At 53.8% G+C, this 61776-nt stretch overlaps 5 protein-coding genes across 7 annotated transcripts; 2 read left to right on the forward strand and 3 right to left on the reverse strand.

The window, feature by feature from the left end:
• Nucleotides 1–3589: 3589 nt before the first annotated feature.
• Nucleotides 3590–5350, forward strand: LOC309596512 (transmembrane protein 17B-like; the record flags this gene model as incomplete). Its single annotated transcript, XM_082324813.1, has 4 exons — nt 3590–3707; nt 4036–4139; nt 4532–4645; nt 5069–5350. 4 exons carry the CDS (start codon nt 3590–3592, stop codon nt 5348–5350), a joined length of 618 nt encoding a protein of 205 aa, XP_082180939.1.
• An 853-nt stretch (nt 5351–6203) lies between these two features.
• Nucleotides 6204–17266, reverse strand: P2RX6 (purinergic receptor P2X 6; the record flags this gene model as incomplete). Of its 3 annotated transcripts, XM_082324680.1 has the most annotated exons (12): nt 6204–6359; nt 7191–7268; nt 8007–8072; nt 9164–9257; nt 9762–9871; nt 10066–10207; nt 11023–11103; nt 11397–11490; nt 12224–12299; nt 16580–16651; nt 16861–17011; nt 17130–17266. In XM_082324680.1, 12 exons carry the CDS (start codon nt 17264–17266, stop codon nt 6321–6323), a joined length of 1140 nt encoding a protein of 379 aa, XP_082180806.1. In that variant the 3' UTR covers nt 6204–6320. The 3 variants fall into 3 exon arrangements, with proteins under 3 accessions (XP_082180806.1, XP_082180805.1, XP_082180807.1); XM_082324679.1 differs by having other exon boundaries at nt 6222–7268; XM_082324681.1 differs by having other exon boundaries at nt 6222–7268; nt 9774–9871; nt 17130–17225.
• A 132-nt stretch (nt 17267–17398) lies between these two features.
• LRRC74B (leucine rich repeat containing 74B) lies at nt 17399–27495 on the forward strand (the record flags this gene model as incomplete). The annotated part of the gene is made up of 9 exons (XM_082324814.1): nt 17399–17450; nt 17690–17832; nt 19190–19322; nt 21043–21249; nt 23235–23344; nt 23931–24046; nt 24742–24820; nt 25303–25398; nt 26916–27495. 9 exons carry the CDS (start codon nt 17399–17401, stop codon nt 27087–27089), a joined length of 1110 nt encoding a protein of 369 aa, XP_082180940.1. The 3' UTR covers nt 27090–27495.
• Nucleotides 27496–35508: 8013 nt separating this feature from the next.
• SLC7A4 (solute carrier family 7 member 4) lies at nt 35509–38934 on the reverse strand (the record flags this gene model as incomplete). The annotated part of the gene is made up of 4 exons (XM_082325492.1): nt 35509–35702; nt 36226–36334; nt 37167–37843; nt 37953–38934. 4 exons carry the CDS (start codon nt 38932–38934, stop codon nt 35509–35511), a joined length of 1962 nt encoding a protein of 653 aa, XP_082181618.1.
• A 4960-nt stretch (nt 38935–43894) lies between these two features.
• DGCR6 (DiGeorge syndrome critical region gene 6) lies at nt 43895–51289 on the reverse strand (the record flags this gene model as incomplete). Its single annotated transcript, XM_082325398.1, has 5 exons — nt 43895–44805; nt 46675–46815; nt 50324–50424; nt 50917–51077; nt 51156–51289. 5 exons carry the CDS (start codon nt 51287–51289, stop codon nt 44722–44724), a joined length of 621 nt encoding a protein of 206 aa, XP_082181524.1. The 3' UTR covers nt 43895–44721.
• Between the last annotated feature and the right edge of the window lie 10487 nt (nt 51290–61776).

A 61776-nucleotide genomic window follows, 5' to 3' on the forward strand; every position in this document is an offset into this window, starting at 1 on the left:
CCCCTTAGAGAGCCTCTGGTGCTCTGTCCTGGGGGAGGTTTCTTCCCCAGCCGTCAGTGTTTTACCCTGAGCCCAAAGCAAGAGGATTTATATTTTTAATTTGATTCACCCCCTATGAATTAAAGCAGTACTATTCTTGGGATCTGGATCACCTCTGATTCCTTCCAAGGCCTTGGGTCACCTCTGCAGGTCGGCCGGGTGGTGCAAGCACCTCTTCTGTGGAGGCTTCCCACTTGTGTCCAGCTCATCTGTATTTATTTCCAGAATTTCTGATCTTTGCTGGGTAGAAACATCACCAGTTGCCTGTTATGTCTCCGGTTGGTCTCTTCTGGTTTCACTGCAAGGTTTTTCCCAGGCGGCATGACCAGAGGGGATGGTAGGCAGGGACATGCATGCTCCAGCACGCAGCGATGAACAGAGTCCTCTTCTTGAACTGTTATGTATCATCTGCTGGATCCACAAAGGGATGTGAACTTGGAAGTCTCATCTTAGGTCCCAAAAGGCAAATGTCGATGTCCCCATCCCCAGTGCAGCACAGGTGAGGGCTTTCTCTGAGGGCAGAGGTGGCCGGGTCTGCTCAGCTCCTGGTGCCCCAGGCAGGGCTCTGGCAGAGGGGCTGGGGCTGTGCACGCTGCCCAGGCTCTGCACACTCGCCGGGGGATGTGGCTTTGCATCCCCTGTCTTGCTGGTGGGATGGTTGGACTCTGCTTCAGCAGCTCCCCAGGGGACCCAGCTGGGGGTGCCTGGGGACACCGGCCACCACATGGTGGCACTCTCCAGAGCTCTGTGGTTTTCCCCCTGGGCTCTCTGGCACATCGTCCACACTGGGTGAGGCTGGCGGCTCCCGCGCCCCATGTGCTCCCCCAGCACAGCTTGGCTGAGCATTTCCAAGGCCTCCGTCTTCCTGCTCACCCAAAGGCTTGGCATCCTCTGGAGTCCTCCTGGGCAGATCGGCAGGGTGCTTCGTTTTTCAGGAAGATGCCCTTTGACTCCTTCACCTCTGCTGGGGCCGCATCCAGTGTGGGGCGTGAGCTGTGCACAGCAGGCATCACCCCCATGTTCACAGGGCTGAACACCATGCAAGGCCTGAGGAAGGACCTTCTGCTCCAGCTTACAGCTGCAATGTGGGGAACAAGTCCCATTCCCCCTTTTTACAGAGGAGCTGTTTCAGCCGGCACTGGGAGCATCACCCCATGACACGAGAAACCCCAGTCACCACCAGGGCTTTCCTTAGGACATGTGCTGGGTCGTGGGCAGGGCTGCCAGCATAGCTAGGCATCCTGACACCAACTTGTGGGCATTGCTCTTCCGCACCAGTGTGGGATGGTGTTGGACCCGGGACCCCTCATCCAGCGCCTTAGCAAATGCTTACCAGTGGTGACCATGTCCTGGAGCTGGGCAAGGCTGGGTTGTCTCCTCTGACACCTCTCCAGGCACATCTTGCAACCTCCCATGCCAGGACAGAAAGTTTCCAGATATTCTTAAGAAACTGCCTGCTCCCATCAGGAATGAACACCATTAGCTAAACCCAGCTGGGGCACATGGAGCTTGTTAGTGTTCCCCAGCTGCATTGCCCCATCACATTTAGCTTCACCAGATTGCCCAAGTATCTTCTAGGTTGCTTACCTGGGTTGCCAACACAGACGTAATGCCCCCAGACCCTAAGATCTCCACCAGCTCCTGCTCCTCAGGTGCTGGGCTTTGCCTGTCGCCCTGCCTGCATCTCTCCCCATGTGCTGGCAGGACCCAGGGAGCCACGTGTTGGGCACAGCCCACCTTCCCTTCCTGCGCACCCGAGAACCCCTCTAGGCATCTCGTGGCATTGCACCAGATGACAGATTTACTTTTAGTTCCCTTGTGCCCTAAGCCTTCGTTTAAAAAATCACTGCTCCTCACGAGGTGGTTTCCCAGACATTAAGTATGGCCTCACCCTTTGTCCGTCCATCTCTGCCCTTGCTTTTTCACCTTGCACGTTGCTTGGGTGGTGTTTACTCATGCACTGGCATTTACTCCTCGCTTTGCTCCTTCTTACAGCCCCCAGGGAGGTTGTGGCAACACATATAGCTTCGCCTTCTTCCTTTCCCGCAGTGGTACGCTTGTCCCCCTGTCCCACGGGCTGGCTGCCCTTGTCTCGGCTAGAGTTGGTCCGAGCTGAATGGTGGTGGCCAACCATCTCCAGGCAAGTCTTCCTAGTGTCACTTCTGAGGCTGGGAAGTGTTCAGTGTTACAGGCTGTGGTTAAACACCCTCCCTGATGCAGTGGAGACTGTCTTCTCACCAGTGGCATCTTCAGATGTCTTGTCTGGGCATGGCCAAATAGATTAGAAGGACCTCATGGGCCTTTCTGCTCATCCATTGCCCTCCCTTAGCTCAGTGTCCTTATCTAATAACAGGCCAATACTTACAGCAGGGCGTATTTTTTCCACACTTGGTTAGATTTTCTGTGAAATCCACTTTGCATAAGTTTGGGGTTTTTTTTACCAGTAATGTAAGGACAGGGGAGTGGCTGCCCTCAGCTGGGCCGTGGGGCCATGCTGTGGTGTCACAGCTGCTCAGGAGAGCTGGAGAAAGGGCATGCACCCATGCACCTTGGGCTGTGCTCACAGGATGGACCTGCCTTGAGAGACTGGGTCCTTGTGCATGGAAGCCCTTGATGGGCTTCAGCCAGTCACGCATTGGTCTAACCACACTTTCAGCCCCAGGTGTTTTTTTTGGCAGCACATGGCAATGAGCTCTGCAGCTTCATTTTGGCTTTATCAAGCAGAAGAATCCTCTTTTTATTTGGTTTCTCATGTCCCTTGCCAGTGCTTATCCCTTAAGGACCACATTTACAATACTCTCTCCCAATATTTGCAGCAGGTGCCCTGATGCACCTTCTGGGATTGGTTGGAGGCTGAAGATCATGAGATGAGACCATGCCTGTTGGGTAGGACTAACCATGAAGGCCCGAAAGCACCATCCCCTTTCCCTGCCATTCACCTCCAGCTCAGCCACCCTCTCGCACACACCATCCTCCACTGCCTTCCCCAGGACCCCCGAGCCTGGATGGGGCTTGGGGATGCTGAGCAGAATGGAGACCCACGGGGGTGGCCTGTTAGCAGGGAAGCTCACAGTGATGAGTAAAATGGCCTGTGAGTCCATAGGCTTTGAAGAAGCGTTTCTGGCAAAGAGCACCATCCCCTCCCTGGGCATCCACATCTGTCAGGGAGTCATAATTCAGCCGTAATTACATTGATACAACCCAGCTGGGAGAGGGTGCGGCAGAGCAGAGGCTGTGCCCATGGGGTGCACAGGTTGGGGACACCACCATATCCTCGTCATGGTGATGGGTACAACCTGCTGCTCACCCCCACAAGCTGCTGCAGAGGGGAGACCCTCTGTGTATCCTTGTGGCTCCTGCGTGGGCTTGGTGTCCCAGGGGGGGAATTTTCCTTCCCCACATCCTCCTCCCAGCTCAGCAGCCCTGTCCCTGGGGAGCCAATGGCCAGGTGGCCCCACGCATTAGCCTGACCTGTCATCCTGTTAATTACCTTCTGGCTAATCCCAGCTGAGCCGGGCTGGGATGAGCGAGTGGGGCTCGGGCGCCGGCCATGGCTGCGCACACCCCTCTGCCCCCCAACCTCCGCTGGGGCTTGGCAGCATTCAGCGGCTCCCTCTTCCTCAACAACAAGACACGGGACAGCGGCACTGCCCACACCTACCACCCAGGTACGGGCAGCAAGGCTCAGCAGCAGAGGGGTTGGGGGAGCGGTTTTGCTGTTGCTTCAACCTCGTGAGCCTGCTCAGCAGATCACCAAAGCACCCGGGTGCCTCTGAGCTGGGAACACCCGAAGGGTCCATGCACCCACTCACCCATTGATGAGGGGGAGCAAAAATAAGTGCATTTGCTGCAAACAGCCATTCTTGCTACCCAGCCATCCCCCCAGGCATGGCAGGGGCCATCGCTCTCCGTGAGCTGCGAGGCTGGGGCCCCCTCTGGGCAGCGAGACCCTGGGGGGGCTGGGCAGCCCTGCCCACCCCTGCCTGCCCTGCCTAGCCCACGAGGTGCTGGCCAGCCTGCCCCTCCAGATGATGCTGTACTTCAACGTCTACTACTTCCCGGTCTGGTGCCTGGCTGAGGGGATGATGCTGCAGCTGAAGGTACTGTCCCATGGGGCACGTGGCGGGGGGTGAGCCTGCTCCTGCCCAACCTCCCTGGGCACACGGGAGCCACATTGAGCAGGGGAGAGAGGAGCCTCTTCAAAATTAATGGGTCCCCACACACAGGAGTAAAATACCCTGTCCCCCTCAAGACAAGATGGCTCGCCTCCAGCTCCCAGAAATGGAGATCATGAGAACTACTGAACTTTCCAGGCAGGGAAGGTTAAACTGGGAGGGCAGAGTGGGCAGGGCTGGGCACCAGCACGGGTGGGAGCTGGCAGAGCACAGGGAGCTGGGCGTGGGGAGGTGGGCATGGAGCACAGGGGATGGGAAACTGGGCATGGAGAGCTGGGCACAGGGCTGGCTGGGACAAGGCTGTGCCCCCGTTACAGTACCACCTGCTGCCTCAGCACTACCAGTTCCTGCTGGTTGCTGCCTTCCTCATCCTCTCGCTGGCTGAGGGCTGCCGCCTCTACCTGGGCTATGTGGGGAACCTGCAGGAGAAGGTAAGCGCCGTCTCTCTGCCCTGGCCACAAGTCCCCTGTGCTTGGTGAGGGATGTCCTTGGTGAGGGACGTCCCTGCTGGGGGAGTGGTGGCTATGCTGGGTGCCCAGGACCTGAGTGCCCCTTCCTCCTGGAGTCCTGCCTGGAGCTGTCCTGGGAGGGAACTGCAGGCGCAGGCAGGACCTGGAAGCAGGGGACAAAGGGGACCCACTCGCTCTCCTGCTGTACCCCTCCTGCTGTGGGTGTGACGCTCCAGCACTGGGCTTGACCGCATCCAACTGCATCCAGGCACAGCTCTGTGTGGCAGGGATGTCCCCAGTAACCAGGCCATTGGTGGCCGATGCAGGGAGCTCCTGGGGCAGAGAGGGTCCCCCCACGCCACCAATGGCCTCTGCGCCCCATCTCAGCAGCCTCTGCTCCCACAGGTGCCCGAGCTGGCCGGGTTCCTCCTCCTCTCCTTCCTGATCCAGCTCCCCCTCCTGCTCTTCCTGCTGACAGACAGCCACGTCATCCACCTGCCACTGGAGATGGCCGTGCACAGCCTTTTCCTGGCCTTCCTCATCGCCGAAATCGTGGCTGCCTTCCTTGCGCTGAAGACCATGACCAAGCAGCTGGCGGCACAGTTCCACCTGCGGCAGTTCAAGGAGGGTGGCAGGGGACGGCTGGGGCAGGGGGGCACAGGGGTGCAGGCAGCTGAGGAGGGGTGATGTTGCGGGACCCCTCCATCTCACACAGTCAGTCCTGACACGGAGCATTAAACGGTGCTCAGACCCCCACTGCGCCTCCACACACTGTTTTTGAGCTGGGTGGCTTGTGGGGTTCCTGGAGCACTCCATGGGCATGGACCTGGACGGTCCCTGCCCTGCACCTGGCTGACACAGCCCGGGGCAGGTGGGAGTGCAGGGTTCAGCATCTCCAAACTGCCCAGACTGAGCCCAGGGCTGTGCTTGTCCTCGCTGAGCATCAGCCCTGGCAGGAGGCAGGAACAGGGGGCAGAGGAGCCACTGCACCCCCCAGGAAGCAAGTACCAGCCCAGGGCTGCCGCCTTAAGCTCAGCTCTTAAACCCTCCCTGAGCATAGCCAAAGTGGGGCGGGGGGGCAGCCCTGCTACTCCCTGGGGAGCTCCCAAGGATCTGGGCAGCTCATGTGAAGCCATCCCAGCTGGAAGCATGCGGAGTGCTGCAAGGTGCAAGACTGGCACCACAAAACCTTCACAGCCACCCCCAGGGCTAGAGACAGAACAGAGCCACCTCCTGCTTTCTGAACAGCTTTATTTCATTGCATCCCTGTTTTTCACGGGAAATCAAGGCCCACGGCCATCTGGAACGTGAAGAAGCGCAAAGTGCTTTAAGCCTCTTGTGCTGAGCATTGGCCAGCCACTTCCCAGCAAGCTCTAGTTCCCGCAGCAGCTCCGCAGCATGGCTCTGCTCAGTCACCGGCCGGTCAGTGCTGGGAGCTGCACATGGAGCTGCTGGGAGCTGCTTTGTGCTCCAGGAGCCAAGAACTTCTGCTGATGCAAATGCTTCTCCAGGAAAGGCAGACCCTAACCCCAGCAGCGCACACTTGGGCCAGGAGAACCAGACCACCTCCACCTGGGCTGCAGCCATGCCCCCATGACATCTACCTGAAGGTTGCTCCGGAGTGAAGGGTGCTTGTGGCAGAGCATTCCCGATGTCCCTAAGCTGCAGCCTCGGCCTTACCTTTAGGGGGTTTTGCCTGCAAAATGAACAGGGTCATCTTGCTATACTAGAGACAAGGGGACAGCCCAGGCAGGTGGTCCTGTGCTGCTCTGCTCAGTGCCATGCAACCAGATTCATTGTTTGAGACCCCCACTCATGATTTGAGATCAGGCATTAGGAACAACTTTTTTTCCCCCAGTAGGATGGTGCAGCCCTGGGGCAGTTCACCGGGAGCTGGGGGATCTCTGTCCTCAGAGATTTCTAAGACTTGGCCAGACAAAGCCGAAGATGACTCGAGCTAGGGCTGGCAGCTCTCCTGCTCTGCGGGGGCCTCCCAGCCCACACCCTGCGACTCCCTGATTCACCAGGGCTGGGCAGTGCCAACGCGGGAATCACACACAGCGAGACAGCCTGTCACTGAACCACAGTGTCAGCACCGACACAGCGCCACGGCGCACTCTGAAGAGCTGCCCTGTCTCCACACGGAGTTCAGCCAAATTCAGTTTGGAAGAGGGTGAACAAATGTGGAGCTGGGTCAGGTTTCTATGGTAAGGTCCCCTTGGGGACTCCTTGCTGTCTTAACAGTAGTTGAGGTCATGGTACAGCTTTCCCTGCAGTCCGGGCACCAGCTGCGTCCCTCTCTTCCACTCTGGCCAGTGCCTGTTGTCATCAAACTTGGAAGAGTTTAACCTCTGTCAGGTTCAGTTCAGACCAGCCACCAAGCCCAAGAATCGAAGACTAAGAACTGCTCCACCGGGGTTTTCCCACATCGTGTGAATTGAGTTTTAACCAAGGGGCAGAAAAATAATTAAATCCGCTTGCAAAACTTCATTCCAACCTCATCTCTCCAAAGTGACCCCATCCTTACCTCCTCAAACTTCTCCTTCCAATAGAAGTCAGCTTTCGCATCCAGGTAGAGCAGAACCAGGTCACAGACCACCGTGGCCTGGAGACAGACAAACACAGCAGGGCAGCACCTGGCCAGTGTTGGGGGCAGCAAGCCTGACCTGCCTCCAACACAGGCCACCCAAGCAGCTCCACCAGGTCCTCTTTGACCCAACCTGCTCCCATTAGCCGCACAGGAGGTTAGATGTGATCATCTGGGCTGCAATGCACGGACGCGGGGTGAGGGCTGGTCCAGCACAGAGCCGCCGTCACAGCCACGTAAGGGACTGGGATGAGCACGTCCAGGAGGAAAGAGGGGGCAGGTCGGGGAGCCCAGGCTCCTCATTACTCTGCTGAAAGGGGAGAGCCACAGAGGTGCTCTACAAGGGGCTGCCTCATCTCGATGACCGCAATGCCGTGTCTGCACTGGAGCTGGACACTGGCTCCCTTTAGAGTCAGGGGAGAAAGACAGAGAGGACGTGCTCTCTCCTGCTGGCTGAGACAGCTGGAGCAGACCAGCCAGCAATGCCCCTCTGATGCGCCTTCCCAGGGTCAACACAAACACCCAGCCTCCATGAGATGTGCCCCTGGCAGTGCTGAGGATCCTTGATTCAGCAATGTCATTACTGCTAAGGATCACAAACAGGAAAATGGGAGCTCACACGCTGCCAGACAATCTCTCCTCTCAGGCTGGCAGGCACCCAGGAAGCCTTGCACCCAGGCAGGCAGGGGAAACAACAGATGAGTGGCAAATCCCAACCCATGGATCAGAAGAAAAGAGTGTATCTGGAGTACTCACGGCACCAAAGAATGCAATGCCGGTGCCGAAGCTCACGGCAGCAGGAATTATGCTGAACTTCCCAGCCTGGTAAGAAACAGTGGGTGGAGGGGGAAGACAGTGGGTGGAGAGCAGTGAGAGGGCTGTGGGACAAGCCCTGCTGAGCAGCGTGCTTAAAGCCAGGGAGGTGCTGGAGGAAACTGGGGTCATTTCTTCATGCCCAGCTGTGGGAACCCGACTACTATTGCCTTGACTCAAAACCCCTTTGGCTGTCAAAGAAGGGATTGAGGCAGCTTGTGACTCGGTGGCAGCAGAGGTTACTGTGACCCACCTGCTCCTGCAGGCACAGCAGGAGCCTCCCTCTTGCTGCAGGACCCCAGCAGCTGCCACCCACTGAACTACATCCTAGCAAACACGGCCCTGATGTGATGTGTCCCTCTGCTCAAATGAGTCTAGTATCTCTGAGGAAAGATTTTCAGGTTCCTGTCTCTCTCCTGGCTATTCTCTCCTGCTCCACACCTCCTGGACCTTGTCTCTCTACCCAGAAGTGGTGCACCCTGTCCTGTACTGTGTGCTTCACCCTCTTCAGGTGAAAAGGCCACTGCTAAGCATGACAGACCAGCTGTGGACATCTCTCAGGGTGGCAAGTCCTCTCAGCACAGGCTCCATCTTGCACAGTTGAGTATTGAGTTTGTCAGTGATGCTGCACAGAGTAGCATCAGCCATGATCATGCCCATGCCTTTTCTCCCCGAGGGTACAATTAATCAAGAAGGGATTAATTGCCCAGGTTCAGAAAAGTTCAGGTTGATCTTTGCCAGGGTGCTCCCACCATGGGACCCTCAGAGATGCCGACAGCCCTTCTGCCCAGAAAAGCTCACCTTGCCTACAGGGCCCAGCACTTCACAACACCCATGTCAAATTCTCAACAAGGGAAGCCTCCCTGCTCAGGGCATTACCAAGGTGTTTCTCTTCCAATGGAAGAGACCATTTTTTCCTGCTTTGCTTGGGAAACTCTGGAAAGAGGTGAAGAGCTCACCATGGTGGAGAAAAGCAACGCCAGCAGCAGGAAGCCATGGGGCTGGCTGCAAGAGAGAGCAGCAGGGAGCAGTGCGAGGAGTCAGCCCTGGTGACAAGGCCGCCAGGACTGCGTATGTGGGGTCTGCAGAGGAGACAGTACCTGGCCATGCACGGAGATGTCGAAGCGGATGCCATAGAGCTTCAGCAGGTTCCGGTAGAGCTGTCGCTGGGAGTCCCAGTAGTAGGAGGCAGTTCTGCAGGAGACATTGGATGCGGTTTAGAAAGCCATGGCAGCTCTGCGCCCGCAGTGAGGGAAGAGGGCTGCCAGTGCCCTATGATTGCTGGGGCTACCATGCACCTGTGCACACCTTGTGTCCTCCAGTGGGCTAGGATGTGGGCGAAGCACATGCTGCCATGACTCACTAGCTCGGCATCAGCAGCGGGGCATCAGCGTCCGCCCAGCACCCAGCCCAGGGTCACTAGGAGCACGCAGCTCCAGTTCAGGGTCAGCACAGACGTGGACAGCCACATGTCCCTGCCCTTAGGCAGGTAATGCCTAGCACAGCTCCAAACAGAGCAGAGCTACAAGGTGCAGGAACTACCATGGCACCCTGGTACTGACAGACCCTGCGCCGAGTTACCACATCCCATTGTCCCTGCTGCTTCTTTCAGAGCATCAATCAGGAAAACTGAGATCTCAAATAACTGCCATGTGCTCAATCCACAGGCCCGTGTGGCCACTGTCCCAGCATCCTCACCTAAAATTGTACCTCCTGTCCTGCAGGCTGAAGGAGTACTGCGGCTGGCACTGGGCAGCGGGGTGATCCAGGTCGCAGTCCCAGTCGATGCGAACTCCGATGCTCCCCCCCTGCAAAACACATTTTATTCCAGGAGGAGCACGGGATCAGAGATTTGCCGAGTTCTTTACTGTTCACATGTTCACAGATCACACACTCCCTTAGCATTTCAGGGGTCAGTCCTGTGCCCCACCCCTTGCCCACATCCCTGGGGAATTTGGAGTCATCTTCCATACTTTAAAAAAAAAAAAAAAAAACCAAGTACCAGGAGTGCAAGGTCTCCAAAGGTCTCTCCAGCTGCCTCCACCATGTCACGGACACGGAATACAGGGCAGGAGGGGTTGAAGAATGGATCGTATGTGCAGCTCTTGAAATAGGTGGGGTCATTGGTTTGCAAAGTATTGCACCTGAGACAGGGGAGAGAGGGGGGGAACTGTCACGAGTGGAGTGGGGTGTGGGAAGACAGGGAGCCCTGCTGCAGGACTGAAAAGGAGACCCTCCCACTGGAGCGGGACCGATGCTCCTGCTTCAGGGGGAGATAGTCATTGCCTCTCCTAAAGCCTCAGTTGGAGAGAGGGTGGAGGGAAACCGGCCCAGAGGAATCACACGTGGAGTTATCATCCTTTACAGCACCTGCCATGGTCCTTCCCCTCCTAGCTCCTCTCCTCCACCTCTGCCTTTGTGCTTCTCCTTTCTTCCCTGGCACCTAGCTCCCACCGCTGTGAGATGTAATGACCCAGCTTGAGCTGGCACTCTAGGGATGATAGCAAGGGCAGTTCAGCTGCCCCAAGCCACGTCTCCTGCCAGAGTAAGGCAGCACAGTCAGCATGCCTGGGGCTGGGAGGCCAGTGCAGCGTGGGCTGCTGTGAAACCATTTTGCAGGGACTAAAATGCAAAAATATTTGGGGTAAAATAAGACCTTGGGAATGACTGGCCTTGTCCGGCTCTGTCTGCGGTGCTCTAGACAGGCAGACGGACACCACTTCCTCTTTGAGGGCTCCCCATCCCATTCCTCTTACATCTGCAAACACCGGTCCTGCTGAAACGACCAGTGTTCTCCTTAACACAACATCCTGAACTGTAACTGCCCGAGACACCACCCGCCCTGGACAGCACATGGCTTCTTGGATGCCTTGGCTGTGCAGCCCCTAGGCAGGCAAGTTCAGCACAGAGGCTGGACTAGGCTGCACGCACAGCCTGGCTGGAGGAGCATCATACTTACTTGGAGAAGTTAAATTTGGTGAAGTGGACAGTATTTTTTATAAAAAGAGTGAAATTCTCCGCCTCAGCCAGAAGAGGTTTCCTGAAAAACAACCACCAACGAACTCAAATTTTGCACAGTGGCCAAGGCACGTCCCCATTCCCCTTGCTCTGCAGTCTCTTCCACAATCCTGGGACTTTGGCTACAATGGACAGTCGCAAGAAATACTCTTGCATTAAGTTCTCTGGACTTAACTGACCAGTAGATCAATGTCAAAGATCTCCCTGAGCCTGGCTGCCCCCCAGGCAAGTATGATCAGGCCCCTGGTTACACAGAGCACAGACAGAAGGAACCAAAGCTCTCAACGCCTGCTGTCCCCTCACCCTGTGCCTTACCCAGGCAGGGTGTTGTTTTCCACAGGACACCAGCCATAGATCTCACAGGTGGAATGGGTGGTATTGAACATCACACATTTCCCAGTTTTTATCCCTAGAAATGAGACAATGTATATCATTTACTATTCCATTTCGAAACATCTTCTCTGCAGCTCCCCTCCTGGGATAGCGCCCTGGCCACAGGCTTGTTCTGGCCTTCTCAAAACCTGAACCACAAAGACAACCCTGGGATCATCTTCAGTGTTGGGTGGGGAAAACAGTTTCCCTCCGAAACCCTCCCTCGAGGCCAAACGACAGGAGCTGTTTTACAAAGACAAGAAGCTGCTTGCCGCTGTCAGCGTCCGTCTGTCCAGCGCTGCCTCTCCTGCCCCATGGCTGCTGAAGCCACCCACTCCCCAGGTGGGAACACAATGACCTGGGGCAATCCCACCCACAAAGCTTTGGCATCCGACCTCCTAGAGCTGAAATATCCTTTTCCAGCTGAACTCACATGGGCTGCTAATATTAATCAGCATGAAATAAAAGCCAGGTTTTATTACAAAAGGAAAACCTGCCAATCACATGGCTCAGCAGTTTCAATTCCAGCAGCCAACATCAGAAACAGAGCACCCCTGTATTTGCTGTGACAGTGCCTCATGCCCGCAGCACCTGCTTGTCTGGCTGACAGGTTGCTGTCAGGTTTTGCCAAGAATAAATGGCTTGAGAGCACTTCCGTGCACACTTAAAAAAAGCACCGAACTCGGGCAATCAGGCACCTTTGTGCATATGTTTGCTACCAAACATGAGGAATTAAATGATTTTATGTTTTTTAGCAAAGCACCCAGTACCATTGCCACGAACCACTGGGTTTCCCATGGGACAGTCTGCATCTTCTACGCACATTGCATCGAGAACAGAGGGGCTCTGAGAGAGACAGAGAGAAGTGCTGTTACTGCGCTGCACAGCCGCCTGAGGCCGCACGGTCACTCACCCATGTCTCTGTGCTGCTGCTCCTGTTTCTCCAGGCACGTCCCAAATGCTTACAGAAGACATCCACCATGTCCAGAACCTCTGCAGCCTCCAACCAGCAAGGAGAGAGGCATCTCCGAGGGACAATCCTTCCCGCCTGTCTCCACACTCTCTGGGGCGCTTGCCTTGTCTGCCTCAGAGGCAGAGGAAGCCTCAGGAGCTAGTTAAGTTAGGACTGGGAACAAGCACAGCTGGGTTCAAGAGGGCCTTAATGGCAGAGCCCATTAAGCACCTTGTAAAGCACCACCACAATTCCCCTGGGGAAGAGCTGAAGAGACCCTAAATACAGCATAACAAGTTTTAGAAGAGACACAGAAAGCTTCACCCTCACTCTGGACCCACCCGATTGCCAGGAGCAGCAAAAAGCTCCTATTCAAACACAGAGAGACGATAGGAGGTGGGGGGAATACAAGTAACACCCTCCCCCAGGCCATAGCAGGAGTCACCAGCCTGTCAGAAACCCACCTCCCCAAGCCCAGTGGGGCACAGAGGCCCAAAGGCCTGTGGGGAAACCCCAGTTATGGAGTCAGAAGAAGGGGGGTCTGTCCAGGCCCTGCCAGGGCTGTCCCAGGACAGCCTCAGCCCCTTGTTCCAGGTGTGAAACCCACCATAATGAGCCAAGAGGAGCAGCTCTCTGAAGCAACTTTGGGCTGGGTGGGAGGGTCACTGCCTAGGGGTATGGGAATCATTATGGGATGCAGGAGAAGAGCATTTTGGGATTGCACAGGACATTTAGCTGATGGGATGTTTAGGGGAGGAAGAAAAGGCATGGAAAAGGAGGGATCTAGGTGATCCAGGAACAAACAAACATTGGAAAATAGAGGGATAAAAGGATGCAAAGGACTGATTGCATGTACAGAGCTGGCTGGTCAGTATGGTGGTCCATCCATGCCCTGTGCCCCATCAGCACAGTCTGTCTTGTCTTTGAACTAAACTTGATTTTCCAACTATTTTCCTAGGCGATGGGCTCTATTCTGTATGCACGTTGTGTCTATGGGTGTCTGAGTGCCAGCAGCTGAGAGGAACCACAGGCTGTCACAGGGGCCCATGTGCCTGGGTGCCAGCTGCTGTGAGTACAGGTGTGCACATGAACGTGTGATTCACAGCAAACATCAGGCCGGATGAGCCAGGGAGGAGGTGGCCTGGGAGCAAGGTGGGGTATCTAAGGGCGAGCCCACATGACTACCAGAGGGACGAGGGAGTCCTGCCCAACTGCTTGAGAAGGGTGGCTACTAGATTCATGCCCCTCACCTCCACTGATGGCCCCTTCATAGCATGCAGCACCCACCTGCAATGCCGTAATAAGCACTAACGAGAGCACTTTGTCATCCTGGATCCAAATCAGATGCCAAGGATTCAGCCTCCAGAAGGACCCAGACAACAGATATTTGCAGATGAGTGTATGAGTCCCTTCCCAAGTCCAGGTAGTAAGACACATGACAAGTGCCACTTGGCAGACAGACACTTCTGGGTCTTCAGGGCATGCAAGCTGCAAAGCTTGGAAGAAATTCAGGTACTGAAGTCTGTGATGGTGTTACTGAAAACCTAAAACCTGGCCAAGAAGGTTTCAACCTCCCCCACCACCTTTTAACAGAAGTGAGCCTCGAACAATCTGTCGGTGCTGGCGTTCTCCACAGGCATGATCCAAACCAGGTTACACGTGCCACAAGTGCATTGAGAGAGAAGCAAAGAGATCTAGACGCAGTTAAAAGCCCTCGTGGGCCCCTGGATCTGTCCTCCTAAAGCTCTCTAAACCACTGCTGCATCTTGCTTGTGTAAGGGTCTAAAAGCCTGGGAAAATTAGGAGTACCAAATTTTTCTAGGAACCTACCCAAGAACTGCAGGTTTGGGATGGGACAGGAATATGAGTACACCAGCATTTAGAATAGGTTTCTTGACAAGCAGGTGAATTACTACACATTTTTAGAAGACATCCCCCAAGGTGCTCACAGCAGAGCTCAGATGCTGCTCAGAGTTCATAGCATTTGTGTTCCTGGGACAAGGGTGATTTCGGACAGAGGCAGCAAAGAGGTGCTTGTGTTGACAGCAGAGATCTGTGCATAAGCACTAGGAACCTCAGGGCTGAAAGGTTTATATTTACTTTCTGTAGTCACAAATGTGTAGGTAGAGAATGACTTTATTCTTAATCTTATTAGAAAAAATTGCTGATTCCCAGCCCTCGACAGCTATAAAGCCACATACCAAGGCCCAGGAACAAAGTGAACCTTCTCGGAGAGCTAACCACCAGTAGCATCACATGTGAGCAAAGAAGGATGAGGCTTCTTCCAAAATCTAACACCCCCCTCATCACCTTAGGACACAGTCCTGTGCTGCTTGGGGCTGGGACCAGTGCTGCTCACGGGCACATCCATCAGCAGCATCTGGACCTGCATGAGCTGAGCACAGCTGGATGTGCTAAAAACCATAATTTAAGTGAACTGTCCCTTAGCCCCAGAGCTTGTATCTGGACAGAGTGGATACACTGCCTGACTAACGTCTTCTGGCTTTAAGTCTATTTTGATCATCTTCATTAACCTTCAGAGCACCTTGCAGCTAGAGGCAGAGGGTTTCCAACCACTCAAAGTATGTGAGATCAACACCGAAACGTCTCCCTAAGAGATAAGTCACAGCTCAGCCACATATCTGAGCTCAACACAGACATCAGCTGCTAAAACAACCCATCCTGTGTTTGGGTGCTGCTGCTGGCCCCAGCCAGGCTTTTCCCTGGTCTGCCAGCACAGAATACTTCGGTAATCAAGAATCCTGCAAAGTCAAAACCTGTCACTGCTAAATCTTCAAAGCTTTCCAAACATGAATGTCAGCTACAGCCCCAAAACCAGGAACCAAGTAACTACCGAAGAGCAGCACAGAGCGAAGGCTGTGACAGGCGCCCAGATGCACCACAGCATTGTAATGGGACGAAATGCTCAGCTCTCTCTGTATCCTTGGCTTGCACACTGCAAAAATAAGCATCCAGAGATTCCCGTGACTGTCTCCAAGAGAGAGCCCTGAAATGCTCTACTGCACATGTCTTCCCCTGGGGACATTCCTGCAGCTGTCAGTACTTTAGGAGTTCTCAATATTTTAAAGAGGGATCATTAGTACCATTTTCCCTGACTCAAACCCAGGGTTGCTCCTCCTCTTCTGTGGGCTGCGTTTGGAGAGCAGCCCAGCCCAGCAGCCTGCAGCCCAGGGCTAGCTGGGAGGCAGGACCAGGCTGGGCACAGCACAGCAGGCCACAGCAAAAGCCGAAGGGACCATTAGGACAAACAGTGCTTGCCTCAGGCACAAGGTGCCAGCAGTGGCTTAGCTTAAAAGACATTTGCTCCTGCCTGCCAAGCAGAGTCCAGCTTGAGAGAGTTCATTTTAGCAGCTGGCCTGCATCCAGCCTTAAAAGGAAGATTTCTCCCAGACAACATATAGCACTAAGTGTTGGCTGACTGGGAAACCACCTAGACCTTGTGCTCCATTCCTCCTAAAAATAGGACACTAAGATGGAGAGGATACTAGTCCTGCAGCAGAGAGTTATAAAGGAAACATGACACAGGTATCCATGGAGCATGTGTAAAAGTATCAGGAAAAACGGCAGAACAGAGGTAAGATAATGGAGCAGCAAGTCAAGAAACCAAGAATATGTGTGAGACTCAAGAAGGAACAGAGGTAATGGAGATATTAGCTGGGGATGGCAGTGCCGATGCCAGCCGCAGTGCAGAAATGGAATAGCAATGGGGCATCACAGCTCAGCCTCCCCGAAGCGGCCCCTGTCCAAAGACAGCAGAAAGCCTGTAAAGATCATACAGTGTCACCACCCCTCAAGAAGCCCAGAAAGCTGGCGAGACCCCAACAGACAGTGTCCCTTATCCTTCTGGTCACCACAAGTGATTCTGGCCAGACTACCTGGATACATGTCTTGGTTCATGCAGGTACGACAGAGCAAGTGCAAATGAGCGAGTAAGATCTACAAAGCAATGAGAATGAGGGGAATCAGTTTCTATGGAGCAATGAGAATGAGGGGAATCAGTTTTGTTTGGAATAAAAATCAATTTTTCCTTTCTGTCTGGTCTTGCACTGGGTTTTTCCAAGTCCCTGCAGAGCCACAGAGCAGCAGCACTGACTGGCTTTACAAATCTAACCCCACCACAGCGCTGGGCTAAGGAACAGCGCAGCTCACTCACCTCGGGACAGGTGCCCTGGGCTTGCTTTGCTGTGGCAATGAAATTGGTCACCAGAAAAAGCACATTTTCTCCCTAGGAAGCAAGAAGGCACATTCAGCAGGGGATTTACACCGCCATATTCCTCAGCAGCAGAGCAAACAACACATTTTCTTTTTATGGCTTTGTAATTCACGATGTTAACCTTGCCTTTCTTTCCCCAAAGGATTTTACCACAGCTTTTGCCAACCACCTCCCTCCCCCGGGGCGGCTGAAGCGCCCACAGCGCGGGGGCCCGGCCGTACCTGAGGGGGCCGGGCGTAGTCCGCCGCGTCCCACAGCCGCCGGCCCGCGCCCCCCACCTCGGCGACCGCCGCCCCCTTCAGCTTGGTGACGACGACGGCGCGGGGGGCAGGGTCGGTGTCCTGGTAGCCCTTCCGCACCAGCAGCACCCACCTGCAGAGGGGCAGGGGGGCGAGGCGCGCTGAGGGGACCCCCGGCCCGCCCCGCCACCTCCGGGAGGGCCAGGCCCCGGGGGCGGCCAGCTCGCCGCGGCGGGAGGGGACCGCCCTACCCGAGCATGTAGCCCAGCACACCGAGCTGGAGCAGGCGGTGCAACAGCCCGACCCGCCGGTTCCTCGTCAGCGCGAACTTCGCCGTCTTGTAGTCGAGGAGACCGCCGCACTGCCCGCCCGCCGCCGCGCCCGTCATGGCGGCCAACGAGGGACTGCGGGTCCGCGGCCCTGCCCGCGCTTCCCGCCGCAGCGCAGCCCCGCCCCTCCGCGGCACCGCCCCGCCCCGTCGCCATGGCAACAGCGCGGCGGGCCCGGGCCCGCGCCGGAGATGGCGGCAGCGGCGGGGGGCGGCGGCAGCGGCGCGGACGGGGGGAGCTCGGGTGCGGCGTGAGGCGGACCCCGCCCGTCGGGGTTGGCTCCGGCCTGGCATCCGCGGGCGGTGTCCCCGGGGTGGGTCCAGGGGAACGCCAGGCTTGTCCCGCCGGTCCTGGGAGGCAGCGGCCTGGCCTGGGCCCGGGCCTTGGCCGCGTCCCCACTGTGGCGCTGTAGGAACAGCAACAACGCGGCGGGCTTCGTGGGAGCACTCGGTGAAACCCTCCCCAACGCTCTTTCCCCGCAGGCGAGGAGGACGGCGGCGACCCGGCGGGAGAGAGCCGGTACCTGGCCGCATGCCGGGCCTGCGGCGTGACCCCGGCCTCCGGCCTCCTGCGGCGCGCACCGGGCCCCGCGCTCAGCCTGCGGCACCGTGGCCTGGGCCCGCGGGTGAGGGACGGCAGCAGCATCACCCTGCGTGAGGGACACCTGCCTCGGGGCTCTGGGGCGTCAGAAGGGCTGCAAACCCCGTCAGCCGGCCGGGCCTGTCCCCTCCTTCACCCTGCCGTCACACTGAGCTCTGGTCCTTCGCCAGGCCCAGAAACCAGTGCAAACACCCCAACCGAGGCACTGTCAATTTTGTCTTTCCCACTAATGAGAACGTTGTTGTAACTCCTGTGTGGATCAGAGCAACCCAAGTTTTATGTCAAGAACACGTCAAGGACCCTTTTCTGCCTGCCTTGCTGGTGGTTCAGACACTGGTTAGGGGCCAGTGTTATGCCAAGCGAGGTTTGGTGTTCAGCGGGCAGTGGGTATTTGTCAGCAGGTTGTTTTGCAGGGCTCAGGAACGGGAGTCATCTCCTTCCCTGGATGTGGGAGTGGAGGTGGGAGGATGGGATGTGCACGTGTCATTCTTCCCCTTTGGGTTGAGAATTTTTCCTGAGAGCATGTTGTCTCCCCTGGGGTACTCCACAGTTTTTAAATTAATATTTTTAGGAAGAAATTATGAACCTTTTGTACCTTCGCACATTGGTTCGTGTCAGGTAGTCCCACCCATGAAAACTGCTTTCAGTGGGCATGGCATTTTGGAAAAGTGTAGTTTGGACCATGAAAAGGGTGCAGCCTTTCATAGTAATTTTTGCTGATAAACCTTTTTGCTCTGTTAAGTTTATTTTATCTGGAATAGTTCTCTGAGGTCCCTTCCAGTTCATTTTCCTGTGTCTGATATCCAAGGCTGGAGAAAATTTCATTTTGCAGTCTCTGTTGAGTAATCACAAGGTCATTGCCATACTTCTGTTTAATTGTAAATATTTTTGAAATTAAGAATTCCCGCTGACAGATCAGGATACTGGCACAATACAGCCTTCTTAAATGTTGAGGTCAGGATTCAGAGCAGCCGTAAGTAAACTAAAGGGGTGCTTACTATGGCTGTACTCACAGACTGCCAGGTAGAAGTGATGTCCAGAGGGGTACATTGTCAGGCACAGTGGGCCAGAACCTTTTCCTTTTCCACTGAGTCATGAATATTGACAGCAGAAGTATTTTTCATCATTTTTATGGAAGGAGAAATTACTTCTTTAATAACATGAATGAAATTAAATATCTTAAACTGTATTCAGTGTTGGCTTTTCCAGCCTAGCTTTAAATGATTTTGGAAGGGGAATCTTTTTGCACGATTCTGCTGATGGCTTTGTGAAATCCCCCTGTGCCCTGCCAGACTAAGGGGAGCTGAAACAGAAACATTCACAAGAGCTTTGTGAACCCAGTGAAACTGTAAATGACTTGTTCGGGGTTTTTTTTGCTGCAGGGTGCCAAGGCTTTAGCTCTTTCCTTGATGGTCGATACCTCTGTCCTCACGTTAGACCTGAGTGACAACTGGCTGCAAGGAGAAGGGGCAGCTGCAATTGCAGAGATGCTGAAAGAAAACTGCTATGTTTCAGGTTTGTATTCTCCCGTCTGCCGTTCTCTGGTAGATGCATTGCTGTAGAGGAGGAAATTGTGCTGGCTTCTGTGTGGATTTAAGCAGTCCTGCTGTCATAGTGATTCTGTGTTGTGAAAAGGGTACCAGAACTGGGGTGCTGTTTGAACAGTGAGTGTTTAAAACTGTGCCGCTTCATCACCTTTCTCCACCTGTTTTCATAGCATTTACTTTTGTGAAGTTAGGATGCCACTAACTGGAGTCAGCCCCATGCTGTTATTCCTGTGAAGCTGCTGGAAAGCCAGGAGAAAGCAAGTTTCTGCTTTGATTGTGGATCAGAAGCATCCACCTGAAACTTACACTATTCAGAGGATGTGGTTAATAATGGTTAAGGCTTTGTAAGTTGAATTTGCACGATTGGCATCTAAGAAAATGGAGCTTTTAAGTCGGGAGAGATGGAAGAGAAGCCCATCTAGAATGAATGTGCAAGCCTCTGTTTTAGCAGCAGCACATGTCTGCTCTTCCCAGGGACATTTCACTTGTCTACTACCTCTCTAGTTTTAGACTACAGATACTACAGATACAGGGAGCAGAAGCAGAGCAGTGCTTCCTGAATTTAAGTCTCAGTCAGACAGTGTTGTGTCTAGTGATCATGGTTTTAGGCCCTGCTTTTCCAGGGTCGATATTCCTGCCTTTCATAATTTAAGTAGCAACTCACAGTTATACACAGACAGGTTATCTGAGTTGTGGGTTACGCGTTGCAGGGTCCTGCGCTGGCTCCGCAGAGCTGAGGTGCAGTGAAGGCAGTTCGGTGGGATACAGCTGGTTGTGCCAGCACATATCCAGAAGCACTAACAAGCCCTGCCAAACCTGAAGTTGTTACGTGCAGAGACAGTCTAGGAGTCCCTGTGCTGTGCTTCTGTGTGAAGAGCACAGAGCAGAGACCCAGGATGGGTCTGCGTGGAGTCCCTGTCATGTCTGTGTCACATTTTCCAGCGCTTGCATTAACCTCCTGTTTCAGTGTCTGAATCTCCAGGCCCGTGCTAGGATACAGCCAGAACTTCGCTGTAAGTCATGCTGGTTGCTGCACTGAAGGATATATTTTATCCACAAAGAACAAGGGCAGTTTAGACAGCTGAGAACACAACTCTCATGTAACTAAGGCAACCCATAGGCTTTGTTGGGAAGTAATCATGGATGAAGGGCACAGGTTCAGTGCTATGAACCCCCGTTAACATGGGATTTCCTTATTTTTGTTCTTTAGTGGTTGGATTCAGTATTAGAGGTTTAGGGTTCTGTTACTTCTGTGCTAGGAAAATTCATTCTGTATGTAGGTGGGCAGAGAAGTTCATGCTTTCATATTTGGATCTCAGTGTCTGTCATTCCTGTTTTACATTTAGCCTACACATCCCTGCCTACGCTCTTTTTTTCAAGCCATGATGAGGAACCAAGAAACCCGGGATAACTTAGCTGAGTGTAGGTTGTGCCTGGAGTGAGAAGCACAGATGTACAAGGAACACTTTTGTCTCATGTCCCATATTCATGTGGCAAAATGTGAATGAGCCTATCTTGGGGACAGGTTGTGAATTCAAAAATTAAGTTCTGTTGTTCCTACTAAAATACTGTGTTAGACCAGGTTCACCATTCTTATTTTCCAAGTCTGGCACTACTTCTGCCATTGCAGTGTAGAGGTCAGATGCTGATATGATTTGATGATCTGATAATGTTTTTTCTTTCCCCAGCTGTTGATTTATCTGACAACAAATTAGGCGTTGAAGGAGCTAAGGCCTTTTCTGCTATGCTTCTAGAAAATACTACAATTGTGTCCCTCCAGCTCTCAGGAAATGAATTTGATGATCATGCAGCAAAGTATTTAGCAGATGCCATCACAGCAAACAGCAAAGTGGAAATTCTCGATCTGAGTTACAACATGTTCGATGACAAAGCAGGTAAAGTGCTGTCCTGCACCTTGCACAGAGGGTGGTGCTGCGGCAGTTAGCAATGCAGCTTAATGAGTTGCTTGCCTGCCTCAGACCTTTGGAGAGTATGGTTGGTTAATATTTTCAGTTTCCTGAAAAGTATTTTTGGCTCTTTGTAGGCCAAACCAGTGTCAAGCTATCATCATTTGTTCATCTTCATTCTCTGCCTTTTCTTATAGCATTGCAAGCTTTACCCCCTCTGTTTCTTTCCCCTGTTCCCAAGTTCTGATGGGCTTCCTTTCACTGAACTATCATTTGCTTTTTTTCTCGATCACTATTTCAGCTTTCACAGGTGTGTAAAATGCTTAATAAGAGCAGAAAAAAACCAGCAGAATGGAGTTTGCCAGCAGTCCTTCTGTCTAGCTCCCTGTCACCAAGAGGTGATTGCAGGTGCCAAGGGGAGCGTGTGAGAGTGGAACAAGCAGGGAGTTGTGCTTCCCTGATACTTTACCACACTTGACAGCTTGTGGTTTGGAGACTTCATTTGCTAATGACTTTGGCTGTTTCTTTTCCATCTTCTTGTTGGTCTCAACCTTGTTAATGCATATTGCTTTTTCTTTGGCTCTTGATTTTTAAGCATGCTGTTATTTAATCGTTACATCCTTGCATTCACAGTGCTCCTGTGATGCTGTGTGATGTGATGAAACCTAGTTGTTGCTCTCTGGGCCTCAGTCTGTACTGGTTCCACCAGGTGCACTTGCGCTGGGCTGAACTCCCCCATCCTTTCTTCGTGATTGTCCACTTCTGCAGAACACTCCTCATGATGTCATTGCTAATCCCTGACTTTTCAACCTTTATGCTCATCTCCTTTTTGCACCTTACTGGCACATGCTTTGTCCTCTCCATCTATGGCTGTCCTTGGGCAACCCCAGCCATGTGTTCTGCTACTATCTCCAGGCTGAAGATTCACAAATCTTCTCCCTACTTCTGGTCTCACCCTACAACTGTGCTCCAAATCCCTCTACTTCCAATGCTGTCTGTGATGGGTACACACTCAAAAAGGGAGATACTGAATTTTTCCTCTGCTGTGCTGCATTGCATGCTGTCTGTCAGATCCACATTCTCCCCTGATTGTGTCTTTCATGAAAAATCCACCATCTTCTCTCCATCCACTGCTTTACAACCCTTAATCTTCACGTATCTCACCTGCTATAACCTCCTCCTTGAAGATCCTTCATGTCTTCAGTGGGCTTCTCTGGCTTACAAGAGAGGAAACAACCATAATCCTCATCTCTTCTGGCCAGCAGGAACACACCAGCCATTCACTTGGTTCCTTTCCAGATCCGTTCTGCTTTTTTCCTCATTTTTACTTTTGAAGGCTGCAATGGCTGCTTTCCTCTCCATGCCTATCCTGCTCATCTCCTGCTGCCTTTACAAACAGTTCTCCCCAGTCTTCTGGTCTTCAAGCCTGGTGATGGCTTCCTTTTCTTCTATGCTGGTTGACAACCTCATTTCTTTCCTGCCCCACTGGAAACTCGCAGAACACTTGCTGAGGAAAACTATTCAGATTTTATGATGGCACAGGAGCTCTGGGAGGGATTAAAGAGAGAGCAGAGCTGGCTTCTCTGCTAGCCAGAGGAGCAGACTTCAGCTGGCTGGAGGCCAGAGCTGGGGAAGGGCGAGAGCCTGTGGGAAGCTACCTGGTTGCTTGGTGTCAGCTTTCAGACTTGCATCAGGCTGGAGAATGAGCCTGTGAGGTCAGATCTCCACGCATGATTGGATTTTCCCTCCCTCTTTGCTACATTTGCAACCTGGGGTCAGAGAACACATATGCTTTATTGTCCGGCAGTTTCTGGTAAATGAGGCATAAAAGAAAATAATATGTTGTGGTTTTAATTGCCTGTGTAGAGGTAATACAGACAGTTGCAAAGAAATACCTAAACTAACCCAAACTTCCTTTTAACTCTTAATCCTTTTAACTCTTAAACTGTTTGGCTTCATGTATTTTTTCTTAGGTGAGATTCTTGGAATGGCAATAGCAGAAAACATTGGATTAAAGGAACTTAAAATCAGCTGGAACCATTTCCATAGCGAGGGGGCAGCTGCCTTGGCCAAAGGCTTGGGGGTAGGAAATGTTTTCACTCCTGTTTTTTAAATTCCGAGAACTCACATCAAGCTTTATCTGTTTAAATGAGCGTGAACGCCATGATGCACTGTTTGCCTTGTGCCCTTGCCTGTCCAACAGCCATCTATGATCTGGGATCATATAGACCTTGGAACTAAGACAGTAAAATCATCCTTTGTCTATTGACATGTTGCATATGTTTTCATTTCTCTATTTCTAGTTCCCTTTTTAGAGTCAAAATTACTATAGTGAATGTTTTGAATTGTTTCATTTCACTTCTGATTCATAAATCAGTACAGAAATTGTTTTGTATTCCATACAGTTTTTACTGTACTAAAAGAAAACAGTTTCTCATTAAAATAAGAAACAGTTCTTCCAGCCTCATAGGCTGAAAGGGGCCACTAAAGTAATTTAATTTCACCTCTTGTGCAATGCAAATCACATGTGCCATCGTAGCACTAGTGCAGCAAGCTTCCAACTGCTTTTTGGACAGTAGAAAGGACGGTAGTCTGTAGAAAGGATATTTCTCCAAGGTTGTATCAACTGACAGGGAGATTTTCAGTTGTGTGTTTATGTCGCATCACAGGCAAACACATTTCTCAAAGTGCTGGATGTTTCCTACAATGGCTTTGGCAACAGCGGAGCAGCTGCCTTGGGGGAGGCTCTTAAAGCCAACAATGTGCTGGAAGAGCTCAACATTGGGTGAGTCAGACTCTGGTCCTGCTGCACATTTTCTCCAATTTTGCAGTGGCGGGCAAAGCCCACAGCAGCCATTTGGATTCCCTACCTGCCGAGAGCACTAGGTGCGTAAGGCAGAGGGAGCATTACAAAATACTAGTGCTGCTGGTCTCGTCCCAAATCCCAGTTCCTCTCCTTAAACTTGGAGTCACTGCCGAGGGGCTGTGGGATGTGTTACGGGATGTGGGGGAAGAGCATTTTTGGGATTGCACAAGGCCTGTTAGGGGATGTTTAGGGGAGGAACCAAGGGCGAGGGAAGGGACCGAGGTGCTCTGGGCAGTAACAAGCATGGGAAAAGAGAGGGACAAGGTGTGAATGTTGAATGTTTCTGTCTGTGTTGATCTGTGTGGCCAGCCACGTGCATGTGTTGCATACGTTTGTGTCTGTGCCTGTTGGAAATACATGGTCAGCCTCACTACTGCGGGCAGGGAGCTGTGTCAGCCTCACCTCTATCAGCCTGTGGGATTTGGCAATTTCTCAGCACTTCCAACCTCCCAAATACAGTTTTTTAGTCGGAAGGAGCTGCCCTAAATTCTCTCTGGATATAACATGTTTTCAGTGCTCGGTGAAGGAGGAGGTTTCATATCCTTTGCCTGAGCAATGCAGATATGGAAAACCTGGAGCTCAGTGTCTGAAGCATGCCTTTTATCTGTTTTTAGCAACAACCGTATTTCAGTGGAAGGAGCTCTGCACATTGCAGCTGGCCTGAAAGAAAACAAGACTCTGAAAAGACTTAATGTGAGTAACTTTCCTATGAAGGTATTGGAGCCTCTTATGCATATTTAAATATCACTGATGCCTGTATGCCCTAGATTGGAACCCCTTAAAACAAATCTACAGCAAAATCAGGGAGCTGCTTGCCCCAGCGTGCCTCCTTCCATGCTCCCCTGGTTGCAGTATGCTCTCATTAAGACAGAGGGCTTGTATCCAGCAGTTTCCTTGGTGAACAGAGATTTCTGTGAGCCTGCCACTGTGTGAACTGCAGCCTGTCATGCCATGTCTTGTAGCACGGATAGCATCCTATTTCTGCAGCAGTAGTGTCCAGCTCAGCATGGCGGGTGGCACTGGGATGGCTGTTTGAGAGCCATTGGCCCACTGTTACTGGCACTTGAAGTAAACCGTGCTGGTGTCTCACCCACTGGGGACCGCTGGTAGCGTCAAGGATCCTACAAAAAAAACCCATGTCACATACCCTCCTGCTGTTTCTTTTCTGACTGCAGATGACCAGAAATCCCATGCAGAGTGAAGGCTGCTGTGGGGTCCTCAAAGCTCTACAGGCAAATTCTGGCACTGGCATAGAGATCCTGGACTTGCCAGTAAGTGTTACACCAGAAAGAAGAGGGAAGGGAGGGAAGAGGTTGAATTTGCGGTGTGTGAATAACAAAGGCCTGCCAGAGAGATTCTGGCTCTGGCGTTGTTGCTGCCCAGTGAGGACTGTATATGGAGGGAATGACCCCCAACTTCAAAACATGGACATGTCTGTATGTGCCCAGGCTCCGCTTTGTGTGTTTGCAGCAGCACCAAGGTGCATGAATGCACTGAGCTGGGCATTGCCGAGGCTTCGGGCAGCAGCAGGGTGTGGAGGAAGCAGGGCTCAGCTCTCAGTGCAAAGATGCTGAGCACTGGGAGGAATCTGGCCACCTGTGAATTCAGAAATTCCCTGGGAAGCTTGAGCTCTCTGCTCTGACGATGTTTTGGAGCAGTTTTGGAAACATTTCTGTCCCGTTTCTAATGAAGCTAAATGGTCCTTACATGGTACAAGAACTTCTACTTGAACATCTACCCCATTTGTGAACAGTGCCAGATCTGAGAAGGCAGCCTGCTGTCACCAGGTGGGTCTCAGCGCAAGGCATCTCATATGCCCTACCAAAGAGCATCACTTCTGGAACAGAGGCTCTGTCTCAGGCCAGTAGCCATCTAATGCCCTTAGGATCAATTAGCTAGCAACTACTTCTAATTTCTAAAAAAAGAAGACAGTTGCTCAGTTGTTTATTGAGGAGGGATTTGTCTGGCCTAGCTCATATACAATGTCGGTGACTATGTCTGAGGTGATTACACAAGATCTGTTCATAGAAGATGGAGGTTTGATCAATGGTGTTTCAGGCAAAATTAACACAGCAAAGTGTAGAGGTCTGCTTTAGGTTGGGGAGACTTCCACCTCAGCTCTGTATTGACTGTTATCACTGTGGACTACGTAGGGAGACTGTGATGGTGAGCTCAGAGGAAACAGTTGCCTTGCAGTCACCAGCATTTAATCAGGTGGATCTTGTTCTTTATGACCCTTTGCTACAAACAATCCAGACATCTGCCTTAAAGAGAGAGCTGATGATCCCTGAAATGTGGAGCCTTCCTCTGTCATTCAGTGCCTGTCCCTTGTACCTCCTCCTTTCCAGCTGTTTTAATTTCTCTTCCTGTAGACCATTCTTCTGGGCTTACTATCCATCCTGGCATTGTCCTGACTTTCTCTCCAGATCTTTGTTTGTTTGCTTGTTTTTGACAGGCTGTTTTCCACCTTTATCCACTTCAGCTCACTGTCTTTTGGCAGTGCAGCGAGGAGCTTGCATGAAAACCATATCTTCCTTTGATTTCTGTGCTGCTTCCCCATCACTTTAGCTCTTTTGCTTCTTGCCCTGGGAGCAGGATGCTGCTGCTTGTTGAATCTCATACCTGCCTGCAACGTTGTCGTGTTGGCTAACAGCCCCAGATCTCACAATCTGGTGTGAGAATTTTGTGTTTGGTTTGAGAGCGAGCAGAATATGTTGCAATATCTGTTTTCTGAGGGATGGTAAATCGTACCATGCGCTTACTTACCTCTAGTGATTTTGCCCTCTAGGACATCCCTGTGAACAAAGAGCTTGCAGAGTTGTGTGATGCTGTGAAAATACTTTTCCCAAATCTTCTTCTCAGACATGGTGGAAACACGAAGTTGCAGAGGAAAAGTCAGTTGAAGGTTGAGCTTCGGACTCAGCCCAAAGTGGTGGGTAATTCCCAGAACGCAGTGTCTTAACATGAGTCTCTTTGGGGCTGCTTCTTCAGCACCTCTGCCTAACGCCCCAGTTCCACTCACCAAGCCTGTGACATAAGGATGTTCCAGGGCAGTGCTAAGGCAGGATCTGTGCAAATATTCGCTACTTCATCATTGCTGACACTTGGAAGTTTTTCTGTCTTTTCGCTTTAAGATTTCTGCTACGACCCGCTCTGAGTCTCTTCCAGCACATGCAAGAGCATCCCCATGGATAAGAGTCGAGGGGCTCCTTTTTAATCATCATCTTTGTGTGTAGGGACATTTGTCTGGTGGAACATCATGTGTTGTAGCTGCTGCCGATGCTTGGATCCATAGCCCACTGTAGTGGAGTCTGTGCGGCCCAAGAACGTGCTTATTATGTCGGAAGCAAAGTCCTATCCAGAGGTGTGCTGTGACCAAATGCTTTCTGCCTTAGGCTTGTTTCTCTGTTACACAGCTGGGATTGCCTTTGCTGAATTAACTGTCACATGCACTGGTGACTCATTTTCGGCTGCTTCCTACCGCAGTTCCTTAGCCTCATGTGGAGCCCATGCTGTCCAGGGTAGAGCCCCTGTCCTGGGTCATGACTGGTGTTCTTATTTCCTGGATGCATGCTCTGGCTTTTATCAGTGTTACGTAGGATGGATGCTACAAGCTGCCTGGAAATAGGATTGGCACTCACTGGTAGTTCAGCAATGACAACAGCACATGGGGTGCAACTCTCTTCCCCTCCCTGGGATGTTTTCTGTGATCCCAGTGGATCCTCCCTACACTCTCTGGGACACCTGGGTGCTGTGGTTCACGGAGAGGGGGAATTGTGAGCTCCTTGAGGAGCAGTGGGCAAGGAACAGGAATCATGGCTATGCCCTGAGCAGCCTGGCTTAACTCTCCCTCTCCTGGTCTCTGTGAAGAAGCCGTTCCTTGCAGCAGTTTCTTGCAGTTCGGGAGGGGGGCCGAGGATGGTCGCACAAACAGCTCTGGATGTCTGGCTTGGGCTGGAGGCACAGGCAGCTCTGCCCTGCAGTCAGAGGGCAGCAAACCCCAGCGATGCTGCAGTGCTGCCTTAGCCTAGTTGTGGCTATACACAAATAATTTCCTTTCATTCCCTGAAGGTTGGCGGACCTTGTTGATAAAGTGCTTGCAACAATCTTGGCTTTATCCATGCTCCAGCTAGGCAAGCCTGGTCTGTCCCCAGACACGTCAGTGCGCGGTGGTTTTGATTTCCTCTTCCACTGACACACCAGCTGATGAGGTCTGGGGACATCCAGGCAGTGCTCTCCTGTAAGGCAGCAGTGACACCTCTCTGAGACAGCAGCTTGTGAAGGCAGGGGCCAAAATTCAAGACGGCTTCTGCCAGTCTCCTTCCAGAGTGGCTGGCTGGTGCCCTGTATTTTGCCTTATGCTTTTTTCCCTAGAACAGAAGCATTATAATCCCCTTGCTCACCTTTGTATTTAATTTACCTAATAAATGTGCCTACCAGTGAAATTGCACTTAGTGTTATTTCGTAGCAGAAGATGAGGTTTAGCCTCTTTATTTGAAAATAACTCTATGCAGTTATGATTTACCTAATGGAGTCTGTCCTATAAATGTGCAAATTATTTTACAGTTACGTATCTAATAAATAATGTCTGTGCCTTGGACTCACACCTGTCTGTTCACACCATTTGGAGAGGTCTCTTTCATGTTGTAAGATCTGTAAATATGGGTTGTTTCTAGAAATTTCAGAACCATCCTGACACCTCCTCGATCTCTAGATGAAAAATTTGTGTATCATCAAACACAGAAGCTGTTACGGGACTTGATTTAAATCAGTGTAAGTACTTATATTTTAAAATATTTAGTCACCCTTTATTGTTTCTGTTACATCCTTTGCCCCTAGCCCTTCCTATGATCTCCGAAGAAGAGATGCAAGTTAAAATCCTAATAAAATTCAGGTGGGTAAAGAATTCTTACACACCAAGTCTCTCCTGATTCACCAGCTTACACACCAAGTCTCTCCTGATTCACCAGCTGGTGTAACTAGAGAAGATCCACTTGCCCCTGCCTTGACACATATAGATTCATTCTAACTGAAGTCAGAGCTGGGTGTTTTTTTCTTGTGAGAATTAAGCTCAATAAATCTATCAACATACCATTTGGGAACCTAAAAATACCAGGTGAGCCAGCAGTGTGTTATGGGGTAATATAACTGGGATATATATGTTGAACGTTCATTTTTCCTGCGGGTTTGATGAGAGCAGGAGGTGGCTGTGGAAAACTGAGCACTGGCCTGCTCCATGTGCAGGCAGGATTGTGCAGGCAGGATTGCACAGGCAGGATTTGCCCTCCCGGAGGGCTGCAGGGAGAAGGGGGGAACAGGCAGGTGGAGCTAGCCTGCGGGAGGTTTTGTGTGCGAAGTTGTAGGAATTTGCTGTGCTTTGGCAGCTGCTACAAAAGGATATGAGGAATTAACGTGGAGAGTTACACTGAGAGTTATATTCCCATTATACTGAAATATCAGTTATTCCCAATTTACCTGGCAATCTTCCCAGCTGGTATCGCTGTTCCTCTTCTCTCCAAACTCAGTTGTGTGTTCTTTCAGGTTTGGAACTAATCTTGGAATAACTCACCAGAAGATTTGCTGAGTCCCTGTTCACGATGTCATTTCCAGTACTGAGCTATTTTTTTTTTGTCTGAGTGTTATTTCAATATCGTTCCTTTTTGGTTTCTTTACAAAACTGCCAGGTAGCAGTTGGATGCCTTGTGGAAGGTACTACAGTACAACAGCACTGCTGCCTCTTTCCAAGCTCCTGACCCTGCCAAAGCACAGAGGTTACACAAATCCATATTAATTGCCACTAATTATATTTTTTCCCTAATTCTTCAGCAGCTCTCATTTTGATCAGTGTCATTTTGAGGCCTTGAATTTCCTTGCACCCCTTCACCTTTTTGAAGGATCAGCCAGCTTGTTTTCCTGCAGTGCTCTGGGACTTCTCCATCTGCCTAGCTGTTTCTGGAAAATGAGCATTAATGCTCCAGGAAAGCTCACTGCCTAATTCCACGTGAAACTCTTCTGGTGTAAGTTACATAGGTGACCACAAAAGGCTTAACTCTAGTAGCTACTAATAAGCATTATTTGGAGGCAGGACTGGGGCAGAGGAGCCTGCAACATGACTCCTAGCTTTCCCCCCATGCAGAAGAGAAGTTTTTCATGAACACTTTCATCTCCTTTACAATATTGAGTGTGCTGCCATGCAGAAAGGTGCCTTGGCTTTTGTCCCAGCAAGGACTGAGGCCCACGGTGTTTGGTGCTGCCCTAAAGCGCTTCCAGTCTAGCGAGGGAAGCCCAGGCAGGTGAGATCTTGAGAAACTAGCTATCCTTGCTCCAGAGGAGGAGCAGCTCACTCTCAACAGCATCTGATGGACATTTTGTAACCTCTCAGGCAAAGCTGTCATCGCCAAGAGGAAGTGTTTCTAGTCTCTTGCCTAAATCTCCCTCATGACCGTTTAAGTCCGTTGCTTCTCGCCTTGTCTCCTGTGCACGTGGTGAAGATTTATTCTCCTTGCTTTTGTGGCTGCGTGGTTGGAGACTGGCCCATCTGCTGTCGGAAAGAGGCCTCTGCTGCTGGGATGGGACTGCATTGTTCATGCATATGCTTAGACAACTCGTTCGAAAATGTCTGCACTGCGTGGCGAGACAGGGAAGAGCTGGGGCCCAAAGGAGTCTGGTTGCAGGGACTGCTGAGACACAGGCTGCTGAAATGCTTCTGAAACACGAGCACGAGCGCTCCTGTAATGCTTTGGGTACCCCTGTGCTTAGCACTCCGGCTGCTGGCCTGACTGCCGGCACTTTGTGGAGGGACGAAGGGACAATAGGACCCAGGGTTGGTGCCATCTTTTAATGCCCTGCTGTTCTCCAGCTGGTGGAAGGAGCAGATACACCGCTGCTGGCGTCTTGGGGATGAAGCGCGGTGCTTACCTCATCCTCTAGCTGTATCTGCAGGAGGAGGAGGGGAGGATGGCAGGGGATAATGAGAGGATTACTTAACAGCCAGCCTTAGATGAGCCCTGCAGCTTGTCTGTGCTGCTTTCAGAGCTGGGGTGGGGAGGAGGAGGAATAATTTAGAAACACAAGGCTGGGAAGAGATTTAATTAGGGCATTGAGCTGCTCTCTCCTGGGTGCCAGCCCACCACCCTCTTCCAGTGCTCAGGGCTCCTCTTTTCCTCCCTCAAGCCTGGACAGGCCTCAAGTATGCAACTGGGTCAGTGCCTGCTTATTTCAGCATAGCATCTGTGATTAAACTGTCTCTGAAACATGTTGGGATGCACCTGCAACTCCTGCCCCCCTGCGCTTCACTGTGCAAGAGCCCGGCGATCTCTGCAGAAGCTCCCACAGCTCGTGTCACTGGGGCTGCGTGGGAAACAGCAGCGAGCCTGTTTCCTGAAGCCTCTGAGATCATCATCAGCTCAGTCCCGTTTGGTCATCTCTGGAGCTGGGCTAGGTACACCCCCTCCCCAAGCTGCATTTCAGGGCTGGGGGAGGAGGGACGCAGGCTGATTCAGTCTCTCTACCGTTTAAAAGATGGTGGGTAGCATCCCTAGCATCGATTTTTTCCCTAGTACAAATCCAGCGTTATTCCCCCTCTGAATTTGCGTTTCTCCTTACCCCCTTGCACCTGCTTTGTGGGAACTCTCCTACCAGGGCATGGCAAACCAGCACTGCCCTGGTAGCTCCTCTATCAGTCCTCCCAGTCCAGCAGCATCGCTGCTGAGGCTCGGCCATCCGCCTGCCCGCTCCCACGCTGTAAGTGGGGGATTATCGTCCAAGGATCACATTAACCCTCTTAGCTCAGCCCGGGAGCACGTGTGCTGGAGCTGCTCCTGCCCCGTGGCCCCTAAAGCCCTTCCAGGTTCCCAGAGCCCCAGCGCCGGCCATTACACTGTTGACCTACATACTTCACTGATGCATTTTAATTAGATTGATTTCCATGCAGTCTAGCTAGGCTGATTAGACCATTTCCATGAGTCCCAGAAAATATGATTTATTTTTTTTTTTAAACTAATTTGGAGAAAGATACTCCTATGGCAAATCAGTGTAATATCAGCTGCAGTAGAACAGCAAACTGCTGTCTCCCCGTGCTCTATTAAAAATGGGGTTTTGTGAGCTGCACGTGGGGGTGGTTTGTTTTAAAATCTGGCTGGATCACGGGAGTACAGATGGGGGAACTGGTGTTTTTTTCTCCTACAATTACAGGCTGCCATCTTAAAGCACTGCTGATGGTGTTCGGTTTGGATAATTTTTTTTTCCCTGCCAATACAGTTTTCAGGAACAAATCATTGTAGGAGGGCTCCCTTGGTGGCAGTGGCTGCTGACAACCCCCTTTTTTTTTTTGGGTGCCTTAATGGGTAGGCAATTCAAAATCAGTTAATATATGTTCTGTGCCTGTGCAGGGCATGTTACTGCAATAGGATGGTGTGTGGCATAGATGAACCAACCAATTTTGTAATCCTATTTAAAAAAAACACACAAGCGTGCTCGAGAGGGCACGCTCGCCTCCCCGGCTGCCGTTAATTATGTTTCAATGCTTTAATTCCCTGCCAGCCGCATCCCCATCGCTCCCTGCCTCTCCCTGGCCGGTGCTAGGGGGTACCCTGTATCCACGCTTGCTTTTTATGGCACAGCCTAGCAGTAATTTATCTGCATTTTTACAAATGAACGTTTTTAAATAGATTAAATATCGATGGTTACAAGGCTCATTTGACAACTCTTAGGTCTTTTCATTTTAAAAGGCCAACTGAGAGCCCACTCTGGGTGAGCCCGGCCCCGGCGACAGCTGAGAGTATTTTTCAATGCGACTTCTATCGCCTTTACTTCAAAAGAGAACAGAAGAGTGTTTTGAACATCAGCCTGTCCTGCTCTGTTAGGACTTTTATTGCTCTTCCCCAACCCTATGCTGGGCTCCCTTGCTCCTGATATATCACCACGGTTCTTTCTACTTGCCTTTATCCTGCTGACAATGGATTTATAGCAGAGTTAAAAGCCAACAGTTGATAAGAAGCGTTAAGTCTATCATCATCTGCCTCCCTGGATACTTGTTGAATACTTTATTTTTTTAATAAAGAATGACTTTGTTACCATGGGAAGGAGACTTCCCTAGTGAACGACAACCATGAGGATGGAGGTATCTATCTATGGATTATCTCAAGTGACTCACACTTCAATTCCCATTATTTGCAGTGGTTCACAAGTTCTCCCATCCATTCAGCTTGTAACCCTTGGCAGCTTTAGCAAACCTGTCCCGGCACTGCTCAGCATCAGCCTCACTGTTGACAAAGGGGTTCAGGCCCATCTGGGTGAATATAGTTATATTTATGTATCTGTAAAGCTCAAGTTCCAGGCTGCCTTTGCACAGCTGCCCCAGCCCCTTGGGGGGGTCCCAGTTTCTGTGGGTCCAGCTGGAGCCCATCCTCATGAACTCATGCCAGAGGAGCAAAGCTGCTCTCGGTGGTGCCCGCTGGACCCGGCCAGGCATTGGGCAGCTCATGCATGCCCGCCCTGCTCCAGCAGCACATGCTGGTGGCTGGAAAGCCGGGCTCCTGGCACAGTGACTCGCTGTGCCCGGCTCCTGCCCCACGATGCCAGAGAGCAACTGTGGGCAGGGTCTGCACATGCCGGGCATAGCCCACTGCTGCTCTTGCAGGGCTCGGGAGGAATGTGGCTGCAGGGTGGCAGCGGGTGGCACGACTCTCCCTTTCCCCAAGCTTTTAGGGGGCTTTCCTAAGCATCGTCTGGGTGAGCAGCTTCCCCACGTGGAGTCTTGGTGAGGGACACACGGCACAAACAACCAGACCCATCACAGAACCAGTATTTATGAGGGTGACTGAGTCAGCCCGTTGCTCACAAGCCACTACACAGAGGTGCCAAGCAGGGCCACAGCACGGTGGGGACGTGCCGCTCCATCTGCAGCAGCGGCAGCGTGGGGGCGAGGTGGGACGTGGAGCAGCGCTGGCAGAGAGAGGGGTTTACCAGGGAGCCAGTGCATTGTACAGAGACCCCCCCATGGCCTCTCTAGGCCCCCCCTAGGGACTGGCCAGTGAGAAGCAATGGGACTGGCTTGCCCACAGTCCCTGGCTCCTCACAGGATGCAAATGACATTGCCCATCCAGCACGGCTGCAGAGAGCAGGGTGTCCATGCTGTGAGGCCTGGCAGTTTGGCAACCTCATGCTTGACTGATTGTTTCTGCCATGTATTTCTTCCAAAACGTGCTAAAACCCTCTTCCCTTCCACTTCAGGATGCCCATGGGCAAACCAGCCAGGGGTGGCTGCAGCAGTGCTGCTGGGACCCCCTCCCTCCAGGACACCACGGCAGCCGGGGTGAGTCCCAGAGCACAGGGATGCTTGCCGGGTAGGGGCAACATTGAAAAGCACCCACAGAGCCCATCCCGAGCCACTAAGAGCCTGTGGCAGGCTCACAGCGGGCTCAGCCCTCCCTGCCAGTGCAGGCGGCAGTGAAGGCTGTGCTGCTGGGGTGCAGGGGAAGGGGGGAGCTGGCTCCAGGCAGCCCAGCCCAGGGATGCTGCTGGGGACCACCAGGGACAAGGCAACAAATCTGGGGTCATGAGCTCCCACACCCAGCACAGGGCTCGAGCAAGAGCCTGGCCCAGGCAGGACCACGCAAGGACCTTCCAGATGGGCTTCCAGCCAAGCACGGCCCCCAGCCCACCCTGAAACAGCTGATGCCAGTGGCTGGGGAGATGGAGTTAGGCTTCTGCCGTGCCAGCCTGCACTGGCTTTGCTGGGGTCCCTGCCATGTTCTTTGTCCATCTCATGTCCCCAGCTGCTCCTCAGCCCCCTCAGCCCCAGCCTTTTAGGAGAGTGGCCCTGGGGATGGGGATGGCAGGGATGCTGGTGGGGAAGTGCATTTGGCCCCTGCCTCCTTCTGCAGGCAGGCTCAGCAGGAGGCAGGGGACTCCACAGGGCTGCAGAAAGATCCCATGCTGCAGCCAGGATGAGACCCAGGACAAGTAGTGTTGGGCTGCCTGCCCCGGTCCCCAGGGACCTGCTGCACCCCTCTGCATCTCTGGCTGCGCAGATGGGCCAGCAGAAAGGAACTTTGCTGCATGGCGCCTGGGTGTGCTCAGGGGAAGGTGGTGAGGATGCGGCTCCTCGTGAACAGGGCAGGGACTGGGCTGAGGGGGCTGAGACCCAGTTCCTGAGTGCTGGGGATGGGGAGGGAGGGAGGCAGCCCCTCCCCATGCTGTGCAGGGAGCTGGTGGGGAAGGGCGAGCATCCTCGACATCTCCGGATGGAGCCACAAGCCCAGGGCAGCCCCAGTGGCTCTGCTGCCAAAGGGACCGGGAAGAGGAGAGGGGGTCTCTGGCCTTGCCATGGCGAGTGGATCAGATGCTCCCATAGCCAGGTGCCCCCGTCCTCCGGGATGTCATCTCTTGCAGTCTTCGGTGTCGGTGTCCGGCAGCCCGGCGGGAGGCTGGGAGCTGGGCTGGACCGCCTGCACCCTCTCCTCCAGGCTGCCACTGGGGAACACCACGTAGCGGGCGCTGACGCGCTGCGGCCTGGGCTCCCGCAGGTTCTCCTTGCTGTGCCAGATACCGTAACCAAAGTACACGAGCAGGCCTGCAGCGGGAGACAGGGAGAGCAGCGGCTTCAGCAGAGGCCAGTGGCTGGCACAGATGCAGCTGGCATCTCAGTGGAGGAGCACAAGCCATGGCATCGGGGAGGCTTAAACAAGCTGCTTGCAGGTGGAGAAGGATAATGTAGCGTGGTAAGAGCAAGGGGGACAACCCCAGTCCCTGGGGAGGGGAAGCCCCTTGCTGGGAAGGGCTCCTCAAGTCCCAGGGAGCCGCCTCAGGAGCAGGGGGTGGTTCTGGTCCAGAGCTCGAACGGGGATCCAAACCTTAATGGGAACAAACTGTAACACTCTGGGAACCAGGGAGGGTCAAGGAGATGCTGGGAGACCTCAGCTTGTGTCTCCAAAGGGGAATCAGAGACGGAAAGGGGCACAATGCGCTTTATAAACCCATCACCGGGGGAAAAGAGCTGCCGAAGCGGCCAGCCGGTGCCGAGACAAGCCCCGTTCCCCTCTCCCCCAGAGCAGCCACCGCCTTCTCGGGGCTCCCGCTGCCACGGGAGCACTCACCTAAGAACAGCCAGATGGCAAAGCGGAGCCATGTCATGTAGCTGAGCTTCAGCATCAGATAGATATTGAGGACGATACTGAGCGCTGGGGAAAGAGGTACCAGGGGGATCTGCAGGAGAAACAGAGCCAGGGGGTAGTGAGACCATCCTTAAAACCATAGAGACAAAAGCCAGCACTGCTAAATGCAGGGGACAAAGTAACTTTCACCCTGGGCTTTCTGAAAATGACTTTTTTTTCCATGAAAAAGGCAGCCAAAAGAAAAAACGGCCAGTAAGGGAGACAGGAGCTGGGAGCCAGGCTGCATGCCAGGCTGGCAGGGTGGTCACGGATTCTGGAAACAGCCCAGAGGCACTGTCACAAGGACCAAACAAGCCCCCAGCTCAATCCAGAGCCAGCGTGGTCCTTGCTGGAGAAGCTGGGGCAGGGGCATGGCAGGGACGTGGTGTTACTACTGGTATTATTGTCCATGTGGCTGCACTGCACCAGGGCCCAGACGGGGCTGGTGAGTGAAACTGGAGAGGGGGCAGCACGAGAGGCACAGAAGTGATTTGGAGGCTGAAGAAAAGAGCTCCACCGTGTAGCTCGAGGGCAGGCCAAAGGCAGAAGGAGTTGGGATGGGCAGGAGGGGAGCGGGGGGGGGGGGGGGCTGTGGGGATGTGGAGAAGGGAGCTCAGGGCAGGCAGAAGCAATCCCATGGGATGGACACAGAGCTGCTGAGGATGTGCCCTCCCAGGGACCGGTGTCTGTGCAGAGTGACACCACAGGCACCAACACGTCCCCACACCCAGTGCTTGCTGACACCCTCTTCCTCCTCCTCCTTCAGCAGTTGTGGTGCTTTCACCAGACAAGGGTGACCACGGCCTCCCGTGGGTTTGTCAGAGCTGCTCCCACCCCACTGACCCTGGCAGAGGGACAAATCGTGCCTGGGGCCCTGGGCGTACCTGGAAGGTCTGTGTGCCGTGCTGCTGCTCGTGCGCCCAGATGAGGAGGAGGCTGAGCAGGAAGGCCAGGCTGAAGAGGACCAGCAGCAGGGAGTAGCTCCAGGTGGGCAGGTGGAGGTGGGTGTTGCCAAACACCAAGATAGAGCAGAGGCAGATGGCGGACACCATCAGGGTCACCACGGCCACCGTGACCACCTCACCCGGGTAGAAGTCACTGAGGAACTCCAGGTAGGGCTCGAAAGCTGCCTTCAGCTGCCCCGGCTCCCGGTGCTCTTTGCTCTTGTCCCTGTCCACCAGCTGCAGCTTGTCAGAGAAGGACTCGTACTCCTTCAGCTCGCCGGCGGATGGACCCTCACGAGGCTCAGGGCTGGGCCGACCACCGGCTGCCGGCGCAGGGGTGTCCACCTTCTGCTGCTGGAAGCGCAGGACGATGATGCTTGCGGCCACGAAGGTGTAGGCCAGCAGCGTGCCGATGGACAGGAACTGCACCAGGGCCTCCAGGTCAAAGACGAGGGCCAACAGGGCCATGAGTAGCCCGAAGACCACAATGCCGACGACAGGCACCTGCGTGCGGGGATGCACTTGGGAGAAGACCTGGAAGAAGAGCCCGTCCTCGGCCATGGCGTAGACAATGCGCGGTAGGGAGAAGAGGTTGCTCAGCAGGACCGTGTTCATCGCTGAGGGAAGGGCAGAAGAAGGAGAACCATGTCAGACCCAAACCACCCTGGTTCCCAGCCCCCATCATGAGCGAGGCAGGCAGCTCCCACTGCCGCTGCCTGTACTCACCGCAGATGGAGCCAGCGGCCACCAGGAACCCTGCCCAGGCATAGCCCCTCCTGTAAAAGGCATCCGCCAGGGCAGAGTCAGGGTCCAGCGTGTGCCAGGGCACCATCAGCGTCAGCACCACCGACACCAGGATGTAGGCCCCGGTGGCCAGCCCCAAGGAGAAAGCAATGGCCCTGGGGACAGCCCTCTGTGGGTTCCTGGCCTCTTCGCTGGAGGCCGCAATGACATCAAAGCCCACGAAGGCATAGAAGCAGGTGGCCGTGCCAGCCATGATGCCCGACAGCCCATATGGGGCAAAGCCGCCCTCCTGGGCACTCCAGTTCTTGGGCTGTGCAAGGATGAAGCCCATGATGAGAATGAAGAGGATGACACCCATGCTGATGGCTGAGAAGACGTGGTTGAGCCAGGAGGACACTTTGGCCCCAAAGGAGATGAAGGTGGTAGCTACCAGCAGGATGGCGGCCGCCAGAAAGTCGGGGTAGTGGGCCAGGAACGGCACCTGCCAGGCACCCACATGGGTCTCGGTGAAGTTCTTTATCTTGTGGTTGAAGATGGAGTCCAGGTAGCCACTCCAGGCCCTGGCCACCGCGGCTCCTCCAATCATGTACTCCAGCAGCACATTCCAGCCGATGAGGAAGGCCCAGATCTCACCCACGGACACGTAGGTGAACATGTAGGCAGAGCCTGTCTTGGGTACCCGGGCTCCAAACTCAGCATAGCAGAGAGCAGCCAGGAGTGAGGCAAAGCCAGCAATGATGAAGGAGACGATGACGGCGGGGCCGGCGATCTCCTTGGCCACAGTGCCCGTAAGGACATACAGCCCAGAGCCCACCATGCCCCCGATGCCCAGCAGCGTCAAGTCGATGGTGGAAAGGCATCTGTTGAAGGACGTCTCCATCATGTCATCCTCCAAGGTCTTCACCCGGTTGAGTTTCTGGCAGAAGCGGGTAAGGTCGGCGGAGCGAGGCAGCCATCTTGCCATCCCGGCGGCAGCAGGCCCTGCCTTCCGGCAGGGTGAGGGGTCCACAGCAGCGAGACCCTGCCTGGAGACCTGGCAGGGAGGAGCAGGAAGGTGTGAGCATCCCATCTCGCAAGGAGGTATCGGGTGGTGGGGACAGGGTGGAAAAGCCACCGCAGCACATTCAAGGTGTCCCTTGCTCCTCAGCCAGCGTGGGGCTCAGCTCTGGAGCACGTCCTCCTGTAGGGTGGTGGCACAGGACAGCCAGCCACCCCACACAGGGACCCGTGCTTGTGTGCCAGGTGGGAGGAAAACCACAGCACCCCCAGGGCAGCATCCCCCAAGCTTTTCTTTTCAAAACAGAGCTGCGTTAAAGCCCAAACCAGGCTGCTCTGGCCCTGCTGAAGGTTTCTTTGCTGCTTCCCCTCCACCTTATTCAACATCTACCTGTCCTTCTCCCTGGCGTATCGGGAGCCCACCGAGGAGCCATGCAGCATCTCCCGGCTCCCAGCATCTCACTGCTTCCCCAGGGAAAGCCCGGGCGTGGCACGGAGGCGTGCAGCAGGAAGTCCAGAGCGGCTCCAGTGAGGACGTGGGCGTCCCCCGCCAGACCAGGAAACACATCCAGCGCCTGGGGACCAGCCCCGGCTGGCAGCCGCTGCCGGGAGAGCGGGAGGGTGCAGCTCTGGGGACCTTCAGGTGCTGCTTCACGGCTGCTCCTTGGGGTGGTCTGTGATTTTGGGGATGCTCTCTCCTTCCAGCCGCCCTCCTCCCCGTGCCAGGATACGGGTCTGCCCGCATCCCCAAACCATGGATCCTGCTCAGAGGGCTCATGCCGCTCAGTGCAGCCCTGCTCCCTGGGTCCGTCTGTCTCGGAGGCCAAAAGGTCCCGGAAAGGCCAGCGCGAGCTAATGCCACGATGCTGGCCCGTGGGGACAACAGGCCTGTTGGTACCAGCCGTGCTGGCCGAGACCCCCCAGCTCCACTTCCCGCCTGCATCGGAGTCCCCACGAACGGAGGGACTGGCAGTATTGGGGTGCCCAATGCCAACGCACCCAACAGCTGCTGCAGGACGCGGAGCTCGGCACCCGCTGGGCAAGCGAGCATCCCTCCCGAGGTGGGGGGGTGGTCGCGGGTGGGGACCCCCGGGCCGGGGCGTGTGTTCAGCCTCCGGATTCATCCCCGGGCGGGGAGATGGGAAAGTTTCGCCCCTGCTCAGCCCACCGCGATGCCGCTCCTCAGGCGGCGCCGAGCCCCCGCCCCAGCCCCGCTCCCGCCGAGCCGCAGCGCCCGCGGGGCGCCCCCCACGCACCGCCCCCGTCCCGCTCCCGGCCCCGGCCCTGCCGGGTCCCGCTCACCTGCGCGGGTGCGGCCGGCGGCACCGCGCGGCTCCGGCAGCGGCCCCGGCCCCCACCTGCTCCGCGCCACCACCGCCTCCCGCCCCGGCTCCGCCTCCCCGGCCCGGCGGAAGGGCGGGGGCCCGGCGCGGCGGCTGCGGGGAGCCCCCGGGGGGAAGCAGCAGCCGGGGCGGGAGCCTCCGGATCCCGGGATGCTCCGAGCCCCGGGATGCTGCAGGGGCAGGGCGGGCGGGCGGCACCAGCCGCAGCCCCAGGGGTGTCTCTACCGGAGCTGGGAGCAGAGGTTGGGGTAACGGGGGAGCATCCCCCCAACCCCACGGAGAGGCTGACAAATTTTTGGCAGTGCGCCGAGAGCGTCGCGGTGGGTCCCCCACGACCTTGTCGCTGCAGGCTGGACGCCGGCCCCATGCGGTGCATGTGCTGGGCTGGAGCGCTGCAGCCTGAGCCACACACAGAGGGAACAGGGAAGGGTGGAGTAGTTATCCCAAATCCCAGCCGATGGACACGGTTCTGGATGGAGTGAAGGGCTGAGACCCTGCTCCTCTCCTCTTTGGCTGTTCCAAGGAGGAATCTGCCTCTACCCCCTATGCTCTGGAGCTGCTGCCTGGAGGACAGGGACCTCCTCTGTGCTCAGGTATTTGTCATGAAGAAGCAGAGGTGTAGGGGAAAGCGGCTGGAGGGGCAGCAGTGGAAGGTGAGCTCTTGAACAGGCCCGTCCAGCTCACGGTCCTGCCGCCCAGGAGTGAAGAAAGCCAGTGCCTGGGCAAGAGCACAAAACCTGAGCAAAACCATGTAGTGCTTCCACGTCCTTCCAAGTATCTGCAGCTCGGTGAAGGGGAATCACCACTCTCCATCTCTAAGTCAAAAAGCATTTCTTTTCCAGAAGTCTCTCACCTCCTCTTGAACCAACATAAACCTTCTGCTTCTCCAGCCCTCGTGGCAAGGAATTTCCCAAGCAATCTCCAGCTCCACCTAAACCTGCCTTTTACAGGCTTCATGTAACACCCTAGCTCTTCTATTTGAAGAGAGTGAAGTCCCTCTCTGTGTCACCAGCAGTTTTATCTCTAGCCTATCTCTAGAGTGGTAATGGCCAACTCAGAACCCACAGTGCAACACTAAGGGCTCCCACCTGCAGAAATTCACCCTTATCCATGCTGAATTGACCTCTTTACATGGAGGGGACCCCACTATCCTCCTCATCAGCCCAAAGTATAAAAAAATGGAAGCAGGAAACAGGACTTGTTCCCTTCTGCCACTCATTATCCGCCTTCCTCCAGCTCATGGGTGAACACGGGGCTGGCACAGAGCCGTAGCTCTGCCATCGGTCACCTTGTACCAGAACGGGAACTCGATCCTCTCCTGCATACCCTCTCCATGTTGCTTCTGGCATATGAGGAGACTTGGGCACGAACTTAAGGTCCAGCTCTGTGGGTGGCTGGAGCCACTTGAGCTGCCACCAAAGGGGTCCCCAACCATGCGCTCCTGGGGCACCAGTCAAGAGCTCGGGGGCTGCACAGGTGGCTGAAACAAGGAGATGAGACAGCCAAAATCTGGTAATCCTTCGCAGCACTTCCAGCTCCTTTGGGTCACTCTCACCAGGTCTGACCCCAGCCCAGCTGTCACTGGCAATAACACAACTGCAGGAGCATGAGCACAGCCAGTGCTGTAGGAAGGCGTCACCCTCTAGTGACACAAAGGCACTTGCTTGGAAAAATATCTGTGCAGCCTCAGCGTTGTACCGCCCAGCAACACCGAGCAAGTTTTCCTCTGCTGAAATTGTGCTTACCAAATACTCCCTGATTACGAGACATCCCAGGCACTTTAATCCCTTAAGTTAACCTGTTCCACCAATTCACCACATCTGGCCACCCTGCCGCTCTCCACCTTGCGTGGAAAACCTTTCTGAAACACAACCTGACTGCAGGCATGGAAAATTTCAGCTTGGATCGGCTGCCTGGCAGAGCCGTCTGCAACCAGATGGTGGGAGCGGGAAGCCAGAGAGCTGCCGTTGTCATGGCAGTGCCGGAGCAGGCCACTGCGATCCCCTGGGAGAGACAGCAGCAGAGATGGCAGTGACCGGCTCTTCTGGCTTTTGGGGAGCTGGGAACCAAGGTGGGGTCCACTTTTCATGACACAGGGCAGCGAAGCGGGGCTGAACGCACTGGCAGCAATCCTGACCTGCTGCATTAACTGCCCCGAGCTTCTCCAGCCACAGCATTGGCTCTGCCGCTGCTCCAGCAATGCAAGAGTGCTCATGTCAAAGAAGCGGGGATCCTTCTGGGAGGCAGCCCTACCCCCCCACATCCAGGCAATCAGTCTCCTTTCCTGCAATAGGACCCATCGTTCATCCCTGTCTTCCTCATCCTCACCTTGGGAAGCAATTTGGCCAAGCTCTGGCCACACACAGAGGAACACAGATGCCTTCACCCGGTCAGCACCGGAGACTACTCTGTATGTGTCCTCACAGGCAGGATGAAGATGTCTCCAGAGGAGAACGTTGCCCACTCTGCTCCTTGCCATTTTAGCAGTCGAGTGCACGGCTCCCAGCTGAGGGTCAAGTGGCAACACAGTTCAAGGTGGTTCGTGGGGATCCTGCAATAGTGCAGGTCCCACATCAGCTCGCTTTCCAGCTGGGGAGTTTTGTCCAGGAGGTGGAGACCCCACAAGAGCAGCACTTCTTGTCCCCAGCTGCTGAACCACAGTGGCACATTCCCTTGGGGAGGAAACACCCACCCGTGATGGAAACGGGAGGGAGCCTCAGCCCTGAATTTGCAAAAGCCTTATTGGTCCTTGTAGCTGCTGATCTTCAGTGTGTTTGCCTACAGCAGTGGGCAATGCCTCCACCACCACCGCTCCCTACCAAAAGGCCACCCACAAGCTCTTCCAACACCTTTGCAGGTTTCTTTACTTTAGCTGGTTCTCCAACTCCAGAGCTGGCTTGCTCTAGCTTCAGTGATCTGCTTTCACGTGAGCTAAGTACTCACAGTACCTTGGGCAAGGGGTACCGACCCATTTCCCAGCCACAGTAATTAACAGCGTACTGACTCTTCTCACCCGGCCTTCCGCTGTGAAAAGAGATTGCTGCAGTAATAGCAGAGGATGCAGGCAAGAGCAAACAGTAACGCAAAGGAGATGCCTCCCAAATACAAGCCTTGCTCTGGGAATGCCAGAAAACCCTTAAACAGTGACCTGGGTGTAATCAAAGCCCTTCAACACACGGTGGCCCGAGTCTTTGAACCATCCCCAACAGCTTCTCCGCCTTGAACTTCATCTGTGAAGAACAGAACTGATTACAGACTCTCCCTTGCATCATCGGGTTTCCTGTGGGCAGCCAACATTGCACACTGCCTGGCACCGACACATTTCTTACACACTTGAAGCGATCTTTTACCAAGTTCTCAGCAAGTGCCCCACCTCCTTCTGTGCACCGAGTCCCAGGGATGCGACTCAGGCTCTCGCGGTCATCAGCTCAGCCCTGAGAGGTCTCAGAAACACTCAAGGCTCCCCCCCCCCCCCCCAGCTTTAATCTAGTGCACCCCAAACCCCACACTCATCAAGCAGGGATGGGACAAACATAATCGCAATCACTGACATTTAGAAAGCTGCAGCCCCAGAAGGCAGGACAGAGTATTTTATTTCTCTCCATTTGGAAACTGGTTTAAAGTAACAAAGCAAAAGCTCTCAAGCCTTCACTGCTATCCAAGCCAGGTGGGAACACTGCAAACATCAGTCTAGTAACGCTGGGCAGAGGCCTGAAATCCTCCTTTAATAAAGCTGATGCTGGTATCTGCCTAGAAGTCTCTCTGGGAAGGGTCTGCATGTTTAAGAGGCTGTTTCTGCCTCAACACATACAGAAGCATCTTCTTGTAGATAAACCTTGGACTTTTTATCCCCAGCTGCCAACCACCTGTGATGGCAAGGCGGCACCGGATGGCGAGTCCACTTTGCTTCCCTGTCCAATACGGCAGCTACTCACCTCTCCCATTCCCTACCAGAGACACTTGCTCCTCCTTCTTGAAGCGGAAGAGGAGACGGCAATTTGGATATCACATTGCTCACCCATTCAGCTTGATTCACCTAAACACAGGGGTCACCCATATATGGCTGGGCTGGGTTTGCTGCCTCAGTGTCTGGCCCAGTCTCCCTTGGCATAGTAAATGGCCTCACCGTCACTGCAGCCTGTCTGTGGCAGATTAACACCCTCTGTCGTCCCTCGTCTTAGCGAGATGTGCAGCATGCATCTTGCTCTGAGAACCGGAGAGGCAGTCTGGTGCTCCCCAACCTGTTCTGGGGGTCTGCCTGCCCCAGCTCTAAGGTTATCTAAGGGCCTCAGCTATTTCTTCTACAGCCAGTAGCCTCTTCCTGACACAATATAAAGAAAATGCATTAACAGTCTATTCTTTAGAGGGAAGTCAGAAGAAAACTCTGGAAAGTAAACAGCAGATTTGCTCGTTCAGGAAAAAGCCTTCTCGGACTCGGATTCCTTCTGTTGTAACTTCCGAATCAGCTCCAGTAAATTCATCTGTAAAGTCAACTCCTGCAAAGGAAGAAAGACTTTTTAGCAAGAATAAGATGATCCCATTCCCTGCTGCAGGAAGCAGAAAGGACTGGTTTGTACCACCCACTCGAGAGCTGCTAATCTTCAGGGAACAAAAGAAAAAACATGCAAATACAAAACAAAGCCTTCATCTCATTCAAGCATTTTTATAAAATACAGGGCAGTAATATCTTAAGAGATCTGCTGCAAACTGCAGCTGTCTTAGGAATTCCAGGGCTTTACGATGCATTAAGGATTCAGAAACGTACGTTCTTCTTGACCGTGATTTAGTGATAAATGCAGTGAGGGCCAGCCTCACTTCTGGAGCAGCCTCCAGGAGCCAGGCAGCTGCATCCCCTTGCACAGGCACAGCCACACACCCCAGAGGAGGTTCTCCTGGTCGGCACAGCTCCCTCCCCTCATCCTTCAGCAGCATCTTCAATGCCCTGGTCCTTTTCCAGCACAGAAGGGCAGGAAGCAGGAGGGATCGCTTTGGGTACTCTCTAAGTGGAGTCTAAGCCATGTGCAACATGCTGCTGTGCTGGTGCATCAAATTCCCTCTAGGTGTTTCATTCCCCTTCAAAAACTCCCTTTTCCATGACTGTAATCAAATGGAGACCACTGTCTCCCATAGTCACCAACATCAGCTTACGGTTTCCTTACCATCTGCTTGTTCTTTACTCACAGTTAGCTCACAAGCCATTTAGCACAGAGACTGCATGGAGGAGTAGCTAATGCAGTGAACCCTGTTCCATGACTCAGGCTTGCAGACATTACATTACGGAAATAAAAATCTATTTTTGTAAAAATATATCAACTGCATAAGCAGGCATTTTATACAACGGACTGGGAGGAAACACATCAGCTGATGGGAAATGCATGCAGAACAGATTCCAGCAGTGATTTCTTATACGATGGTGGCATTCACAGGTTCAAGCCAAGGTCTGGGTCTGGTTTGCCAGCTATTGTAAAGGCAAACATAAATAAAACCCAGCAAACAGGAACCCTGTTAAGAGTTAGTACTTACAAAAATAACATAAAAGGCAGGGGCAGGAGGGGAGAGAAAGAGCTTCTTTCATTAAACAGATAAGGAACAGCAGCACAGGAAAAAGAAGAGGCTTGTTCAAGGCTACACAACCAGGAATCATGTGGGTTTTAGAAAATGCCTGTTTAACTAACTTAGTTTAAGCTGTCTTTTCTCACTAGTAGGTCTTTATCAAAGTGAAATTTAATCAGCTGAAAAAACAGAGTTAAGAACAGCCTGTTTCTGCATTCCCTGCAAACTTCTGTGGCATTATAATGAGACTTTGGAAGTTTTATTTTTTCATTCCTGCGGTGGCGTTAAGACAACAGAGAAAAACCCAGGCGATTGCTCACAAGTTTTAAGAGCAGATGCACTGGGGAAACAGAACAATTTTCTAATCACAGTCTGAGATCATCACCTCCAGCAAGTCACATGCAAGAATTAACAAGATGCCTAATAAAAAGACTTCTTGAAGGCAATTTGTACAGCTAAGCTAGTTACAAAAGTGAAAAACCTATGCAGCCACTTATTTTAGTATTATTCAGACCCATTTAAGAGTCATGGGACTGCAGGCTGTTGGCACAGCGTTTCTTCCCTCCACACTGAGAAAAATATTGCAGAAAGCTGGGGATGTTGCCCTGTCTAATGGGTTTCTGCTCCTTCGTTATGAACCTGGTATTAGGTCTGCCCAGGGCAGATTGCCCATCAGCTGATGAGGTGAAGGATGGATCACTCTTTCTGACCCAGCAATTCAGAATTCATTAAGAACAAGACTTTTAAAAAAAATATAAAGATATTAACACAAGAGTACTGTCAGATCTTACACTCCCCGCCTGAACACCAACCTGTGGGTTGGTGGTGATGTAGAAGCCAGACACCCCAGCCTTCTCCAGAGTGCTCTGTTGGTCTATCACTTTTTGGTCCAGTTCCAAGACTATCTTCTCATCCATCATTCGCTGTTCCTCTCGAATGCGTTGCTCCACAGCCTGAAAAAGGTAACAGTCGACAGAAAAAAAGTGGAATATCTGCCTTCCTCCTATCTTTTTCTCATCTCTAAGTCTTTTACTGAAACCAAAGAGCACTCCTGAAGCACTCCTGCTCTGACGAGTCCAAGGACAGCAGAGGGCAGCAAGCACAGCCCCAGATCTTACCTCCTCCACTTGCCATGTCTTATAGCAAAGCTACCACTCAAGAAAATGCAGGGAAGTCACTGGGACCAGCCTGCTTTCTGTGTGCTTGGAGGTCAGGAAAGACCACGAGCAACAGATCAGTATCCGAATGACTTTTCCTGATGAGCCAAGGTCTCAGCAGCAGGCTGTGGCTGAGCGCTCCAGCAGCACGGGCTCAAAAGAAGTCAGCAGTCCAAGAATCCCATACCCCTCACAGGTATGAGGCTGAAGAAAGACTCTGAGGAGTAACACAGGCCACCAAAGCCCATCAAGGTGCCAGCTTGGACACCTCCCTGAACCTCCATGTTCCCTGAACACAGAGCTGGAGCTGTAAATCACACCCAGATCCCATTTATTCACCAAGGGAGCTGAACTTCTCAAAAACCTAACTGTGCAACTGGAAAGCCCGTTTATTTTGTACTGACAACAGCAAGCTGAAATCTTGCTTGGGACTACAGTGTGCTGGGGCTCTATGTTTAGCAGACTGAGAACATTATCAAACGAGGACTTTGCAAAATAGCCCCAACCAGGAGAACACAGCCCCTCCTGCCTCACCGACATCTGCCTAAACCTCAGCCGAGAAACCTTTGCATGGCCTCTGAAGAAGAAACGGAGCACAGTGACCATGTCCTACGTCAAAGGCACGCTGGAAATCAGGAATGGTGGGCATGCTCTAGGAGCGCTTGCATGCTCTGCTAGCTGCAGAAAGGGGTACTGCTAGTCAGGTCTGGAGGAAACCTCAACCTACCAGAAACTCTGCCGGAGAGGGGAGAAGACAGCAGAAGGATTGTAGGGGATGAGGAGAGCCCAGCTCAAATAAAAAGCCACATGTGCGTGGAGGTGAGGCAATACAACCTTACTGGGTTGGAGCAACAGACTTCTTTTGCAAGCCACAGGGAAAGTCAGGAAGCATCAAATCCCATCTAAATACAAAGGAAGCCTCCTTCTCTGGCAAGAAATAAATGGCACAAGTTTCAACACTTCACTCGTGCAACGCCACCCCTTTGTAACACAGTAAAGATGCAGGCGTTTAGCTGGAAATATTCACAGGGGTAAGTTATCCTCACTGCACAGAAAGGGAGACGTCACAAAGTCCGGGATTTCCTACACCAGTGGCTGGTGGTTTAAGAGACCTGGGCAGATCCACCCGAGAAGGGAGCCGAAAGCCTGTGCACTGCTACAAGTCCTGGGGAAAATCCAGAATGTGAATGACAGAGGTCTTAGTCCTGAACAGCCTGGAAAAGAGCCGAGGTTTGTCTTCAGCACAGATGTTATCAGTGGTTGCCTGCAAAAGGCCTGACCTAAACGAAGAGCAATTATTACTTACATGGAGCAGAAGCTACCTCATGTAACCTTTCTTGGATGTACAGCAGTCAATTAGAGTCTTACATTTTTAATTATGTCCACAGGTTCGGGAAAGCTTCACAGAACTACATGCTATTAAGGAAGATGCAGGACTGTGATCCACCAAAAGATTACCATACATCAGCTGCTCCACAGAAAACACTTGGAGCAGGACCTTATTAGAATAAATGTGGAGAAATTCAAGACAACTTAAGCCTCAATAAAAGGCGAGGTAGAAGGGCTAATTGCCTCCTTCACTATGGGATGCTAATGAACCTAAGAAAGCTCTGTCCTTACACATTCTTCAGTGTAGAGGTTTGCACTCTTTATGGAATATATGAAGGATTCAAACCCCTTGCTCCCCAAAGACTTCGTTTCCTCTCAGCCACCTTGGGGGAAGGAGGAGGCACCACACCATCGTCTCCTCCACTTACTGTGCTGGAGGAGCGACTTTCCTTGGGTTTGAAAAAAAACAGATTTAAGTGCCTACGTACTGTTTAGGGTTGGCACCTGCTTCTGGGCTACAGAAGAATGCCAAAATCTTGGAGAAAAATAAGGCTTAAACACAAACTTTGGCTTCATCTCTGGTGGCTGGTGACCCTGTATGATGGGCAAAGCTTTTTAGAATGCTATGGGTTCCACTAGGAAGCCAGACATCTAAAAACTACATCTTGTATTACCCCTCCTGGGAGCCCAATCCCAAGCTATCTCATGGGAGCTGGTCTTCGAAGCCTTTAACCACAGAGGGCACCTCCAATTAGACATGTACCAATAGTTACTGCGATGATCAATCTATTCCCGAAATGCTCTACAGCAAAAATATCAGAGCATAAAAAAGGGAAGAAGTAACTCTAGTAACACCTGGCAGAGCAAAACAGAAGAGAAAGGCGGGGGAAGGTGGAAGGAAGCAGGAAGAAGTTGCACATCAGGTAAGACACGGGGAAATGACACATATATGGTCTACTTAATGAGTGAAGACAACATTGGAAATGCTTTAAAACAGACAGTATAGCTTATTACTTGCCATAAGTATAAGTTACTTAGAGACAAAAGTAACAGGGACAGCTAACAGAGGTCCAGCCTGGTTAGTCACCTTGATAGGAAACAAGGGATGTGGAAACACCAAAACAAAAGATCCAACAGCGAGCGCTGGCGCAGTGCTTGCCACGGGCAAAGGTCAGGAAAGAGCCTGTATTTAAACAGTTATCTGTTTGCCTTATGTGGAGTATCCCCCTCTACATTTAAACTCCATCGATCAAGATAACTAGCTATTTGCAATTTCCTTTACCTTATAGAACTGCCTCTATCTTATCACTAATATACAGATAAGTCCTTTGGGACTGAACGGTCTGCTCATGCTGAAATGCCTTTCTCCAAATGCCTTGGGATGCTTGAAGAAACTATTTCTACGCTTACATATTGCCAGGCAGTTCCTCCTTATCAGTGCTACTAGGTAAAATGTGATTTTTTGAGTATTCTCTGCTTTCTACTTGCTACGACATAACGGCAGATTTCACGTACCTTCTCCATGTTTTCTATCAACTTGCTGCCTATCTGTATACAGGCTTCATCCCGTCTTATAACGAAGACTCATTAAAGTGCTGTGGAAAGCATCGCTCTTTTGGAGTGGGCTCCTGAACTTCCATGATTCCCACATCACACCTGGACCACGGCTATCCCAGATGGCAAGAGCCTGGGCCCCCCTGCTCTTGGAAGGACAAATGGCAAAGCAAGAGGAGGGGACCCCCAAGTCAGGGTGGGGAACCTAGGGCTGTGCTAGCAAAACCCGACAGGATGGCTGGCAGCTCCCACAGCTGCAGGGGGACACGGACACAGACGGACAGGACTAGTTAAACCCTCTGGAGATGCTGCGATGCTCCTGCGATGCAGGACGGTTCCTGCAGCAAAGTGTGAGCCCCCAGGGGAAGGGACACAACCTCCGCGCTGGGGGAGGGCTGTGCCCGGCCTGGGCCCCCCTCACCTCCATTTCCCGCTGCTGGGCGGCACGGAGGAGCGGCAGGTTGTGGGGCCTGCAGCACTGCTGGGCCTCCTTGTGCCGGTGGAAGAGCTCCTGCTTCAGCCCTACGACGGGGACAGGCTGCGGGTCAGGGCACGCCACCGCCACGTCCCCTCCCGCCCCGCTACATGTGTCCCCACCACCTCCCCGCAGTACCCTGGGCCTGTCCCCCAGTGTCCCCTCCCCCACCTCCCCCCAGACCCTGCAGCCCCCACCTCCCCCCAGTACCCCCACAACCTGCCCACCCCACTGTCACCCCTCCGCCCCCCCGGGCCTGCCTCCCCTCCGCCACACCCCCATCACCTCCCTGCGGTGCCCTCACCGCCAGCTTGCCCCCCCCCGTGCCCCAGGACCGCCACCTAGTGCCCCCCCTCAGTGTCCCGGGGCTGCCCCCCCACTGTCCCCACCGCCTTCCCCCAATGCCCCTCAGTGCCCCCCCCCGCCCAAGTGCCCCGGCATCACCCCCCGCTGCCCCGGGCCTGCCCTCACCCGGTGCCCCTCCCTCCTCCCGCTCCGGTGCTCTGATCTGCCCCCCCCGGTGCCCCCCGCCCCCGGACCGCGGTGCTCGCTGTGCAGCTGCAGGCGCTGGCTGTAGAGGTTCTTCTCGGTGAGGTGCTGGATCTCCAGCAGGCCCTGCACGATCTCGAAGACGGTCCCGTCCAGCAGCGCTAACGCCAGGTCGCTCAGCGTCGTGTAGGAAAGGCGCTGCTGGCAGGGGCTGCCGGTACCGGCGACGGCACCGGGTCAGCTCCGGTTCCGCTTCCGGTTCCCGTCCCCTCCACCGCCCTCCGCTCACCTGGGCAGCGCCTTCACCAGTGCCTGCAGCTCCGACAGCAGCCGGTAGTGCCGCTCCTGCTGCCGGGAGAGCTGCTCCGCCGCCGCCTCGTACCCCCCCGCCCCACCGCCGCCGCCGCCGCCGAACCGCTCCATGGCCCCGCCGTGCGCCGCCGCCCCGTGCGCATGCGCGCCACGCCCACAGCCACGCCCATCGCCACGCCCTCCATCCCCGTCCCCGCCCTCCATCCCGGCGCTGCAGCCGGAGCCGCGGCCTGAGCATCTCCCCTGGGAGCCGGGCCCGGAGGGACGGCAGCGGCGGCAGCCGGCGTTCCCGCACTTCCCCTGGGATCCGTCTGCGTGGGCGCAGCGGTGCCTCAATGGCTCGAGGTGCCATTGAGGCACCGCTGCGCCCGCCGGTAGAGAAGGGCGAGACCACTCGGCTGCAAGGGTCCCTTCTAATCCCTTAGAACACACGGAGTTTATTAAGTTCATTTTGACTTCAAACGCACCACTGGGATGGCAATGGTTTCTTTTTGTGAGCGGTCGGGTGCAGGTAATGAGATCAATGTTTAGTGCAGGCCGAGTTGCAAATTCGTTTCAGTAGCAGGCATGAAAAGGGTCCTGGCTTGAATTAGCAAAATGAAAGATCTGCTGAAATGTATTAAAAAATGCCTAGAAAGTATCGGTTTTAACATGACTTCAAAGCTTACAAAAGCTGTGCTGCCTGCTCAAGGGGAGTAGAAACATCCATGTTACAGAAGAACACGGAGCGTCCCCAGGGAAACGGGGCATCCCTAAAATCTCCCTGAATATAAATCGCTCTTTTTTTTTCCCCTGGTTGATTGCCTCGGATTTCCATGCAAGGATCCCCAAATCCCAAATCCTGGAGAGGCTTTGGGTGTGCCGATTGCAGATCCCTCTGCCTCTGGGCTGCTCAGACCACTGCCTTGCACAGTTAACCCTGCCGTGTCCGTCTATCCTGCCCATCCCCTGCCTGCTCTTCCCCCAGCCTGGCAGCAAGGTCCCCGGGAAATGGCTGCACCATATTTTGAACAGGCAAACCACCCCAACCCCATCCTTGGCAACTGCCAAGAGGTTTTTGCCGCGCCGGAGCTCCCGGAGGCAGAGCTGTGGCGCAGAGTCTGGGTGGCTGCAGCCTGCTGAGCTGCTGGGGAAGGGAAAACAGGGTCTTTTAAATTAAAAGCTATTAGCTGTGCTGCTCAGCTCCAGCTGGGGTGATATGAAAGACCAGGATAGAAGCATTCCCAACACTTTCCCATTCTCCGCCACAAGGATTTGACAGCAGCTTTTACTAAATATCCTTCCCTCGTGTCACCTGAACCCAGGCTTTTGCTGTTGCAGGGTTTTGCTGTCCCAGGGTGTTCCTCCGGCAATACAACGCGAAATCCCTTCGGCAGCTGTGGATGCTCAGGGATGGAGGGGCCAAGACTTCACCTGGTACCAGCACAGGACCAGGCAAGCTGTCTGCCCCTAACACGGCTGCCTGCACTGGTGAGGACCTGAGTGCAGCCTGCCTTGTCCCCATCCAAGCATCACATGGCCAGCGTCACAGCACGGAGCAGACCCTGCCTTGATCTTGCCACCTTCACCACCTCGCTGGGGCTTCTGCTCTCTTCCCAAGGCCATTTCAAGGGGGAGTTGAAGCCCAGTGGTGTCTGGGCATGGGGAGGATTGTCTTGACCCCAGACTGAGCAGCAGGATCTTGACCTTGAACTTGAGCAGCACCAGATTGGAGGGGAGAGCCCATGCATGAGGCTCAGAGGGCCGGCATGGCCATGAGAGCCGTGCACAGCAGCCACGGGGAGCCTGTGAACCCTTGCGAGTGGAAAGGGGGGGAGAGAGGGGGCTCAGCCCGGAGAAGGGGGGAGCACGTTCCCAGGGACAAGCTCCAGCAGTGCTGGCAAAGGAGCAAGGTGTGATCCAGTGCCTTTGCACCCTTAGTGAAGGTATCGCAGTTGAGCCAGTGGAGGGTGGGGGGGACCCCGGGGCCTCTGCTCTGCCACGGACATTCCTCTCCCTTCCTTTGTGCTGCAGGAAATCTGCGCTTCCTCCCTTCCCAGCACTGCTCCCCGCTCAATCGCTACCAGATGTGGGTCCCATGCGCTTCTCATTAGCCCAGCAGGCTCTGAGCGCTGCCTTCTGCAGGCTGGCGGGCTGGGGCCTGCACAGGCTGGGCTTTTGGGGGACCTGGTGCAGATATCTGAGCCAGTGTGCATGCTATGATGTAGCTGGCCGTAGTTTGCATAGGGCTTGTGCTGCCTTCATGCTGGGCTGGGATGCGGTGAAATGCTGGCGGTGATTCAGGGTGAGCTTGCCGTGGTGGATGGAGCTGGAGCTGGGGGACAGGGCTCTCCACTGGGACCTGCACAAGTGCCATGGAGACAGAGGGACAAGGGGCATGCTGGTGCTTCAAGTTGAGGGAAGATGCTCAGTGAGCCAAACTGCAGCTGGGTCTCCCATTGGGGACAATCTGCAGCCCCAGGCTGGGTCTAGGAGCATGGGAGAGGTGGGCGGGTGGCATGCACGGGGACTAGGGCTGGAGAGCATGGGGTGACCTGGGGGTGTCCCATGCTCTGTATGCATCAGGAGGTCCAGGCAGGGAGCACATCATGATGTGCTGGGATGTGCATGAGGCTCCTGGGGTGTGGGCTCAAGTTGGGGTGGGGGAGTCCCCAACCAGGTGACGGTGTCAGCAGTGGTACCACAAGCAGCTCAGGTGGCACAGCATGGGAGGAGAAAGCATGGGCCCTTCCCACACTCCCCAGGACCTGCTAGCACGCAGGAGGAGACTACAGCAGCTGGACCCAGGGGCTTCAGAGCAGAAATGGCCCTGCAGTTGGCTTGTGATGTCCAGGAAGAGCCTTAACCTGGCCTGGATTGAGCTACGGAGGTACAAAAGGGGTGAGAAAGCTCCTTCTGTCCTTCCCCACCTTGCCACCCCCACCATGGAGCTCGCCCTGGAGAGTGGGGCTGGGGAAGAGCCCAATGGGACCTGCAGGTGGTCCCACCACATCATCATGCTCTGGCTGCAACTGGCCCCTGTGCATGGAGCCATGCGCCTGGCCAGGCAGGCCACATTTGGGTGCTCACGGCCGTGGGGCTCTGCACCAGGAGAGCGGGATGCACCTTGCCTTGGCACAGAGGGAGCCAGGGACTGATCCTGGCTCACTGCTTCTTCTTGAGCCCCCAAACCAACTGCGGGGCTTTCCTCACACTGTTGGTGAAGAGGCGGGTGAGGAGAAGGGACAAGCACACAGCCTGGGATGGAGGGATGGGATGTGCAGGGACATCCAGAGGGCCAAAGGAACTCTGTTTCCCACTGGAGCTGCTCACCTCTCCCCTGAGTAAAGGGTCCCCCGTGGTGTTCAGGCTTCTTGCACTCACCCGCAGCAAAAACATCTCCCAGGATGGAGATTTCCAAAGGTGTCCGCTGCCCGTTTAGGGAAGGGATGCCTGGATGTTACCTTCCCCCAAAGGGCACATTTGCTTGCTCAGAAATGCTGGAAAACAGCATTTTTATGGCCTTGCTGGACCCCAAGTCAAGCAGAGATGGCAGCAGGAGCAGGGTGCCCACGTGCATGGAGCAGGACGGCTCATTTTTGCAACTGGAGCACATTGCAATTAGGAATAAACCTCCAGAGAAACCTGAGTGCAAACCCATCTGCAGGAGATGGCTGCCCCAGCCCGATGTCCCTGCGGGAGAGCCGCCACGTCACCATGGCTCTGAGTCACCACTCCGGAGCCGGGAGCTCCCCCCGCGGCCGCTCAGCCTTCGGTGAGCATGGTTTCAAGCAGGCAGCCAGCTGTCACCGAAAGAGGCCCATGCACCACGGCTTTTGCTCCGAATGTGGCTTTATTGCTTTTACTGTGGGGCGGGGGACAAGGCAGCATCATCTGGGGCTCGGGCCAGGAGCTGGCGACCATCCCACTCTCTGCGGCATGGCTATGGATTGGGTTGGCTGTGCCGAAGCTGGTGATTCGACAGCAGCTCTGCCCAAGCCACGGTGTGCTCGGTTAGTCCCCGGCTGGTACCCGAGGTGGGGATGGAGCCAGGGCGCTCCCGGAGCAGCAAACCCCCCACAGGACCGGGTCTTGGGGTGGCTCCTCTACTCAGGGCTGGATCCTGCCTTCCTCACGCAGCTTCGTTTGGATGGTTTCCCCAAGTCTCCTTCAGCTCCTCCTTGGACCCTCCAAGAGCTGAACCAGCCCCCTGCACCCCTGGGGAAGGGGCTCCAGCACCAGCCCCCCCATCCCCATACTGTGCTGGGCATGTGGTCACCCACTGTGGTGGATTTGCTGCCCATCACCAGCATCCTTCCCTCCTTTTTTGGGCCACTTTAACCTTGTGTCTGACCTCAGCCTTGTGCACACTCATCCCCTGGGTGAGGGGAGCTCATGGCCAGGACTGCCAGAGCCTCACGGCCTCGGGCTCACCGGATTTATTCCAATTTAAACATAGTGGAGTAAATGTGTTTCCCCCACTCTGGCCTCTGGAGCTGAATATCTGAACGGGAATTTCACCCCTGAGCTGCAGCTAAAATAAGATCTGGATTGAGGTGGTCGCTGGCTCTCGGTGGTGGCGGGTGAAACCTCCGTGCTCCCTTCCCGACCGGCTGCCGATGTAGCTGGCGGAGCAAGGGCTACCAAGCTGGAAAAGCTGGGTTTGACCTGCTGGGAGGAGCATGCATGGTCGGAAACATGTTGGAAAACATGGCCAGGCTTTGGTTGTCTTGGCTGAGCATCCATGGGGACTCGGAGGAGATGCTGCACACACTCACCCTGACTGCACATCCTTCAGTGAGAGGAGACGTGGATGCTCAGCCAGGGTGAATTTGTGTTAGTTGTGGCTCAGGAGCCCAGGAGCTCCTCATGTCTCCCCTCCCTGCAGAGCAGAGGGGTTGTCAGAAAGTCTGTTTGACACAGGGTGACAGGTCTATACCACCCCATACTGCCTGCACGGCCCTGCCTGGTGACCCTGGGCTTGCTCTGGGCAAGAGACTGAAGCTGCTTCCCCCACATGCTACTGGAGGGGCTCCCGGCTGGTGCGGGTGCTCCTGGGTCACTGCACCTGGGAGGAAGATGGCATGAGAGAGAGAAGCGTGTGGGCTTGGCTGGGAGTTAATGCGCAGGGGCCACGGGCTGCAAAGCGTGAAAGGGTGCAAAGGATGCAGAGGGATGCAAGGGTGTAGCAGGATGCAAGGGATGCAAAGGGTGCAGTGGGATGCAGCAGACTCTGCAGCCAGCCCCTTCCATCCCTTAGCCTGGGGCCACCCATTTGCCAGCTGTGCCCCTCTATTTCAGCAGCCTGAGTTTTGGGGAATGAGCAGTGACCCACATTTGTGGGCCCTGTCTTCTGGGCTAAGGGTGCTCCATGGGGTCCATCTTGCTGTGCCCCAGCAGTCCCCACACTAGAAGGGGACAGCTTCAGGCCACACTCCCTTCCTCTAAGGATATTTTCAGGGTCTTCAAGCATCCCAGGGAGACCAAAGCCCTGTCCCACCAAGGTGGCTGCTGCTCCTCACCTGCAGACAAGGCGCCTATTCAGCCCTGCGCCCCGACCCGTCGCCCCTGCATCCTGTGCAGCTCTGCAGGGGGAGCGCAGCCAGCCCCCAGCAGCAGCCGAGGCCGATCATGTGGCTCCTAATGAAATCCAGACCCTGGCAGAGCGATGACATTGTGCTGTGATTTGTGCTCCCATACAGACTAAACAAGGTCGGGCGCATTACGGCGTGTGGCTGGGCCAGCACAGGCGTGGGGATAAATCAGGTAGCGACGGTGTGGATGCCTCTGCCTTTCTTCTGCCTAATTATTCTTCTTCTCCTGCTTGAAGCACTTGGATTCAAGTGCACTTGTGCTTTCTGTAATGCAAAAAATAGGGATTTTTCCAAAATGATGCCGGACAGAGCTTCCAGAGGCTGGAATAAAGGCTCAGGCTCTTGGATCTGCTCAGAGATGGCTCTGTGTGCTAGAAATGCGTTTGCAGCCCAAAGCGCTGCAGCTGCTGAGCTTTGTGCCTTTGCTCTGTGCAGTTCATTATGGCCAGGGATTAATTGGTGCCCTGGATCACATGCAAACACTTCCACTACTCCATTCGGTGAGGGAGAGTCTTAAAATGGAGCCAAAGTGGGTTTGCTCAGCGGGCTGCCTGGGGAGGTGTTGCATGCACGCCTGATGCCTGCTGAGCAGGGGGCTCCAGCTGCTCAGGGCACAGCACTGTCAGCCCAAAACGGCACATTCACATGCACCCCATCCTTTGGGCTGGAGGTTCAAGGGGCTGCGGAGCGTCCCCTGGAGACCCCAATGAGCCAAAAGCACATCTCCAGTTCGAAGCCCACCCTTCAGCTTGGCCCACGCAATGTGCTGCAGCAGATGATGGGGCAGAGGAGTGTGATCGTGGCCTTTTGCCCAGCCCTGGGTGCTCGTTAGCGGGGACAAAATGGCTTTAGGGAGGTGCCAGGTCCCACTCGCAGAGCCAGGAGCTTCTGCTGGGCTCAGGATGGTGCAGGGAGGTAAAGTCCCCACCAGACACACTGCTGCCCTGCTCCCCCAATGAGTCCATGCTGGGGGACCCCCGCGCCTGTGGCTCCCCGTACCCCAGGTCCTCAGGGAGATGCCCAGCACGGCACTTGTTGATTGAACATCACAAAAACCCAGTCTGTGGACATGGTGTCGGGAGGTGCCTGGGTGACACTGCCACGTGGCCGGTGGTGGCAGGGCTGGCACCTGGATGCTGTGCGCTGGGGGCCAGCTCAGCCTGGCCTGGCCATGCTCACCTTCAGCTCCTGGAACTCATATAAATATGTAAGTATACAAGTGTGTATATATATACACATATATATTAATATATGTATATAAAAATAAATAGAAATATATAAAAATATATGTGTGTATGTATATAAAATATATAAGTGCATATATCTATACTTATATATTTATAAGTGTATATATTATATACTCCAGGAGTACATAGGAGATTGTGTGTGTGCATATATATGAAAATAACTATATAACAAAAATTTACTCCTGGAGTGTAGAGGAGTGTAAATATATTTTTTAATATATATATGTATTTGTGTGTGTATATATGTATATATATTAAAAAAAAAATATACTCCTGGAGTATATATTTATATGGATGTCCTGTGTCTCGTGGCATCTCAGGCACAGGGAAAGGCTGCAGTGACAAAACTACCTCCCCAGCAGCCCTCTATGGGGGCAAAGTCTGCAAACAATCACGAAAAGGCTCCATCAACCCAAGGGAAAGCTGCAGATGCTGGTTCAAGGTGTTCATGCCACTCCAGGGCTGGTGGCACAGGGTCCTGGAGCCACGGCCCACTCTCATGGGGACCCCTGGGACCCCAGAGCACTGGGCACAGCTTACTCCTTCCCGCTGGGGGCTGATGCTGGGGCTGGGCATCCCATGGGACCGCAGTGCCCATGCTTCTGGCACCGCAGGCTCCTTCATGCCTGGGGCTGGCAGCAGCTGAGCCCTGCCGCAGGAGCAGAGCTGGTGGGCAGAGGGTGGTCACGCAAGCAGGAGACAATGCCTGCAAAAAGGCTGCTATGTATTGCAACTCAAATGCCACCGGAGTCCTCTGGGGACATTGATGAGGTCACCGATGGCCGCAGTGAGGAATGTGAAATGATTTTGGTGGCGTTGCGGTGGCTGCTCCTCTTTGGGGTCCCAGTCTGCAGGGCAATCCGCTCAGTCCAGCTGCGGGGAGCCCTGTGCCAGCTGGATGCTGGCTGTGTGAGGATGTCACTGACGTGTCCAGGGGACATTCCAGTGCCCCCAGCCTGGCCGTCCCTGCAGCTGAGTGTCCCGGGAAGGCAACCAGGGACCATTACATCCACTTTTGGGGGTAAAGGAAGAATTTCCCCATGTGTAGCATGCACCCACGCAAAGCCACTACATGCAGTGTAGGCTGAATGTACATTTATACCCCTATCAGTTTACCCTGGCTTGTGCTGTAGCACTGGTGGAGCTGATGGAGCTCCCCAAGCCCCTCACAATCCCCCCTCCAGCATGAAATACCCCTGGCACCGCCATCCCCCTCCCAACGAGCACTGAGAGAGAAATTGCCTACATAATTTTGGGCGCCTGTTGTCTCACATGTGTTTCGTTCTCATTGGAGTTCCCTTCCGAGTTTATTTTTGGTAGGGCCTGAAACAGGAAATGAATTGCTGGCAACGGGCTCGCTTTTATCACTGCTCGCTGGCCAAGCCAAAACAAATGCGCCGTTGTCCAACCCAATTGCTCCATGCTTCAGTTTGGGAAACTGGGACGAAATGTGAAGACGACCCATGTTACAGTGTTGGTGGAGGAGAGGACAGGCCACAAGTGCCACCGCGCTCCTCTGCTTCCCCTGGCCAAGGTCCTGGTGGAGACGAGGGCTGGTGGCCACTGGGCAGGTCCTGCTCCATCACAGCACCTCCTGCCAGCCTCATCCGCTGCTTCTCCTCAGCCATGGGAGGCCATGCAACATGCTTAGTCAAGCCATCATGTTGTCACCAAAAACCCCTGACCTGTCTGTCAGGGAAGGTGGCTTCAGGAGAAAGTGGCTTCTGCTCCATCTCGGGTGAGCAGAAGACTAGTTTTTCTCTACATTACAATTTCCTCCTGTGATTGAATTCAGCTGGTTTTTCCTTGAGGTGAAAGGTTTCTGCATGTCCAAGAGAGCAGTGGAGAGCGGCTAAGAAAAGCAAGTGTATTTATGCTGTGTATGATCTTTCTGGTGGGACTCACAGCTGCAGCGGAAATTTTTTTATGGTTTTCAGCCTCTGCTGATTTGCGGACCCTAAACAAAGTCCCCTCACAGGTGTCTATCGCAGGGTGCTCTCAGTCAGAGATAACCAAAGTGCAGCGGTAGGAGGAAAGCCTGCAGGCCCTGGTAGGATGCTTGGAAAGGAGATTCACGGTCACATTATGTGAAAAAATCAGCCCTTCATGATGTCCTCATGAGGGCAGCCTCATGAGGCAATGCCTCATCCATTGCAATGGTGATGTCCTTCATGGCCGGTGGCATCACAGGACATTTCTTGGAGAAACATCTGACCCATCTGAGCTGGAAGGACCCTGCTGAAAATAACCTGGAGGCTATGGTGGACCTCAGGTTGAACATCAGCTTGTTGTTGCTCTTCTCCAGAGTCAGGCAAAGTCCATAGTGGGGGACATTGGGAAGGGCATGGGCAGCCACCTGAAGGAAGCTGCTGCCTCTCCACCCAGTAGGGTTCAGACATTGGCCTCCCAGTTCAAGACACATGTGAAGAAACTGGAGAGGCCTGGAGGTGGGCTATCAACATGGTCATGGAGCTGGCACACATTATGCCAGGAGAGGTGGAAGGGGCTGAGCTGGGTTAGCCTGGCCACAAGGAGGTGAAGGGGGTCTGAGAACAACCATCAACTAAGATGATGGAGTCGAATCTTTCTTGGTGGTGCCAGACAATATGATGGGGGACAACACGTGTCCACGTGGTGCATTGCTGCCTGGTTGGGCTGGAGCCTCCAGTGACCTGCCAGGATGCATGTCAGCATCTGTGATGTGGGATTTTTACATTCACCTGTAGGCTGCTCACTTGCAGGCTCTCTTCTGGCTTGGTGGGGCTGTGGTCAGAGCCCGTGCATGGATGCCTGGGTGAAGCTCTGCTGTCCCAGGATAGCCTGGGGGGACCGGGGCGAGCTTACAGTACCCAATCTTCCTGGGGCACCAGCCCCAGCTTTGCTGCCTGCACAAGTGAGAAAGTGCCCGAGAGGAGGCTGGGGCTATTCCCAAATTCACCTTGCTGGGTCGCCATCACGAGCATCGTGGCTGGTTCCTCCCAGATGCTCTTTAGTGCTGATGTGAAGAGGTTTGTACAGGACAGCATGATTTCTGTGACAACCTCTTTCCTCTTTAATTTTATTTATTTTTGCACTTTTATTGCCTGGATTCAACGCCTTTCCTTCTCCCAGACCTTTCTGAGCCTCCTGGAAGCCTCTTCTGTTTCTCCAGTGGCCTCTGTGGTGGAGGGATAGGGACTTCAATACCATCACAGGTCTCATAGACTCAGTGAGCCCATTTTTCTATTGATTTTGTCTGTTTTGGCTTTGGTGACATTGAGCTGATTCATCACATCCCGTTACTCTGCTGTGTGATGCCCCAGGAGTAGTTTCAGCTGTCATCTTCCCAAGTAAAACCTGAAAGAAAGGGGAGGGAGAGTGAAGGAACTCTGAAAGGTGGCCAGGAGTCTTGTAAGCAACGCCAATGAGTTGCGTGATGTCCCACCCCTTTATTCTTCAGCTTTTTGCTATGAGATGATGCTTCTCCAGCCAGTGTCACAGATACTGCGCTGTCTCCAGGTCTGTGATGCTGAGCGATGTCAGGGAGCGTGTCAGAGCCCCGTCCCCTCCCAAGTGCATTGCTGGGCTGGCTGCAGTCCTGGCTCCAGGTGTTTTCATCCCATTCTGGTGTCCATCAGCTGCCTCCATCACCTCCAAGATTGCCCCACAGTTGGCCTTTTGGTCTGATGGTCTTCTCCTGGGCCATCATCCCTCACCGTGTGCAGAAATCAGGATGGCTCAACAGCAGGCACCAGTGCTCCTGGCTTCCATGGCAGCAGAGTCCCGTTTTCATTTCTCA

Source organism: Platalea leucorodia (assembly GCF_965183815.1).
Source record: "Platalea leucorodia genome assembly, chromosome: 12".
In the NCBI taxonomy this organism is placed as follows: domain Eukaryota; kingdom Metazoa; phylum Chordata; class Aves; order Pelecaniformes; family Threskiornithidae; genus Platalea; species Platalea leucorodia.